At 34.7% G+C, this 72,089-nt stretch overlaps 3 protein-coding genes, 1 non-coding gene and 1 pseudogene across 7 annotated transcripts; 3 read left to right on the top strand and 2 right to left on the bottom strand.

Annotated features, from left to right (window-relative positions):
* Positions 1-33,884: 33,884 nt before the first annotated feature.
* Positions 33,885-35,371, top strand: LOC100784875 (uncharacterized). Of its 2 annotated transcripts, none has more exons than XM_014770341.3 (4): positions 33,885-34,137; positions 34,250-34,355; positions 34,511-34,591; positions 34,825-35,371. In XM_014770341.3, exons 1-4 carry the CDS (start codon positions 34,069-34,071, stop codon positions 34,875-34,877), a joined length of 309 nt encoding a protein of 102 aa, XP_014625827.1. In that variant the 5' UTR covers positions 33,885-34,068; the 3' UTR covers positions 34,878-35,371. The 2 variants fall into 2 exon arrangements, with proteins under 2 accessions (XP_014625827.1, XP_003552028.1); XM_003551980.5 differs by having other exon boundaries at positions 34,821-35,371.
* Positions 35,372-35,693: 322 nt separating this feature from the next.
* LOC100807136 (protein YABBY17) lies at positions 35,694-38,854 on the bottom strand. The gene is made up of 7 exons (XM_003551162.4): positions 38,591-38,854; positions 38,356-38,490; positions 37,737-37,860; positions 37,573-37,621; positions 37,404-37,479; positions 37,148-37,255; positions 35,694-36,203 (listed from the first exon to the last, which is right to left on the bottom strand). The coding sequence occupies exons 1-7, from the start codon at positions 38,669-38,671 to the stop codon at positions 36,126-36,128; spliced, it is 651 nt and encodes a 216-aa protein (XP_003551210.1). The 5' UTR covers positions 38,672-38,854; the 3' UTR covers positions 35,694-36,125.
* An 8,209-nt stretch (positions 38,855-47,063) lies between these two features.
* Positions 47,064-50,072, top strand: LOC100784344 (pyrrolidone-carboxylate peptidase-like). 3 transcript variants are annotated; one of them, XM_006601734.4, is made up of 5 exons: positions 47,064-47,313; positions 47,865-48,203; positions 48,761-48,865; positions 49,005-49,052; positions 49,614-49,970. In XM_006601734.4, the coding sequence occupies exons 2-5, from the start codon at positions 47,943-47,945 to the stop codon at positions 49,851-49,853; spliced, it is 654 nt and encodes a 217-aa protein (XP_006601797.1). In that variant the 5' UTR covers positions 47,064-47,313; positions 47,865-47,942; the 3' UTR covers positions 49,854-49,970. The 3 variants fall into 3 exon arrangements, with proteins under 3 accessions (XP_006601797.1, XP_006601796.1, NP_001242752.2); XM_006601733.4 differs by having other exon boundaries at positions 47,064-47,371; NM_001255823.3 differs by having other exon boundaries at positions 47,100-47,254; positions 49,614-50,072.
* A 1,187-nt stretch (positions 50,073-51,259) lies between these two features.
* Positions 51,260-54,260, bottom strand: LOC100806597 (protein WVD2-like 7; annotated as a pseudogene).
* A 4,981-nt stretch (positions 54,261-59,241) lies between these two features.
* LOC113000272 (small nucleolar RNA R71) lies at positions 59,242-59,349 on the top strand. The gene has a single exon (XR_003265563.1). It is a non-coding gene; the product is annotated as a small nucleolar RNA R71 (small nucleolar RNA).
* Positions 59,350-72,089: the final 12,740 nt, after the last annotated feature.

The raw sequence follows: 72,089 nt of genomic DNA, 5'->3' as shown, positions 1-72,089 counted from the left end.
GATGACTCATCAACCATTGGAGAAACTAAGGTAAATTCTGAATTTGAAGAAGTTTTCGAAGCATTTAATTAAATGCATGATCAAGCTCAAAGGCTTGTTGTTCTAAACAAAAAGCGATCTAAAATTGCATATCACTAAATTGGCTTGAACACAAAGTGAGCTGAATAAATTGAAGCAAGAAAATGAAAAACTTGTTTCAAGCAATAAAGCCACTAATTGTGTTTGTATCTCTACTTCTTTCAACATGGATGATTACAAGTCTTTGCAAACTAAATTTGAAAATTTCAAAAAGGATCACTGTGCAAAATGTATGAAGTTGCAAACTGAGCTTTCCTATCTTAAAGATCTTTTTTGGATAATTGAACAAAGGAAAGAGTGATCTCAATCAAATGCTCAGTGTGCAAAAGCATACTACTGATAAGATTGGTTTGTGGTACAAGTCCAAACTCACTGACTTTGTGTCAAAAGAAGGAGGATATGTCACTTTTGGAGACAAAAATAAAGGTAAAATTATGGGTGAAGGAAATATTGGAAATCTGTTTAAGACACAAATAAAGAATGTTATATATGTTGATGGACTAAAGCATAACCTCTTGAGCATTAGTCAACTTTGTGACAAAGGCTTCAAAATTGAATTCAATAGGAATTGTTGTCTTATTAGTGAAGCTATGTCTGGTGAGGTTGTCCATATTGGCAAAAGGATAGGTACTATCTAAATGTTAAACATTGGACATGCATCATTTCATGAGCTTAGTTGTTTGGTAAGTAAGATTGATGATTCATGGTTATGGCATCGCTGGGTTGCACACATAAACACGCATCATCTAAATCATTTAGCTAGAAAAGACTTAGTAATTGGTCTTCCAAAACTCAAGTTTGAGAAAAATAAATTGTGTGAAGCTTGTCAAAAAGGGAAGCAAGTTAAAAACTATTTCCAAAGTAAAAACGATGTTTCTACTTCAAAACCCCTTGAACTACTTCACATTGACTTATTTGGTCCCTCTAGAGCTATAAGTTTGGGTGGTAATTACTATGGCTTAGTTATAGTAGATGATTACTCAAGGTTCACATGGACTTCGTTTTTAAAACCAAAATGAAGCTTTTGATGTTTTTTGCAAACTTGCCAAGGTGATTCAAATTGAAAAAGGTCTCAACATTGTTTCACTTAGAAGTGATCTTGGAGGAGAATTTCAAAATGAGTCTTTTGAAAAGTTTTATGAAGAAAATGGAATTCACAACAATTTTTCTGCACCAAGAACACCTCAACAAAATGGTGTTGTGGAGAGGAAAAAATAGATCCCTTAAAGAAGGAGCAAGAAACCTTCTAAATGAAACAAGGTTACCTAAGTACTTTTGGGCTGACGCTGTACATACCATTTGTTACACTTTGAACAGAGTACTTATTAGACCTATTCTAAAGAAAAATCCTTATGAGCTATATAAAGGAAGAAAACCAAATAAATCTCACCTGAGAGTTTTTGGTTGCAAATGTTTTGTTTTGAATAATGGTAAAGATTCTCTTGGCAAATTTAATGCAAAGGCCGATGAGGCTATTATTCTTGGTTACTCATTGCATAGTAAAGAATAAAAAGTATTCAATAAGAGAACTCTAAGTGTGGAAAAATTTATTCATATAGCATGTGATGAAACTAACTCTATTGTTCAAGATAATCCTTTAGAAGAAGATGCGGGTTTTAAGGAAAAGGATTCTTCTCTTGAAGATGAAATCAAATTTGAAGAACTTGAACAAACCATAACTCCAAAAGACTTTCCTAGAGAATGGAGAACTCAAAAAGACCTCTCCTTGGATAACATAATTGGAGAAATATCAAAGGGTGTCTCTACTCGTTGATTTTGTGTAATAATATGGCTTTTGTTTCTTAGGTTGAATTAAGAAACATTGATGAAGCTTTGTGTGATGAACACTAGTTGATGACAATGCATGAAGAGCTAAATCAGTTTAAGAGAAATGAAGTGTGGGACTTAGTTCCTAAACCAACCTCTCACAAGTCAATCGGAACCAAGTATGTGTTTTGAAATAAACTTGATGAATCAAGCATCATAGTAAGAAATAAAGCAAGATTGGTTGCAAAAGGTTACAACCAAGAAGAAGGAATCGACTATGATGAAACCTACGCTCCAGGGTCAAGGTTAGAAGCCATAAGGCTGTTGCTTGCATTTGCATGTATCATGGATTTCAGACTATTCCAAATGGATGTGAAGAGCGCCTTCCTCAATGGTCTCATTGAAGAAAAAGTGTATATGGATCAACCACCAGGTTTCATGGACTACAAATATCCTAACCATGTCTATAGATTGAAAAAGGCTCTATATGATTTGAAACAAGCACCAAGGTCATGGTATGAGAGATTGAGCAGTTTTCTAATCGAGCAATCTTTCACAAGAGGCCTGGTTGATAAAACATTGTTTATTAAGAAAGTAAACAGTGAGTTGCTAATTGTTCAAATATATGTTGATGATATTATATTTGGTGCTACTAATGAAATTGTGTAAATAATTTTCCAGTTGTATGCAAAAAGAATTTGAGATGTCTATGATGGGAGAGTTAAACTTCTTCCTTGGACTCCAAGTCAAGCAAATGAAACACGAAACCTTCCTATGTCAAATCAAATACTGTACAAAACTAATAAAGAAATTTGGCATGGAAAAATGCAAAGAAGCATCAACTCCAATGACAACTTTAACCTACATTGACTTAGATGAGAAAGGTAAATCAGTGGATGAGTCAAGATATAGAGGTATGATTGGATCACTTCTTTACTTAATTGCAAGTAGACTGGATATCATGCTTAGGGTTTGCTTGTGTGCAAGGTATCAGGCTAATCCTAAGGAATCTCACTTAATAGTTGTCAAAAGGATCATTAAGTACCTTAAGGGCACAACCAATGTTGGTTTGTGGTATCTCAAAGGTACCTCCTTAAACCTAACAGGCTTTTTAAATTCTTATTTTGCAAGTTGCAAACTAGATTGGAAAAACACAAATGGGACATGCCACTTATTAGGAAGCTCTCTTGTATCTTGGAATTGCAAGAAATAGGCTTGTGTAGCACTTTCCACTACAGAAGCAGAGTATATTACAATTGGAAGTTACTGTGCTTAGAGTCTCTAGATGAAACAACAACTAGAAGACTTTGGAGTAAACCTTGATCACATTCCTCTAAAATGTGACAACACAAGTGCGATCAATCTAACTAAGAATCCTATCATGCATTCTAGAACTAAACACATAGAGATAAGGCATCATTTTCTTAGAGATCATGTTTTAAATGATGACTTCTGCATTGAGTTCATAGATAGTGAGCATCAACTAGTAGACATATTAACTAAACCACTTGCTAGAGATAGGTTCTTCTCCATTAGAAACGAACAAGGCATCTTACATGGATCTAGCATTGATTGACGTTTTGTTTAGTGCATATAATTTGTTGCATATTGCAATTTATATCTCTTGATTTCTCTTGAAGTATCTTAGTTTGTTGACATGTATGTTTAGTAATTTGTTTTTCTAATATATACATGTTTTCCTTGATTATTTCATGATTTCTCTCTATTTTAATCGATTACTCTTCATTTTAATCGATTACTGTGTGTTTAAGTATATGATCAATTTTAAAACTTCCTATTTTAATCGATTACACCTTGATTTAATCGATTACTGTCAGTTTTGAAAATCTTCTGTTTTAATCTATTGCCTCACGTTTTAATCGATTACCGTTTTTGCATTTGTGGTGTTTTGGTTTAAAACTGTATATTATAATTGATTACCTGTATGTTTAATCGACTACATGCCTGTAAGTATGAGTTTTGTGTTGATTTCATTCTGTTTTAATCGATTACTTAACATTTTAATCGATTACCATGGCCTCAGGGGGAGTTTTTCTAGCATAATTAATCGATTATGCTTATGTTTTAATCGATTACATATATCAGCTTTTGGTTTATGTGAAAACGATAGAAACTTGCTAGAACTTTTGGCAAGCGTACCAATTGTCGTTGTAGGTTTCACATTTATAAAAGAGTTTGTCTCCACAAGGACTCGAGTTTACTTAATTCATTCGGATAAAGGTTATCGGTTCAATGGTTATGCACAAATTTAATCGAATGTCATTGGTTTTGGTTTGATCAACTAAAGATAACTTTAAAGTAAAAGAAAAGTAAAAATAACGGAATAACGAAAATACGGAAATAACATAATTCAATGCGTCAGAAATACGTAAATTATGGAAATAATAATAACAACTTAAATTAATTCAAGAAAACATAGGATTGAATTTCATCATTCATACCATTAGTATCCTAATAAGATTAACATATATGAATCATTTTCCAACATTACTAATGCACACATTAAATTATCCCAAGTCGATCCCTAGCACTTGGAACCTAAGAATATATACTAAATATCAATCCCTCGCATATGTAGAAAATATCCCAGCATTACAATTATATTCTCGTGCTTTTTGCAATCAAAACATTATGCTCTATTCCTAGCAACGTAACGTAAAGAGTAAAATCATTCGGTTCAAATTCTAAGATTACTTTCCAGTCTCAATTAAAATCCAATTTCATGACACTAGTGATCAAATTGAATCAAGCATTACGAGTAGAACGAAATTACCAATAATGAGTAGAAAAGATTAATACATATATAATATCAAAAGGGATACATAAGAGTACAAAGATTATATCCAATCCTCAAGAAAAACTAACCGATCATTGCACAGAGCACAAGACTAACAAGAGAAATGATGAAGGAAGTGATCCACGATTAGAACTCTGCAACGCCTCGGCTCCACTTTTCCTCTTCTCTTTCTTCTTCCACGTTATCTTTGATATTTGAAGGCTACTGGATTCCTTTCTCCTTCAACATTCATGGCTATTTATAGAAAACAACCTAGGAGAGCAAACAAAATCGCCTAGGAGAATTTTACTGGTGAAGGCATCCACTCGCCCAGGTGAGTTGTAGCTCGCCCAGGTGAGTTGCCTGCTTAGGGCTGAAGTTAGATCTTTAGCTCAAGCGAGCTGGATGCTAGCCTAGGCGAATTTGGGGTTATAAATCTTTCTGAAAAGACCATTTTGCCCTTCATTTTGGCTTCTGGATCTAACAAACAACCATCAAAAACTACAAAATCATGGATGAATCCTTCATATTTAAACAACAACATTAGTAAATGTACAATATATATAAACAACTAGATTTAAGGGTGGTTTATGAGAAAACTATTACAATCAAAGGATAAGTGCCGACAATTTAATCCTAAAAATAACTGAAATTTGGCACTTATCAACTCCCCCAACCTAGAATCTTGTTTGTCCTCAAGCAAATTAAAGAAAAATTACAAATAAAAATAGTATAAGTAAAAAATAAATATGCTTAAAAAATTATGCACATTCTTTATAAAGAATGAATCCCCAAAATAATCAGAACAACATTTTTCAAAATGCAACAATGAGAAATGAAAGCACAAAGATGGAATTCAAAGAACCAAAAAAGAGATTAAGATCAATTCACATTTTGTTTCTAAAGAACATTAGAGGAAACACTGGTTGCATTCAAACAGAGGAAAACCTCTCAAAGGTGTATAAATCTCACACAGGCAAGTGTTTCATCTCAATTCTAATCACTGATATGTCATAAATCAATTTTGTAAGTCATTTCCCATCAAATCAAAGATAAATTGCATAATCATCATGGATCAATAGGTCTTTTAAGGTTGGGCCTGGTTTTGAAGGAAATCTTGGTTTTTCTGGATATTTAAACATACCTTGAGAATATGAGTATACATAAAAATCTAGCTAGTAAAATGAACAATCACTTCCTATCCCTTTCTCGTTTCAACCAAGTTATCACTTCTTTCTATTCAAATATTTACAGCAACTCTGATAAAATGTACATGATTCAAACTTTTTATTTATCCATAAAGAACTTGTTTTTCCTTTTTCTTTTACTTTTCTCTTCTCTTTTCTTTTCTATTATTATTTTTTGTTTCTTTTTTGTTTTCCCTTAATACCCCTATTAAAAACAGAGTATTTACATCACATTAGCCACCAAATGATAGAAATCCCCAACAAAACACCTTTGCTCTCCTAACCTTGGGTAAGGTAGGAAACTTTTATCCTAGGTTAGTGTTCCAACAAAATATCAAGTGTTTGGCTCAAAGGGTTTGCAAATGGCAAAAATAATATACATTGGAATAGCTTTTTGCCCAGTGACTTAAAATGTAAAGAAAGAAAGAAAGCCTAAATCATATCCATGAATCATATGTTATGATAATAAGAAATTTATGCAAAATCGACTGTAGAACATATCAATGAGGACACTCAATGTAAAATCTTTGGTTGCACACAGTCACTAAAGCGTAAGGCCTGTTTCCATATTCAAATCAAATCAGTGTTTCAAAAGTTTTTCTTTTAGTAAGTCCATGCAAAAATATCTGAGTTCATTTGGTATTTGGGAAAGTCCTTCATTTTTTTCATTCTCAGTGTTTTCCAAAAAAAAATCCTTTTGTTCTGTTCTGATCCAAAAATAAGTTTGAAAAATATTGGTTATTGATTCTTTCCAAAACATGTTATGTTCAAGAAAATTTTTCTGTTTAAGTCCCAAAAAGAGTTATAATCTATAACTATACTAACAGAATATCAAAACACACATAAATTAGTCAAAATAAACTCGCGTAGGTTTTTCAAAAAATTCAAAACAATAAATAAGGTAATAAAGTAATGAAATTTAATACAACGATAAATAAACATAAAGACAAGTTCATGAATTTTTTAAGATCATGGTCCAGGAGCTCAATCTCCTTCAATGAAATAATCAATAGGATCTGTCATGTCTTCATCCTCCTCCTATCAAATAGGCTTGTCCCCAGGCCATGCAATGATAGCTCTAACAAAACAGATTAGAAATTCAAAAACATAATTTGTGAAGAAGAATTCTCCACCAATAAACCACCACTGTTCAGAGGCATAAAATATCATTACTGGAATGAGCAAATGATATCTTACTTTGAATCCATTCATATAGATCTGTGGGATATGGTGGAAAATGGAGATTATGTTCCATATGATGATCAATTGAATGAACTTTCTAGAGGACAATGGACGGAGGAGCAAAATCTTAGATTCCTGATCAACTCGAAGACACAGAATGTGATGTTGTGTGCTTTATCAGAAGAAGAGTGCACCAAGGTACACAACTTCAGAAGTGCTAAACAAATGTGGGACATTCTGGCAATAACATACAAAGGAATGTCACAAGTAAAGAAGAACAAACTCAATCTCCTCACTCATAACTATGAACTCTTCTCTATGGAAAAAGGCAAAGACATACAAAGTATGTTTGGGCGCTTTCGAACCATTCTCAATGAACTAAGATCCTTAGGTAGAATTTATGATAATGATGATCATATTGACAAAATTTTAAGAAGTTTGTCTAGAAAGTGGAGACTACAGGTAACAACACTAAGAGCCATAAAGAATCATGATTCTACGTCCCTTGAGGAACTTATTAGTACCCTCAATGTCCATGAACAAGAACTTCAGCAGGACGAATGACCTAAAAGAGAAAAGTCTTTGCCTCTTAATAGTTAGAAGAATAAGAAGGTGTCAGCATTCGAAGAACAAGTCTTGAGAAGTTCGTCCAAAGCTCTTAAAGTTGATGATTCATCTGATGGTGACTTTAAGGAAGACTCTAATGCAGATGAGCTAGCCTTCATTTCATGAAAGATCCACAAAATGTGAAGCAAAGGTGGCTCCAAGTGGAAAAATTCCTCAAGAAAAATGCCCAAAGAAAAGAAAGATAAAGAAAAAAGCTCCATAATTTTCTACGAATGCAAAAAGCCTGGACACTTCAAATCTGATTGCCCAAAACTAGAGAAGGGTCAGGACAAGAAGAAACACTATAAGACCAAAGAAAAGAAGGGTCTTTTGAGTACCTGGGAAGATCTGGATGACACTTCGCCTAATGAAGATGATGAAGAAGCCAACATATGCCTGATGGCAGATACAACTTCTGAGGAATCTGAATCAGATTAAAAAGATTTTGATGACCCTAAGTCTCTTAGAAAGACTTATCATGAACTTCTGTCTAACTTATCTGTTCTTTCAAAGCTTACAAAAACTTGAGAAAAGATTTAAAAAATTTATCCAAAGATCATTTAAAACTTGAGAAAATCCTTTAGGATCAAATAGATATTTCACTAAACGAGTCCACTCAGACATGTGAAGCTTGTATAACCCTTAAAGAAAATGAGTTCAAGCTATGTCTTGAGATTGAGACAACTACCAGGGAAAAAGCTACTCTTCTTAAGAAATTTCAGGAGTTGGAAAACAAACTGAAAGATCTTTAAAAAGACTTGAAGGATCTGAATGAACTCAGTGATTATCAAAACAAAGAAAGAAATTATCAATGGAGATAATGTGCACAAGAACACAGATTATGAAGACCTCAAAATGAGTAAACATAATCTTTGGGTGGAATGTGAGGAACACAAAAGATCTGTGAAAGTTTTTAATGATAAGCTTTTAAAGAATTAAGAATTTAAGGGTCAACCTCAAGATGTTGTCAAATGGCTGACTTCGTATCATGGTTGAACAATGACAGATGAAAGGTGTATGTTCCAATGGCTGACTTCGTATCATGGTTGAACAATGACTTTTGGAGGAAATAAAAAAAAGAAGGATAACCAGAGTGGGTAAGATAGGTATTCACCCCTACCCTTTACTGATAATGTTCTATTTTTTGAAGGTCTTAAGCATAATTTACTGAGCATAAGTTAGTTAAGTGATAGTGGATATGGTGTCTCCTTCAACAAAGAAGAGTGTGTCATTATATGTAAACATGAGTCTTCCCTATTCTTTGCCAAGAAAAAAGGCTACCTCTACAAGATCATACTAGGATAACTTAAATCAAAAGGTGTCATGCTTACTGTCTATTAAAGAAAATCATTGGCTATAGCATAAAAAACATACATGCAAGTTGGAGGCTAATCTCCAAACTTCAGAAAACAACCTTGTAAAAGACCTACCAAGTATGTCATATAAGGATGATTTACTTTGTGAGACATGTCAAAAGGTGAAACAGATCAAAAACTCTTTTTCTAGTAAAAACATTGTTTCCACCTCTACACCCTTGCAGTTACTACATCTTGATCTGTTTGGTCCAACCAGAACTATGTCCATTAGTGGAAAAAGGTATAGACTTACATAGTGGACGACTACTCTAGATGGACATGGGCCATGTTCCTAAACCACAAGGATGAGTCTTTTGATATCTTCTTTAAATTCTATGAATGTGTTCAAAATGAAAAATGAGTATGCAACTATTCTGTGAAGAAAATGGAATTCTTCACAATTTTGAATATGACAAGTTTCAACTGTTCTGTGAAGAAAATGGAATTCTTCACAATTTTTCAACTCCAAGAACACCTCAACAAAATGGGGTAGTTGAAAGAAAGAATAGATCTCTACAAGAGATGGCCAGGACCATGCTCAATGATAATTCAACCCCTAAGAACTTTTGGGCTGAAGCAATGAATACTGCTTGTTATCTTCAAAACAAAATTTACATAAGACCTATCCTTAAAAAGACTCCTTATGAATTTTGGAAGGGACAAAAACCCAACATATCATTTCTTTATGCATTTGGATGCAAATGTTTCATTCCCAACACAAAGGATAACTTAGGAAAGTTTGACTCAAGAAGTAATAATTGAAAATTTCTTGGATACTCTGAAACTTCTAAGGCATTCAGAGTTTATAGTTTAAGAACCTTGGTAGTTGAAAAAGCTATTCATGTGAGATTTGATGAAAACAAGCCTAAGAAATAATAAAGATTTATCAAATCTAGATGAGTCTTTTGCTAATCGAAGATTGGATGACAGTTCAATAAAAACTAGCTTGTCCAGATAGAATTTAGAGATAGAAGCATCCAGTCAATAAGAAGTTCAAGAAGAGGTAAGAGAATCCATTCGAGGCATCATGAGAATAAATCATCCAGAAAGTAAAATCATTGGAGACCCAACAGGAATGGAACCCAAACACATTGATGATGCAATGCAAGATGATAACTAGATTAAGGCCATGTAAGAGGAACTTGATCAGTTTCAGAAGAATGATGTTTGGAAGTTGGTTGAATTTCCGAAAGGAAAGAAAGCTGTTGGAGCAAAATGGTCTTTTTCAACAAACTGGATGAAAATGGTAAGGTTGTATGAAATAAAGCAAGGTTAGTTGCTAAAGGATACTCACAACAAAAAGGTATTAATTACAAAGAAACTTATGCATCTGTAGCTCGTCTAAAGGCAATACGCATTTTACTTTCATTTGCAACTTATAGCAATATGAAGCTATATCAAATGGATGTAAAAGTGCATTCCTCAATGGTTTAATCCAAGAGGAAGTTTAAGTTGAAGAACCTTCTAGATTTGAAAGTGAACTTCTCCTCAATATGTTTTTAAACTCAACAAAGCCTTATATTTACTTAAGCAAGGCTTGGTATGAAAAAATAAATTCATTTCTCTTGAAAAATGGCTGAGCGAGGAAAGGTTGACATAAATCTTCCGCAGAAACTATGCTTCTCAGTTTTTATTAATGCAAGTATATGTGGACGGCATCATTTTTGGTGCTACTAATGAAATGCTTTGTAAAGATTTTTCAAAGCTAATGTAGACAGAGTTTGAAATAAGTATGATGGGAGAGCTGAAATTTTTCTTGGACTACAAATAAAGCAAACACTCAAAGGTATTTTTATTCACCAAACCAAGTATGTAAAAGAACTGTTGAATAAATTTAACATGAACAATGCAAAAGAAATGATAACTCCAATGCATCCTACAACATACCTTGTATAAGACGAGGAATCAACAAAGGTGGATGAGACTCAATATAGAGCAATGATTGGCTCACTGCTCTATCTCACAAAATTCAGGCTCAATATTATGTTCAATGTTTGTTTATATGCAAGATTTAAAAAAGAATCAAGGGAGTTCATCTAACTACAATTAAACGTATTTTTAGATATCTTGTTGGAACTTCTAATCTTGGTCTTCTTTTTTAAAAAAGAGAAAGTTTCAGACTCACAAGCTTCTATGACATTGATTGTGCTAGTGATACAGTTGAAAGGAAAATCACAAGTAGAAGCCACCACTTTATTGGTGGTAACTTGGTTATGTGGATTGCAAGAAACAAGGCTTAACTGCATTGTCCACTATTGAAGATAAATATATGTCAGCAACAAGCTATTGTGCTCAACTTCTATGGATAAACAATCAACTTGAAGACTACAACATTTATGAGAGTAAAATTCCCATCTATTGTGATAATAAAGCTGTTATTAGTCTTTCAAAAACTCCAACAATTCATCTAGAGCTAAACATATAGAAATTAAGCATCATTTCATAAGAGATCATGTTTAGAATGGGACAATGGATTTACAATTTGTACCCACTGATGATCAGCTTGTTATCATTTTCATAAAACCCTTAACTAAAGAGAGGTTGATTTTGTTAAGAAATCGCCTTGGAATTATATTTGTTAATGAATGAATTAACTTCTATATGTGATCCATTGTTGCATCAAAGAGCCTATCATCCAATTAGTATTAGCACACACTCACAACATTCAACATGTGGATGCTTAATCATGCATTTATTATTATTTTGCAAAATGCAGCATTTCTATATTAGAATATTGTAATGCTCTTTGCTAAGTCAACTCTTGGGTGGCAGGCTTAATGATTGCTTTTCAAAGCGCATAATAAACCTCAAAGACTCTTGGCATTAGTCTCATCTCTAAAACACTTCATCTACCTCTCTAAAATCTAAACCCTAACTCTCAAACTCTCTGCTATGGCCACCTTTGACTCCTTTGCTATTGAGATCATTCCAACCCTAGAGATTACAACCATACACACTGATAATGAACCTTCCATCCTTGTTGAACATTTTTCTGACATACAAGAACTAAAAGGTGGGTCTCAAGCTCAGCGAGACACTTCTTTTTTGTGGAGCAAGACATTTCTTTAACGAGCCCCAAACAATATACCCAAAACTCATCAGAACCTTTTGGAGGAATGTTGAGTTTGTAAACAAGAAGGTCATATTATCCAAGGTTCTAGGAATTAAGGTGTTGTTGTCTAGAGACTCGATTGCCAAGGCAACTGGTTCATTTGTGAAGGAAACACATATCAAGAGGGATGAAAGAAGAACTATGACTCTCATGTTACAAGGGCATTATACAAGGAGAATGCTGAGAAGCCAAGGGACCAGAAGATTATAGTATATGACCTTATGTGTGAGAAGGCCAAGATTTGGGCCAACATTCTTAATGATGCAATCCTCCCAAGGAGGGAAACCATCACCAGAGCCATGGCTAGGAGACTCCAAAAAGATTGGGCCAGAGATACATGGGTTCTCATGAGCCTAAGAGTATATTTTGGGCCTATGGGCTAAGTATGAGCCCACTTATCTTTTTACATATTAGATTAGGGTTTCATTATTTTTGGACCTTGTATTTAGGGCTCCATAGTGTAGGGAGGGTACCCTAGTAATGTAGGATTTTTGAACCCTTGTATTTTAGGGCACCTAGACTAGTTTTTGTATTAAGGGTAGTTTTCTAATTTCACATGCATTAAGTGCACTATTTGATGTGTGTGTATGGGGAGAGAAATTTAATTGAATTGGGAGAAGCCCAATCCAATTAAATTTTGGACTATCCTAAGGGGGAGGTGAGCATTTGCTTGCTACATCCCATTGCCACATCATATAGTCACACTTTGTGCATGTCCTTCATGCTTTACATGTCTCATGACACCTAAGCACACTTAGTGGAGAATCTTGGACTTGATCTTGAATTAGTGGGCTGAACCATAGCTAAAATTCACTAATCATAATTAATGAAATTTTGGCTCCAAATTTGGCTCCACAAATTCAAATTCAAATTCAAGTGAAATTTGAATAGAAATTCAAATTTCCCTTCAATTTTGTGACACTTAGGCTATAAATAGAGGCCTTGTGTGTGCATTTTTTCAACTTTGATCATTTGATAAATTATACTTCAAAGTTCATACCTCATTTAAGGCATAAATTTTGTGCCCTCTCCCTTCACTCATCTTCTCCTACCTTCAAGCTATTATCCATGGCTTCCTATGGTGGTGAGCTTGTTCTTGAAGTGGCATCTCCAATCACCTTTCCTCCTTCTCCATTCCACTGCCATGATCTTCAAGAAGCAAAGGACTCCATTGATGAAGAAGATCAAAGGCCTACAAGCTCCACATGGAGCTACATCGCTTAACAAGAGTGTTCTCCTTAAGGTAGGCTAAAAAACAACCTTGTCAGATCTCCACAAGTTTGTACTCTTTCACTTAATGGAGAATTTGCCCTTTGATCTTCCTCATAGCATCTACACCAACATTCTAAGAAACTTGAAGGGCTTATGTGGTTTGGACGACATCTATTATGCTACTGTCATCAATAAGTTGCTCTGGGATCAAGGCATGTATCATGTCTTCAACAAAATGGATGATGATTCTAAGGACAACCTAGTAGTCAAGGGTTCACTTGTTGCTAAACAACAAAAAATTAGTAAAACTAGCCTAAAGGCTATGAAGGTTTCTCTAGAACAGAGTCTAAAGGAGGCTCCTTAGGTGGACCTAGATGCCATAAACAAAAGGAAGCAGAAAAAGCTTGCCAAAGCTATCACTGATGAAGATCGAGGTATGAATAGCTTTGGGATTACCAAAAAAGATACAAAAGATTATGGTTGAGCAATAGAAGAAAAAAATACAAGGAAGCAATCACAGAAGAAGGAAGAAGAGGAGGAGCTATTTGCATGGGAGCACAGGACAATGAAGAGACATGAACAATGTAATGCGTTCACCAGTTGAAACATCAGTACCACAAAGGCTAAAGAACCTGAGTAAGACTAATGAAAATGACGAGGGGTTTGTACAAACAGCTTTCCAAAAGAGAAAGGTTGTAGCCCTAGTTGCCCCTGCCCCAAAATGAGCTAAGACCGTCCAACAAGCTTCAAAAACTCAAAGAACCTATCATTCTTTTTGTCATACCCAGACGCATTAAAACAAGGGCTACAAATGCCAATCCCAAGATTGGTGAAAATGAATGGATAGTCTCCTTCATTAGAAATAAGGAGGATTATGCTTCATCCTCCTCAGATATTGAGTCTACTGATGAAACTCATATCTTTCATCTCAACAAACGTCAAGCTACCTCAACACAACCGTGTCCACCTCCATCATTTATCAATCTCGAGAAGTTCAGAAGAGTTGTTCAACAAAATAACCCTTGATATATGCTCAGAGGTTTTCTTTAGCATTCATTAATGGTAATTCACTATCTGAATCTTCATTTTCCAAATCCATCTCCATTGAACCTCTTCATAAGGAAACCATCATTGTCCAAGCCTTAGCATGGACGAGGTATGACTATGAGCACACACCATCTGAGGCCTTCAAGGCTCTTCCAACAGATAATATTGTTCATTAGCCACTACCACAATGGACACGCCCAGTGCAACCATAAGTTATCAAGATGTAACTGCATTGGCTAGCACCTGGCACCTAGCAACAGGTTTGTCCATCAATAGAGGTTACACCAACAGAAGCCTAGAGAAACCTTTAAAAGTGCAAGGATAAGAAGAGCACACAAGACAATATCCCCAGGGATTTGTTTGAGAAGCATAAAAGGGACCCTTCACAAGAAATGGAACCTCCAAAGAGTGAATTTTAGAAGAAGGTGTATCCAACAGATCTCTACCTCTCTTGGCAACCTCCATGCACAAATGTTTGTAAGAGATTAAGCCACTGCTTACAATGCTAGACTGCATATCTCAAGGTCCATTGACGTCAAGATCGTTACTGACTAGGTGTGTCCATGACTACCTGTTTGAGATGTTGCCAAAAAGAAAGGGTTCAAATTGTACTACAATGAAGAAATTCCCTCAAGGAATACGAAGGTGAAAGTAGTCAACTACCCTTGCAATTGGAGTTTCTTTTTCAGTGGAAGAAGCTTGTTCGTGCTCCTGATGCTTACAATACCAAGACCTTCAGGAATCAAATCGTGTGGATGGGCACTCTAAAAGCCTCCACCTCTAATTATGATGGAAGTGACAACACTGCGCATCATGATGATGCTTGCGTTTGCTTCATAAAGGATGACAACAACTACTCATTTATTAAGAGTCTACTCTAACTTCCTACTATTCAATATGGGGGCACTTACAACCTCAAGAAGATGACTGAAGAGCAGATGATAACTCATGTGACTCAGATCCATGATGCTCAGAAAAAGAAGAAAGCTGAAAAAGAAGAAGAAGCCTTAGTTGTTGCTTCTATGAAAGAGAAAGATGCCTCTGTCCAAGCTAAAGATGTAGATGGTACCATTGTACATGGGGTCATTAATGATCTTACCAACATCAGTATCATGGACAAAACACCTAAGGCATCCAATGCTGCCATAACTATTGAGGTTGTTCACCACGTCCAAGAACGTACGTCCAAGAACGTACGTCCAAGTAGTCAACAACCTCAAATGAAGCTAACTCAACAGACAAGAATGAACCAAATGTTGTCATTGTCTACTCCACTAGTTTATGACTTACTCCTTTGAACTATGCACAACCAGTTATTGTTACAAGGGATCATGTGCAAGACATGATTGGGCAAGCTATGGAGTCATTTGTTGAACGCCAACACCAAGAAAATGAGCAATTTAGGCTCTTCGTGCAGAATTCCATCACAACTGAAGTCTCCAACCTTATTGATATCCTTATGCAAAACCTTCAACAAGCTTAGATGTCCATGCTTGGAGTTGTTGTTGCACCTGCACCTCAAACTCTTAAACCTTCACCACAACCCTTTGCTCCAACACCTCCACCTACTCAAACTCCACCACCACCGCATAAAAAAATTCAAAAAAGAAGAGGAAGTATTTCAAACAATGGATCAACATAAATAGGAGACAGGAAGGGAAAACCAAGTAACCAACTTATGCCTAAAGAAAAACCTTAGTGAGACTATCACCATGGTCCTGATAGGGGATAAGATATCTCAAATGGAGGGGGGGGGGAGATCAGAAGCATCCAAGTAAAATATGAACACCTAGAAGAGGGTTGCTCATAACATGCTTACTAGTGAGAAGAGTATTGTACAAATAGGGAAATATAGATGTCCATGCTTGGAGTTGTTGTTGCACCTGCACCTCAAACTCTTAAACCTTCACCACAACCCTTTGCTCCAACACCTCCACCTACTCAAACTCCACCACCACCGCATAAAAAAATTCAAAAAAGAAGAGGAAGTATTTCAAACAATGGATCAACATAAATAAGAGACAGGAAGGGAAAACCAAGTAACCAACTTATGCCTAAAGAAAAACCTTAGTGAGACTATCACCATGGTCCTGATAGGGGATAAGATATCTCAAATGGGGGGGGGGGGGGAGATCAGAAGCATCCAAGTAAAATATGAACACCTAGAAGAGGGTTTCTCATAACATGCTTACTAGTGAGAAGAGTATTGTACAAATAGGGAAATATAGAGAAAAAGATGCAATAACAAATATAGAAGCAGAATCCTATACTAGCATACCCAACAAAAAGAATATATCTTTGATATCGACAAAGGTTTTGATCAGTCTCGTCAATCGCTATGAAGCTGAACAATTGAAACTGTTGTGGGGCTTAGGAATCCACGAGCAGTTAGAGCTTTATCAAAGCTATTCTCTATAGAAGATTATGAAGTAATCTTCCTTATGGAGACAAAAAAAGGTAGTGCAAAATTAGGCTATATAAAAAACATTGTAAGCTTCAAATATTTCTTTGTTGTGGATTGCACATGAAGAGGAAGAATGAAGTCGAGTGGTTTGGTGATGTTATGGGGACTGATATCGATTTTACATCTTGGTCTAGCAACCATATCCATTTCAGAATGATGCACTTCAATGTAGATTTATGGGTTTACTAATCGACCATATATGGATACCCTCAAGCAACACAAACATAAATTACTTGACACCAATGGAAAATGAAACATAGATAATCCTTGGTTATTTCAACCAAATCATAAATGTGGATGATAAAAGAAAAGGTCTACCACTTGATCTAAACCCGTTAACCTCTTTTTCTAATATCATTTCTTCTTTTAATCTCTTTTCTTAGGCTTAAGATACATGTGGACTAACCAAACGAAGGCACCATACCAAATTAAAGAAAGATTGGATCGGGCTTTATCAATGATGCTTGGAAATAGATGTGGAACGAAGTGGAAGTAAGATATTTTCCCAATCACCAATCGTACCATAACCCGATCTTGATTGAATATGGAGAATAGAAAAAAAATGAAGAGAAGAGCCAACACGTACAAATTTGAGAAATTATGGTTACAAGAAGATAAATTATGGTGCTGGATTCTTTGCTAGAAATAGATGAGTCTTACTGGATACAGAGGTCTCGGGCATCATGGTTATCTGAAGGAGATATGAATACTAGCTTCTATCATAAAAAAGGAAGTCAGAGAAGAAAGGTGAACTCAATTAAAAAAAATCAAGGATGAACCAGGAAGAGTTTTCATGAAAGAAGAGGATGTGAGGTGTAACACCTCGCTTTTCGTAAAACAAATACAAAAAGAGTTTTATTTAAAAATTAATAGAGTTTTTAGAAATTAAATAAACGAGAAAAAAGGTTTTTGTAATTGAAATAATGGTTTCATAATATTAGAAAATAAATAGAGTAAAATGATATTTTAGAAAATAAAAGGATATTTAATTGGTTATTTATTTAATGAAAGAGTAAGATAGTGTTCCTTTTCATAAAATAAAAAAAATAAAAAAATAGAGTAAATAATAGGTTCAGAGTATCTTAGTTATAAATAGAGACATATTAGGTCAGTTTTTATATTTACGACATCTTTCTACGCTCTCTTTTCCTCCCAAATTCGTTCTCCCTTCTTTCTCCCCTAAAACCCTCTCTTTTTCCCACATACACCCAAAATTGTCCCAGTAAAACTACAATCCTGAACTTGTTAACCGTTGGATCATCCTTAAATTTGGATGCCACCTTCGAAACTCATTTTAGCACATTCTCATAGGTTAAGATTTATGAAACAATGTATGCACAGAGAGAGAAAGAGAGATATGTCCCTCACACATAGACTATGAAATTGAGACTCCAATCCCTTCTCCTTCTCTCTAACGCTTAGAAACCCTAGCAGAGCAACCAGATGAAAAGCTTGGGGAATCTTAGGAAACCACTAGAGACACCACTATTGCTACCGAACTATACATGTGAGCTCTCTTAGAGGTAAGGGATGAGTTTATCGCAATTAAGGTTAGAATGAACATCTGTAGGGATCCTTAGAGGATCAAATTAGGGTATTTTGGAATGTTTACTGTATTGTAATTCTCCCTTTATGATTATAATCACGAGATTATTATGTTTGATGGGCCAATTTATGCCCTAATGCAAATTGGTTGATAAAATTTAGTGCTTTTGGGGTTTTCGTGGTTTTGAACCTATGATTTTGATATAATTATGTGAAATTGTTTGAGGGGTTTTACTCCCCATGTTGTGAGAAGTATTTTTGTATAATTCTTTTGTGTTTTGGACAAGATTTACTAGATTAGCGTGAAAATTAGATTATTGGAAACGTTCTTTGTCATGTTTTGGTCTCATAAGCTTATTACGTGTTGATGATTATAAGACACACACACACATACATGTATATGAATTCTTAAAACAAATTAGGAATTAATAATTTAAATAATAAAATTAAATTGAAGGAAATTAACATATTAAGATTCAACGATAAATACTTTCAATGCATTTTTAGTTTAATTATTTATTAACTCTTTTTAATTGAAAATAATATAGTTCAATTTAATATATACATGTTTTGTGCCATGTAAATATTAATACTGCGATGTAAGCTCCATTGGATCTTCTTCATCAATGGATTCCTTTGCTTCTTGGAAGATGAATGGCAGCAGAATGAAGAAGGAAGAGAGAGAGGAGACACCACTTCAAGGAGAAGATGAGTCTAGAAGAAGCTCACCACCATAGGAGGTCATGGATAAGAGCTTGGAGGAAGAAGGAGATGAATGAAGGGTGAGGAAGAGAAGAGCACGAAATTTTGTGCTCTAAAAGAGCTTTGAAATTTGAAGTTTAATTTTCAAATGATCAAAGTTGAAAAAATGCACACACATGACCTCAATTTAGAGCCTAAGTGTCACACAAAATTGGAGGGAAATTTGAATTTCAATTCAAATTTCACTTGAATTTGAAATTGAATTTGTGGAGCCAAACACTGGAGCCAAAATTTCACTAATTATGATTAGTGAATTTTAGTTATGGTTCAGCCCACTAATCCAAGATCAATTGCAAGATTCTCTACTAAGTGTGCTTAGGTTTCATGAGGCATGTAAAGCATGAAGGACATGCACAAAGTGTGACTATATGATGTGGCAATGGGGTGTAGTAAGCAAATGCTCACCTCCCCCTCTAAAATTTAATTGGATTGGGCTTCTACCAATTCAATTAAATTTATTTCCCAACACACACATCAAATATTCACTTAGTGCATGTGAAATTACAAAACTACCCCTAATACAAAAACTAGTCGAGGTGCCCTAAAATACAAAGGCTGAAAAATCCTATATTTCTAGGGTACCCTACCTACATTATGGAACCATAAATACAAGGACCAAATATAATGACATCCTAGTCAAATATGTACAAAGATAATTGGACCCAACCTTGGCCCATGGGCTCAAAAATCTACCATGAGGTTCACGAGAACCCTAGGGCCTTCTTTAGCAACTCTAGCCTAATCCTCTTGGAGCCTCTTGCTCATGGCTCTAGTGACTGGTCCCTTCCTAGGGAGGATTGCATCATACTGTGTGATGTTTATATCATTCATGAGGTGTGATAACATGTTGCATTGGGATTATAAAATTGTGATTGAGATTGGGTGTATGTAATAAATTGAGTATGTGTTGAATTGTAAGATACATGTGTATTGAGATTTTGTACACATTGAGTTGTGAGCTATGAATTATACAATCACACGACTATAAGACCCTTTAAGGGTGATGAGTTAATGTGCGAACAATATTGTGATGGGATCCATTGTGGGAACCCGACAAGTTGAATCACTTTGAGGTGCAACGAGTTAAAATTATTTTGAGAACAATTGAGGAGTCGTGTGTTTTGTATAGTTTATAGATAAAGTCTTCATGTTAAAATGTTTTTTGGGTTGGACTTGAATCAAGAGGGAGAGGCCTTAATGAACTCCTTGGAGTCTAGGCCTAGGGGGTAAATACACCCGGTTTGAGTGCTCCTTTAAGCCTGTGCCAATCCCAGATGGTTGGAGCATTCTTGCAAAACAACATGAACCTAAATGGTCTCCCTATGATTTTACCTAGTGAGAGTGACCTGACTTACCAGTGTGTGGGCTTCCTTGTCATGTGTACTCCAAGGCACCCAATGAGGTTTTTCACTAACATGGAACCACATATAGGATTGAGTCTTAGTATATTTGTTGCATAATGCCTACGTAATGATCATTGTGACTTGTTATGTGATGGTGTGTAATGAATTGTGTAAGTGTGAGATGCGGTATTGTATTTGAGATGTGTTGTCCTAAATATGTGATTAATCGTGAGGGCGTGGAATGTGATTTGTGATTAAATTCCTGGACAAGTGATGTTGCGTGTTGAGTGTTGAAATGATGCAAACTGTGCCCAAGTTGAGCCTTGTTATACCTATATTGTTGTTATAATTATATTATTGTTATATTTATATCGTACATGTATGCTTCTGTTTATCTCTATTCGTTGAGGAATGTGATGACTCACTCCTCGTGTGTTTTTTGTGTTTGGATCCTATGATGATCTCGAACCTTGTGCTGGAGGACGTCGAGACACAATACTCTGATAGGATGTGATATTGGGGCATGAGTTTCTATTTTAATTGCATAATATTTCGAACATGTTATTTTACTTTATTTTATTCTGCTACTTAACTTGAGTTCTTTTCTAAACATGAATGAACTTGTTTTGAGTCGTAAATGATTTTGAGAAGTTTTATTTGGTAATAGTGAAGCGAATGTGAACCTTTTACGGATTTACTTACGATTTTATTGAATAAAATTGATTTAAATAGATTATGCGTTTTATATATTTTTCCCATTTATATGCATGTTGGGGTAGAGGGTGTCACATGAGGGATGTACTGACTGGTTTCTATTAACAATTATTCACCTTATCTGATCTAACAAACATGAAAGAAATGGTAGGTTCAATATCAAGAAGAGTTGGAGCAAAGGCTAATGATTTTCTAGCTTAAGGATTCATGGCTGAGGAAGTTAGAGATTCTTTCTTACAAATGATGCTACTAAAGCACCAAGTGTTGATGGTACTCTAGCTTTATTTTATCAGAAATTTTGGGGTATAGTTGGAGATGATGTAACAAAGCTAGCTCTATTAATCTTGAATGGAGAGGGAGACCTATTTGATATGAACAAGACCATGCTAGTTTTTATTCCAAAGTGAAAACAACCAAGGCATGTTAGTGAGTATAGGCCCATTAGTTTATGCAATGTGATATTCAAAATAATCACAAGACCATTGCAAATAGACTCAAACCAATGCTTCCAAATTTGGTGGATGAGACTCAAAGTGCTTTTGTTCAGAATAAATAGATCATGAATAAAGCACTCATTGTGTTTGAAATCTTTCACTTTTTGAAGAAGAAGACCACGAGAAGAAAGGGGTTTATGGCCTTAAAAGTGAACATGGCTAAAGCCTATGATAGAATTGAGTGGCCTTTCTTGGAGTATATTTAGAAGAATATGAGTTTCCTCTTGTACTTGACCAAGTTGATCATGAGATATGTAACACCCTCAAAATTACAACTTATATTATAGAAAGTTTTGAGTTATTTGATCTGTAGAAGTATAATTGATAAAATTTAATTCAAGTAGTTATTAATTTAAAATTTCAATTATATGCTATTTTATGTGAAAAGTTTAATATGAATTAGAATTTATTTAGGACATGATTTTTACAATATGGAAAATTATACTGTGCAAGTTTAGATAGTGTAAATTCACATTGTGTAGATTTACTTTGTGCATGATTATTTGGATTACACTTGATCTGGATATTAGCACCATTGTCTAGGATGATTAGCTAGAGATTTACTTCATTTGGTAATGTAACATCCCATTTTTTCGTACATAAATTTAAAAAGCTTTTTAGTAAAAATAAATAAATAAATAAATATAGAGCAAATAATAGGCTGAGTACCCTAGGTATAAATAGCTATGTTAAGTCAAGTGCCTCCTCTTCGCCTCATTTTCGTTTTTCTCTTTTCTTCTCTCATAACCCTCTCTTTTTCCTGTAGACCACCAAATCTGTCTCAGAAAAATGACGATCTCAGACTCATTCACCGTTGGATCGTGGTGAAATTAAATCACCAGGTTCGCAATCCAATTCTGAGAATTCTCACCGTTGGGAATTTTGATATTATGTTTGAGCTGAGAGAAATATCTTTCGCATTGTAGCCTTTTCCTTTCCCACAGAACCCCAAAATAGTCTAAGTAAAACTACGATCCCAGTTTCGGTAACCGTTGGATTTTCATGAAATTTTTATATGTGGTTTGAGATTTAATTCTGCACATTTTCACCGTTGGGATTTGTAAGATAATATTCACGGAGAGAGCAAAATGAATCACACAAAGATAATACAAGTGGAGGCTTTAATCCCTTCTCTGTCTCTCTGACGTTTGGGAACTCTATCGGAGTAGTCAGAGGAAAAAAGATGCTGCTATCGCTATCTGAAGACGCGTGAGCCCGCTTAGAGGTAATAGATGAGTTATTCACAATTGGGAATCAGTGAGAATATGCGTAGGAATCCTTAGAGGGTCAAATTGGGATTTATTTTTGGGATGTTTTATTATATTAAAATTCTTCTTGTATGATTATGTGAGGGATTTTTACTCCCCGTGGATTTAGAAATATTCTTGTATAATTTGTTGTGCTTCGAATAATATTAGTGTAATAAATAGTTATATAGAATTATGAAATAATGATTGGAATTGTATATAAGTGATAAATCAAATATATGATGAATTGTACAATAACATATTACTTTGATATTATAATATTGTTATGGAGATTGAATATAAGTGCAAAGTTGAATGTGAGAAATTGTGAGATACACGTAAATATAAGATGGTTGATTGTGACATTAATTGTGTTGTGAGCTGTGAATTATATAATAACCCGACCAGTGTTTATATTGCGAAAAATGTTTATGCGCAGTGTTAAATAAAAAGTGTAGATTCCTAGTTAGGAACCAATGTTAAATTGTAGCGCAATATGTTGTATGGTTTAAAACACAAGTGTGAGGTCGTGAGTATTGTATAATTCATGAGCAATGTCTATGAATGAAATATGTGATGAATTGTGGAATGACATGTTGTTTTGAGATCATAATATTGTTATTGAGATTGAGTAAAAGGGTAAAGTAGAACAGGTGTTGAATTATGAGATACGTGAAAACATGTGATGGTGGATTGTGACATTATGAGATGTGAAATTATGAATGAGTTTTGGTTGTGAATAAGTGTGTGATTAACTTTTGATGTGACATTATTTGTGTTGAAAGATGTGAATTGTACAATAACCTGACCAGTGTTATCTTGAGAAAAGTGTAAATACGCAGTGTTAAAGAGAAAGTGTAGGTTTCCTATTTAGGAACTAGTGTTAAAGAGAAAGTGTAGGTTTCCTATTTAGGAACTAGTGTTAAATTGTAGTGCAATATGTTGTACGTGTTTAAAACACAAGTGTGAGGTCATGGGTATTGTATAATTCACGAGCAATGTCTGTGTGCTAAAATGATTTTAGGGGTTGGACCTGAATCAGGAGGGAGAGGCCCTGACGGACTCTTCGAAGTGTAGGCCTTGGGGGTCACCGGGTTTGAGTGCTCCTTTAAGCCTATGTTGATCCCATATGGTTGGAGCATTCTCGCAAAACATCGTGACCCTGACTGGTCTCCCTATGATCTTACTTAGTGAGAGTGACCTGACAAACCCATTGTGTGGTGTGTCATGTTATGTACTCTTAAGCGCCCCAGGGTGGTTTTTCACTGACATGGTACCACATTGCATATAGGCTTGAGTCTTAGCATAACTGTCTCATGCGCTTGCTAGTTGTTTATTATGAAATTGATGTGTTATTATGTCTTGATCAGAGTGTGTGATTCTTGTGTAATGTGATTGATGATTGAAAAGTGTGATTGATGGATGAAAAGTGAACTTTGAATGACAAAGTGGCAGAATTACGTAAGTTACGTGTAAGTAAGTTTTATTTGGTTTATATGATATGTATATCTAGTTGTCTTGCTTCTCTACTAGTTAGGAATGTGATAACTCACTCCCCATGTGTGGTTTGTGTTTGGATCCTGTTATGATCTTGAACTTTGTGTTTGGGGGAGCAGATGACTAGGTGAATTGCTTTAAGAAACCTTGTGTTGAAGGTCGTCGAGACACAACGCTCTGATAGGATGTGGCATTGGGGTATAAGGTTTTATATTAATTGTACGAAGTCTTAGATGGCCTTGTTTGAGCCGAGATGACTTTATTATTTATTTAGACAAGTTTGAATATGATGTAGAAGAAAGTGAATGTGAGCCTTTTATCCCTTTGAAAGGATTGTATTTAAAAATGTTTTAAAAAAAGTACTTTTAATTAATATTTGAATTTTTATTCCTTTGTTAGTATATATGTGAGGGGTAGAGGGTGTCACAGGTAAAATAAAAGTTTCTTGATTTGCCTAATCCTATCTTAACCATCTTTAGTTATAATTTCAAAAGGAAAACTACCCACTTATGGTCTAGAGCTACATAGTGTAACACCTTGAAATTTCATTCTCCATTTATTTTCTACACGTGTAAAAAAATCACTGTTCAAGACTAGACAATGGAATTTTTTTGCACTGTGTAATGTAATTTATTCTCTGTATGATATTAATTGTATAAGTGTAGAGTTATTTTTATTTATTTTTAGTGCAAATAATTTATTTAGTTCGTTGATAGAAATTTGGAAACTATCTAAATAAAAATTCCATCTGTAGCGAAATTGCACCGCACATTAAGCGACAATATAATTTAACTCTGTGTGAGAGTGTTCTCTGTGTGAGAATCACTTTGGGTACATGCATTCCTTGGGAGATTAGCATAATAACCTAAGCGATTAAGATAAGATTTACTAGTTTTGGTAAAAACCAAAAATATCCATTTTTGGAAAATCCTATCCCTTCCATTTTTGGTAGTTTTGCATAAAGCAAAACCACCCATTTGTGGTACGGCTTGGCACATTCAAATTGGCAGCCAAGTGTGGTCATTGAAAGTGTCACAAAGCCTTGTCAATGGAAGCCTACACCATAGTTATTGGCCTTTTTGAGAGAAAAAACTCTTTTGCAGCCTTATCCCTTCATTTTGCATGCATTCAAACTTGAAGGAGGCGAGTTCAGCTGTACTTCTTCTTCTTCCAAGCTGGTTCTTAGTGTTATTTTGCCTTTGAGTCATCAATCTTAGGTAAATGAGCTCCATTCTTCATCCTAGACTTGAGTCTCGTCTCTCTTTCTTATTTGCTTGTATGTATGCATTTGTTGATGTACGTGGTATGAGGATTGCACATGCAATACGGTGGAAAGATTCAAGAGGACTGGACGGAGAGTAAAATAACTAGTGATTCTATTTCCTTCTGTGAGAATGTGAGGTTGCGTTGAGGAAATGGATGGTGGATAGAGATAAACTAGGGTGTAGTGGGTGAAGAGGTTAAAAAAACCAAGGGGAATTAGCGAGTGGTGGCTACTCGACTTTTGGTGCACTCATTTAGTGCGGGTAACTCATAGGCCTCACTTTGCTACTCTTAACGGACTCTGAGACTATGCTTTTTGAGTTAGGAGATGAGGGATCGGTGTACGATGTATCTATATGTAGAGATTGCTCCTGATTGTCATCAACATGATTTTGTAAGACCACCAAGACTTTGTAGGATCGGTGGCAGTAATTGGGCCCAATGGTGAATTTAGTGTGATAGTTACGCACTTAGGATGCGAGAGTGTTGCTTGTTTAGATAACCACACGCAATGGTTACGTAGATTGTATATTTTAATTTTGTTTTACTATTGCATGTTGTTTGTGGCATTCGAGGAGTGGAGGACTCACCCTTGCAACCACCAATTTCAGGGGGAGGTCATGGAGCATCAGAAAATGATGCTCAAATGAATCAGTAGCTATCACTACAACTACACGATGGAGGAAGAGGTATGCCTCCACGCATATTTTGGATACATCTGGTGCCATATTTTGCTATTAGATGAGCCCCATGAGTCATTGATCACCATAGAGGAAAATGCTTCATATCACTACTCATTCGAGCGTACCTCTCAACATGATATTGCCCATATCATTTCCTACTACACTTACTTTGGACATGCACGACCAAACAACTCGTTGTGATTCGTGCAGCAGTTCTTCAGGCACGATGTCAATGGGAGGCCTACTAGATCTACCTTCCACCAGGATGTGGCGCCATTGAAGTTCATGAGGATGTGGGATATTTTAGTGATGATGAGGATCCCATGCCATGCGAGATCGCCTTCTACCAGGATGTTATTGGTGAAGAGATACTTAAGGAAGAGATTCTTTCAACCGACCAGGAATGCGATTCCTTGGGAGACAAGAGCGACCCTTCTGAAGATATGACTTCGCCCTAGGTAGTTGTGGGTCTTGGGTAGTGACTACTCTAAGTGAGGATGGTTTTCCCTTTTTGTTGTATATTTGGGGTGGGAGGATTTCTATGCTCAATGTTGTAATATTTTGTTGGATAAAACCTTTTGGTGATTTTTTAAGCATTTTGGTAGTACCTTCTATTCATGAGCATTTAATCATATTACACGTTTTAATCAAGCACAATAAATATATATGTATACATGCTCCTTCTTTTCCCAAAAAGAAAAAAAAATATTGAGATATTTTGTCAACTTAGAAATAGAAACTAAAATTTAATGATTCGTATTTTGCAATATTTATTATTTAAAAAATTTTAAAGCTATATTTCAAGAAAAGAAATTGAGGCATTACACATAGCCATCTCCTCTCTCTCCTTCCACCAGATTTTCTTTCAATCAAAGTGACATAGTGACATGAGGAAACTTAGGAACCAATGGGAACTTGGGACCCTTGAAGCTTGGGCTATCCTAGACTTGCTTAACACTCCAAATTCACCTCAATTGAAGCTCAAGTTGAGCCTTTTTCATTTCTGGGGTCTACTAAAATTTTGGAAAAGAGAGGAGAAATAGTTATTGCTTTGGTTGCTTGCTTTCTTAACTCCTTGAGCTTCAAGCATTCCATTCTTCACAATGTTCGTGCATCCACTGAGGTATGGATGAGTTGATCCTTTCGTACTCTTGTTTCTTTTGGTTGGTTATGGAGTAGTTTCCACTAGATGTGTTGTAGGAGCATAGGAAGTTAGCTCTCCATAAATCAACACTTAGGTCCTTTTCTTTTAGATCTTGTGCTAAGATTGTTATACCTTGTGAATCTTTGTCATTTTGGGTGTTCCATGTTGTGGGTATATGTTTGGTATTATTCGGGTTCAACTTGGGTTGATTTGGAAGCCATTAGAGATGGAAAAACACACTTTTTCAAGGTATTGCAACTGCTCACGCCTAAGCATGATGTTTCTCATGCTTAAGCGTTGCATTTTTCTCAAGCACTAGTGCTGTTGTCAGATGTTGGGGTTTAAGCACAAGGAAAGTGGCACTTAAGCGCCATTGTCTATCAGGCACTTGTGATTTGCTTCCAAATGGAATCTATGTTGGAATTTCCTTGTTTATATGGGGTTTTGGAATCTTATAAATGGGTTTCAATGTAATGTTTGAAGTATTTACCTTTGTTAAACATTGATAAGTTAGGAATTGAATCAAATTACGTATACTTGCAATTTAATCGCTATTATTAAATTGTTATTGAAATGAGTCTTGAAATCATTATATTGTACCATGATTTAATGAGTCTACTCCAAAGAGAGACCATTATACTTTAACATGATTTATTGATTATTGTGAATGGAGCTCTTTTAATTGTTACTATTGAATTATTATTAATTGAATTGAAGATCGGGAGGAATTGTGATCCCCAGGCAAATTGTGTACTGGAAACCTTAATTAGGTGTGTGTTTGTATATTGATGTGGTGTTGTTTGGTGTGATTAAGTATTATGGGATCCTTGAGCTGGGACAAGTGGACTTAATGCATGGGTGCATTTGTAGAAACTAGAATTTAATTCTAGTGATAATTAAGATTCATTGTGACAAACAATGAATAAAAACTTAATAAGAGTGTGAACCTAATAAATTATTGGACGTAGTAAATCTTAGGTACCTTTGCACATTGGAGTACATATGTAAGGATTGAACTTAGAATAAGCCTTAAGACCTTTTCTTGAAGAAAATGAATTATGATAAACCCCACATAATCTTGAGAGAATGGAGGATTTCATAAAACTTGATAAAACATGGGTGTGACATGAATTCAATTCATGGAAGGTGTGAGAATTCCTTGAGGCATTTCTTATAGTTTATGGTGTACTAGAAATAGTTTAATGCCTTGGTTGGAGGCAAAGGAGGAGAAGTCCTCTTCCCTAACAGTGTAAGAATAGTAGTCGATACAATATACTTGTGACGTCTCATGATGAGATGGCATATATTGCAAGGAATGCAAGGCAAGTCATGGATGGCAATTGGAGAAGTAAGCATATAAGTAGTCCCGTGAAAAGTTCAGCTTGTGTTAAGTGTGAATGATGAGAGGTGGGATTGGAATAATCACCTAGTGTGGTGATTTTTTATCTTTGTGTTGAGGAGTTGAAGGTGAAGCCTTGAGCTCATGTTTTGTTCTCCAACCACCACCAAGCACCTGTGATTGAAGAAACCCACATAAGCGAATAAAGACAATCCTAGTGAGGAAAGTTGTTGAGGAGTTAGTCGTCAAAGATTGGATGATCACATAGAATAGTACTTGAGGGATGGATCGCTAACTTGTTGTTTGTTGGGGTTGTGGCATCGAGTTTGTGGTTGTGCTTCCATAGTGTCAACTTCGCAACCTCGACAAATGTGAGCAATAACCATGTTAATGAGACCTTGTCATTGTACCGTGACAAGGGTTGTACTCCAAATAGTCATCCAACTTAAATTGTGTAAAACCACTGAGTTTCAGAAGTTCCAATGATAGCAAGCTCATGATGTGATAAGTTTAGAATATATTAGAAGTGTGAATAGGATTGCGAGTGAGACTGGGAGAGGATCACCTCGTGGTGATCAGTATGTATGTTTGTGACCATAAGGTCGTTTGCTTGTGGTTTTAGAGGAGATGGGTGACTCACTCCATACACCCTTTGTTTTTCAGAGAAGGATGAAGGACTGGATGTCAACAATGAAGATCAGATGTGAAAGTTGCGATAAGCACTAAAAAAGCACTTGTACTTGTTCTAGAAGAAGAAAGATTTGCTAATGATGTCTTGAGAGTTTTAAAGTGGGTATATAAGGGTTGAGTTTTCTTTGAGTCATTGTTTTGAGTCTCAATCTTTTCTTGTACAATAGAGGGTAGATTAGGTTTTAATATTATGTTGTTATCATTATTTTATGTAACTCAGATGTATCAAGTGTCTATTTTAGGAATGTAAACATGTGTTTTAATTGTATAGTGTAGTTGCTTAACAAAGCATAATAGAGAATGTACAAATGAGCTTTTATTGTTTTGTGTTGGTTTAATGGAAATCAAATATTTTATAAATTAAATTGTTTCTTATTGAAAGATATGATATTAATGGACACCTTATTTTATATATAACGAGTATTAGACTTATCATTTTAAAAGATCTCCGGTAATAATATTTTTTTAAGCCACGACAAAAAGTTATTGGACAATTCATTTTAAATTAATTCTTTTACTTCATAATTTGATAAATAAATTTAGAAAAATCATAATACTACTAGGGGTGTTACAAGATACGTGACCACTGTTCTTTTCCTGTGATGTTGAATGGCCAACCACACACAGACTTCATCCCTTAGAGGACTATGACAGGGGACCCCGTCTCCCCCTACTTATTCATCTTGTATGTTGAAACATTTCCAGCCTTGATTAAAAGATCAGTTGAAAAGGATTCCTTGCACGAATTAAAATCTATCCCCAAGCACCTGTGATATCTCATCTCTTCTTTTCATATGACAACATTCAATTTGCACGGGCAACAAGGAAGGAAGCCACTCACGTCTATGAAATTCTAAAACAATATGAAGATGCTTCTAGACAGAAAGTCAATCTCAACAGGTCTAAATTATCCTGTAGCTAAAATGTACTTATCTTAGACAACATGAGCTCTAACAGCTTCTTGGTGTTAAGGCTATTGATAGTCATACGACATATTTCGGTCTCCCTACTATCATTGGTAGGTCTAAAGCCCAAAATTTTCAAGTTGTCAGAGACCAAGTGTGGAAGAAGCTGAAGGGGTGGAAAGAGAAGACCCTATCTCAAGCGGGTAGAGAGGTTCTCATCAAGGTGGTGGTCGAGGCTATCCCTTCTTATATTATGGGATGTTTCAGAATTCTTATCTTTATTTGTGCGAAGATTGAGAGCCTAACAACTAAAGTTTTTGGAGTAGAGATATGCAAGAGAAGAAAATCCTTTGGTTCAGTTGGAAGAAACTTTCAAGACCCAAAAAGCAAGGAGGAACAGGATTCAGAATGACGACAACTTTTAACAAAGCTTTGCTAGTGAAACAGTAGTGGAATTTGCAAGGATTCCTTCATGGCTATGGTGCTAATGTCCAAATACTTTCCCTATAAAGATGTGATGCAAGCAAAAAAAAGACAACGACCCAATTACACTTGAGCCAGTATTTGTGATGCAAAAAGGATTATGGAGGAGGGCACCATGTAAACGGTGCGAAATGGCTTCAAAATAAATGTGTGGACTGACAAATGGGTACCAGATGTGTGGCATAACCAAATTCATAGTCAACAACCACAGGGGAGTGATAATAATCTGAAAGTCTATGAGCTTATGAATCCTCATACAGGTAATTGGGGTGACGAAAAAATCAGAAACTTAATCCTATACCCAATGGTGGACAAGGTGTTGGCTATTTCTTTGAGGATCAATCTATGATTGATGTGGTGATCTGGAAGCACACAACAGATGGAATTTGCACTGTGAAATTTGGATACCATATAGCTTTGTCTTTAATGGATGATGCTGAAGGTTTTTCCAACACTCATAATGAAACCTTATAGGGAAATATATGGAAGATACAAGTTGCACCAAAGTGTCTCAATTTGTTGTGGATAGCATGTAGAAATATATTACCAGTAAGAGCAAATTTGATACGGAAGATGCCACTAATGGATCCAATCTGCCTGTACTATGGAGAAATGGAGGAAACGATGGAGCATATTTTCTTACAGTGCCTAGAGGCGAAATCTGTTTGGTTCGCTAGTCAGGTAAGTGGGGAGGATAACAGCTGACCCAAATGTGCAGTTTATCACGTGGCAAAATGGTTGTTTAGATACAAATGGTATGCTTTTTTCTTTTTTTTTAAATAGCCAAACTCATCCTTAAAAGAGTAAGAGTGAGGTGATGATAAATTAATTTCTGATAAATAAAAGAAATATAAAATTAGTCCTTTAATTTGAAAAAAATGAAACAAGTTAGTCCTTTAATTAAATTTGTGAAATTATTTTATTATTAAGTTATAAAATTTAATGACTAATTTAATAAAAAATTATAAAATTTAAAAATTAATTTGTTGTTAAATTATCTGCGGAACTAATTTATTATATATATTTTTTTGCATATTCAGAAAATAAATTTAAAATTTTTATCTTTTAAAATTTAATTTGTTAGAACCTCACACTTTGACCAATTTAGCTATTTACCTTTTTTTTTTTTTCAGAAATTATGTTCCCTGCTATGCTCTATATGGCGAAGGAGAAATGAATGGATTTTTGAGAAAAAATGGATCCCTTTGGAGATTGTTCTTGACAGATCATTTTGGGTCATTTGCCCAAAAAAATTTCATACGCGGGCTCACCATGGGGACACCCTATCAGCTGGAAATCACCAATGGAGAATGACGGGGGAAAATTAACTTTGATGCAGCTCTGAAACAGGGTAGAGGTATCTGAACGGGATTCATTTGTAGAGACTCTAATGGAGATACTTTGGCAGCAACTACGAAACTTATCCCTCATTGTTATCATGCAAAAGTGGTCGAGACTTTTATCCTTGAGATGTGTTTTAATGTTGGCAGCGGAATTATCCTTTACCATCGTCCTCATGGAAACTGATTGTTTGCCTTTGAACCAAGCCTGGTTCTGTGTACAACAAAAGGAAAGTCATCCTATTTTGATAGTTTTGTTGATGATTGCAAAGTTATTGCTAGGATTTTGGTCAGTTTGATTTATCCTTTGTAAAGTGTAGTGGCAATACAGTTCCAGATACACTTGCAAATTTAGCTTTTGAATATATTGAGAAGGTCTGGATTGAGGAGGCACCTCATTAAATGTACATGATCATTTTTTGCAATGAAATCCAGTCTTTAACGAGAAAAAAAACATGTATTTGATTTCTCGTTTCCATTATCATGTTCAAATGCTAATTAACATGATTTTGCATATGTTTCTGCATGTTTGATGTTGAAAAATCAATTTTACATGTAGATATTAATTTTGAGTTAAAGTAATTTTAAATAATTTTTACGTTAGATACAAAATTTATAATATTGAATTTCACTACTAACTCTTATAATAAAAATATCTAAATATAAATCATTATTTTAAAATTAATTTTATAAATAATGTGTTTGGTTAACCATAAAAAAAACTCAATTCTCTACTCTAAATTTACGTCAATTATGAAAAAAGACACAAAAACTAATGTAATTAACTTTTCCTTTCAGTGCTCTGGATCCACATTCAAACATGCAGAAAATCAATTTTACTCATTGTTTCAATGTTTATCCAATTAAACCCACACAATTTATTTAGCCAATACTCACCAAAATGCACACTAAAATTTAGAGTGAATTGTTTCTAACACAATGTCAAACATCATGGTGGATAAAAATAAAATCATGTTTAAGAGATAAGACTCATTATGGGAATACAGACATAGATGATAGATCAGCCAATCATTCCTCGAGCAAGCATATCAAACACGCAGTACATTGCTCTTCATATCTTTTACCTCCTTCATATTTTCTCAATATATGATTTTGCCTGAATTGTAGTAGCAGGTGCGGCCAGGTAATGATATTCCTCACTTTTTTCTTTTGTTTTTTTCCCCTCTGACGTTGATTTGAATCTCATTCACATATTGTTTCACTAACACGGAACCAAGTGATATTCTTTAATTGGCACTTTTTTCTTTTGTCTTTTTCCTCTCGACGTAGACTTGAATGTTTATTGTTTCACTAACACGGAAGCAAGTGGCATCTATGCATGAGGAGGACCACTCCAAAATTCAGGGCATTTCAAAAGAGTAGGACCCCTTTATTTATATGTTGCAATAAATGAGGTATTTATTTTGCAATCTTAAAGCTCAAGGTCGTCGTTTAAGTGGCTATTGGCATGTCCACATTTTTGTCGTAAATAGCACACAAATTCACTCTTTAAATATATAAAAGAAAAAAATATATATAAAGAAAAGGAGTGGGAGATGGGGGAACACCACTCCTCTTATCCCTTTAAAGATGAGGTGAATCTATCATTTGGATTTCTCGAGCTATTTTGGCCCTTCACTCTAGATATGTGTGGATAACACAATGTGACACTCATTTGTGTATGCTCTCTACTATATAAAACCCCCCCTCAAAAATATCTTCCCCTCACGTGTACTTTTTCCGTTTGTTTTCTTTCTTCTATTCCTTTTCTTTATTCTCTTTGTTTTTTCCATAACTAGCTACACGAACACAATGCATGATCACAGTCTTCAATACCCTCTTCCTTGTTTGTATTGCCACCCTTATAGCTATATTAGGATGGTAATATCATATGTTGCACACTTAGTTTACTTTATATATTATTGCCTTGATTATTTTATAGTATAAGCTCCAAATTAATAATAACCTTTGTGCATGGAAAATATTAATGCAGGTTCAAAATCTCATAGAGAGATGCATTCTCTTTCACATGAGCCAAGACCAGTGCGTAAGGGCACTGGCAGAACATGCAGGGATTAAGCCACTTGTTACTGTTACAGGTCCTTATCTTTTTCTCATCACTCGAGTTTTCTGGATAGGTGGCTCTCAAAATAAATGAAAGATAGCACTTGTGTTGTGAAGTCTATGTTACACTTGGTGTTTATCCCGAAGCATGATTGTGTGAGTTAATTTATTTTTGTGTTCCTTTGTGCAGTGTGGAAAGAGTTGCAAAAGGAGAACAAGGAGTTCTTTAGAGCATATTTGCAAGTTACCACTCCCAGGCCATTATTCATGAGTAAGATCTAAACTTCCATGTCCTTTCGAGGATAAAGCTGCGTTAAACTTTTAAACTAAGATGTTTTAAATTTATAAACTAATTATAATTAAAGATTTGTATGCAACTCAACATTAGTTTATGACCATAAATATTTGTATAATTAAGCTTTTATATGTTGTGCATGCAATACCATAAATAAGTTATCTGCAGCATACTGATATCAGTTATTGTTTGTTTCCTTTTTAAGGTAGATGTTTTCAAAGGAGACCAAATTTGGCAAGAAGGAAACACTGGAAATGATTAAGTGAATAATGGCTGAATAATCCTGCAAGGGAAAAGTGAGCTGGGTTACTCAGTCACCATTTAGTTAAAGATGGATCAGGGAAATATTACTGATGACTAATCATAGCCTAAGAAATTTATTAATCAACCTTATTTGGTCAGTATCTCTCTAAGGATTTGAGGATGCAGATCCTCGTTCCAAGCACATATAGTGGCCAATGGTTGTAGTTCTTCAATACTATAGATGCTGTTCTCGAAGCCATTAAAGAAATAAATTGTACCATACTAGTCATTAGCTTGGTGTGTAAGGATGCAACATAACTGGTTGGAATGTTTTACAATTACTTTTTTGTAATTTTCCAAGTTTAGTTGAGATTTCCTTTGTGTGTGTGTGGATGGATCCTTATTAATTTCCAGCATTTTGATTGTAAAGGAAGCTGTCAAAGGTATCATTTGCAGACATTGTATAAATTTGACAGCTGTAAAGTTAATTCAAATGAACCAAACTTAATGATAGAAGCTTGCTTTTGCCTCTATAAGTCTCTCTCTCTCTCTTTCATTTTCTAGTTCCGGACACCATAACTTACACCAAATTACCCTTTTGACAACTTGCACTGGCTGATTGAGTTTGAGAATTTATATTAAAGGACTTTTTACTTAAACCGATAAACGTTTGTGTAATCCGGAAGAATAATGAAGCTGATATGCTCAATCACAAAGGTGTCATGAGTCAAAAGTCAAAACTATCACCAAAAGACACTTTCTTAAGTCTAAAAAGTCTCAAAGATAATAAATGTTTTATAATTTCCCACTCTCTTGGGAACTATGTGTACTCCATCATCATTTACACCCATATGCATGCAAAATGGTTAAATTGTTAAGTAACAATAAGATATGCTAACTAAAAGGAATAAAAAGTCAGAACTGTTAATTACTACTACAAGACAAATTCTAAAGCGCAAAGTCTCAAAGATAGTGAATGTTTTTATAATTTCACACTCTTTTGGGAACCATAATCCATCATTTACATCCATGTAAATGGTTAAATTTTAAAGTCACGATGAGATATGCAATGGAAAAGAAAGAGATAGCAAAGGCGCGCGTAAAGTGAGTGTGAAAAAACAAATTCAATATTCAAGTCTCAAATGTTAGCTATCTATCCTACTCAACTTTTTCATTCCCGAGAGCGTCTTTCTTCATAAGGCAAGCGATGTAGTAGAAACTTTAATGTTAAGACAGAAAATAGATTGTTGTTTTGTGTGTTGAGCCTTCACTCAAAAGGTGTCCTTTCCCAGATAGAATTCCTTGGAGCCTTTCTTCCACGGAAACCTTGGCCTTCTTTATCAACCTGAAAGTTTCAGAAATGAAGTCAAATCATACATACACTCATTACAATGGAAAAGTACTACTATTAGAAACAGGGTAGGCTTACATTACATTACATATACACAGGATAGTAATTAGTCCACATAACGAAGATTGCTATTTTATATTCAATATTGCTGCCTTATTTAGCGAGAGTATAATTTCTTGGTGACCTATAGCATCTAGCATCTCGTTTTAGTAAGTGCAACCAATTGTTTAAGTATTAAGGCCACCATTCGCCTTTAATAAGATCCTTGTAAATCAATTGCTTGTACTATGTGTGCTCCAAATTATAACTATCTAGAGTACTTTTGAATAAATAAACGGCTCTATGTCACATTAATTGGTCATTATCATGATGATAAGTGTTCTCTATTGAATGAATTATTGGAGCATGGTTAAGTACTTGTACTATTTCTCTGTGACATAAAAAGGACCAAGTGACACTATAATAGCATATAACAAAGCAAACAACAAAGAAGCTCCTATTAACAGCAACCTTTAATTTCCTAAAGTAACGTGTTTATTGTTGAATAAACCTCAATTACATCCTTAAAATATTACTCTCTCTAGTCCCAAAAGTAATATATATATATATATATATATATATATATATATATATATATAAAAGAAATCTCCAAGTATATATTAGAAATCATAATATTTATATGGTATTCTAAACATAGAAAACTATCAAATTGGTCCTGAACATTTGTAGAATATATACCAACTTAAGAACTAAACTAATGAATATTCAATACATGGAAAAATTACTTATATAATTTATTACTTTTGAGATTAAATAAGAGAAAAGATAATATTTCAAGGAGTAATGATGGTTGATTAGTTTAATATTACTAAATTTTCATATATTACACAAATCCACTATATTTTCAGTTAATTTTCAACCAATTATGCTTTTTCTACCTCAATTGCATCACGAGGCTCTTGATGGGAGTCCAGATCCACAAGTTGCTCTGTCCCGTTACAGCTGTCTGCTTCTCCATCACTCGGTGACGGAGGGAAATTGGCCCACTAAAATGACCAAAAAATATATATAAAAAAAATAATCAGTATTTATTTATTTTATCTGATAATTAAAAGTACCATTCTTCACGAAATACTCGTGGTTCCATTCAACACTTAATGTTAAGTTACTGTGCAGTTAATTCAGAAACCTTACATTTTTTGCCGCAGTGCTGAAAGCCTCCTTGTGGGCCATGTTAGGGTTTTCAGCCTTAAGCCTTTTAATCTCTTCTCTGCATTGAATTAACATTAACATCAGAATTATTCAAAATTTTAAATTTATGGTCTATAGTCTCTGAACACAACTTTGTGTGATTAAACATTACTTGATGAAACGGTTATAAGCAGATGGTGTTCTTTGTCTCTTCTCTGGAGCTGCAAAGATTACAGTCATAAAAATAGATAATTAAATTTTTAAAACGGAACAAGCATGGTTAACAAAACTTTCTGTAAGCTCAGTGTTAATTATCGCAGTTTAATTTTTTCGTACGTTTATGCACGAAATCGGAAATTTGGGTCACGTTCTCTTCTTCACAATCCGAATTGGTCATTGTGGATGTATTATAGCTGCTCAAACTCTTGTTTGCACCATCTTCTGAAGCACCTTCTTTTGGCTGGAGAAAGGAAATATTCACAAATGCATTTAAAGTTAAAAATCATTAAATAATATTACAAATTTGACCCCATCAAGTAAAAAATAAGGTTGAAATATCTTCTTTTGTTGCTCGAAAATATCACAATTTTATTTATTTATTTTAGTCTTCATAAAAAATTTATTCATTTTTAATCTCTACCCATAACAAAATGATGTAGTTTTAATCCCTTTTCATGCATGTACTAAAAACATGTGTAGTAAGAGACTCAACTACATTAACAAAATGTAGAGATAAAAACATGTGTGGTAAGAGACATGTTATTTCTTTTGTTAAATGTAGAGATAAAGAATAAACTTTTGTAGAAGCTAAAACTAAAAACCGTAATTTTTTTTTCATGGATCAAAAGCATATTTCAAATTAAAAGCAAATATGTGGGTCAATGGACTCACCAACAATTACTACTACTAATGATAAAGAAATAGTTAACAGAGAACTGAAAAGGTAAACAAAGACCTCAAGATGAGTAAGGGAAGCTAGAAGGTGGAAAGGGACCAAGGAAGCTTTCTTCATGTTGACAGAGAGGAGGCTTGTGCAGTGGCCGCATCTCACGGTCACCACTGTTGACAAAATGCTGCATGGAACGCTCACCTGTACCTCACAAAATTGCAAAGTGGAAGCAAAAAGTTGAAGTGTGTGGAAAAAGAAGAATTAAAACCAACACATGGAACTTCAGTACGGCATGCATTACCATTAGTATTGTTGTACAGAATCCACATTGTACGTAGCATATCTGTTCTGGAAGATCAAAGAGGTGGTTCAGTGTTGACATGGCTGTTCTGCAGGGTGAGTGGAAGTGTAATATGAGTGAGTGAGAGAGATTGAAGAATGAAGATGCATGTAGCTCATTTTCCACAAGGAGGAATATTTATAGGTGAAAAGTTGACAGTAGACACTGGTAATCAGCATCTTATCTCCCTTTAATGATTTGAGGTAGGGATACTTAATGGTGATTTAATTTTTATTGCCGGAATGCACTCCAACATTGGTGCTAAGGACGAGGAGAGTTTAAGTTTTTCAACCCTCACTCTTGCTATTTAGGGGTTGAGAGCGAAAATTACAGTCACACCCTTATATAGAAGATCGTTTATATATGATATGGTTTTACCTGTTGCTCCAATATTAATTTGATCCCTTCTCTTTTCCTATTGGCCTATTGGATTTAAAAGTATTACATTTGACCTTTCCAAAGTGAGTAGTTCACTTGGTAAAGAAACTGTAACATTTCAAGCATTAATGAAAAAAAAAAATCAAGAGGGTAGATTTTACATGCATATTATTCCAAACTCCCTACCTCTCCCTAGTAGTACGGTGTGATCTCTTGCTTGTCTTTGGTTTCCCATCTCTTGTCAATTGATGATACACATCGCTTTTGAATTAACAAGAAGTAATTTCTGTGATTTTATTGTTATTATATTTGTGATGCACATATATACAAGTAATAACTACTGTTGATTTTCTCTTCCTTAAAAAGTGAGAGCTCTGTTTATGTGAGCAAAATGCTCAAATTATTACCATTGGTAAAATTTCTCCTTCGGTTGCAGTGGCCCAAAGTTCTATGGTACTTTGCTGAGTGGCTTAAAAGTACTTGTTTGTTTCATGTGTTGTTTTCTCTTTTATTAATTGATACTCCTACCTCTCAAGTCCACTCCTTGTCCTAGATCAAATTCAAAGTGTAGAAAGTTTTCCCCTAGAAGGAAAGAGAAATTTCAGAAGGGTACATCTAGAACAATAGTAGAAGGTAAATAGGCATCTTAGGATTTGTCTTTCGTGAAAGACAGGGTAATTGATCATTGAAAAAGGAATCTCCCAACTTTCGGTGCTCTCTTGGCATTCATGCATCCCTTCTTTCTTATGTTTTTGTTTCACATTGAGGCTAGAGCTTGTTAGCCACTTGTTATTTTGATTCAAACCATTTCTTAATTATGTTTCCTAACTGAATGAAAAAGTGGTGCAAATACAGTAGCTAGTGGCATGAAAATATCAATGCTTTTTTGGATGTGCAAGATGGAAGGCTTGTTATCAGGGATTTGATGAAGATCTTATTCAAAATATCTTTGAAGTGCATAGGATTTGTTTCATGAACTTCATATACAATAGAGGGGAAATTTAATATGAAAATTGCTCTTGTTTTCTTTACTGCAGACAAGTATCATGGGTTAATCCTGTTCCAGGAAGCCAATTCCCACGATCTAGAATGAATGTGGGGCCATTTGTTATCACAAAGGACCAAATTATGTTAAAAGAATCTTTATAAGTCATGTATAATGGTCACGTCCAACAAATAAAATGAATGAAAGTTGTGGGGTTGGTGGGAATCAAGAGCCGCTATATACTTCTCTTTGTTGCTTTGTTTTCTATGTCTATGATCTCATACACACGTATATAGAATACATATCCTTGTTAATTTCTTGAGTACAATATCTTGATGATTATTTTCATTTCACTTTTTCACACTTTGACAATTTGGCTTTACACTAAAGGATGGTCCCTATATGTTACCTGTTCATTTATTGCATGTGCTCGTATGGATCTCAATCTTGTAAAAGCCTCGTGGCTCAAAGAAAAAGAAATAAAAGAACAACCTTGTAAGAGCCAAAAGACAAGTACCCTTGTCAACTTTCATGTTCATTTGGAACTCACCAGTGTGTGTTTGGAACACCTCTTTTATGGAAATGGAAAGAATTTGCTTGAAATGAAAAAAAAAATGATTTTATGAGCATTATCTTTGAGTGTTTCTAAACAATTGAAAATTTCTAAAAATATTTATTACAAATATTCAATAAAATAAATACCTTCCTCCGTCAATTTTTTTAAGTCCTGTTTGTTTGCTATTTTAAAAAACAATATTGGTTGTCCCTTCATCACATTTCAAAGAGTTTGTATAATATAACACATTTTATTTTCTAAGAAAATTATTCTAGGCACTTGAATAGAACACTTTGAAGAAGAGGCCAAGGAAACATCTCTAAGTTGTTTCTATTTAGTTTTTTATAAAGTTATTGTTTCGGGAATAATTTCTAAAACTTAATATAATTTGAATGAAAATTAAATTTGATTGTTAAGGATGTAAAATTATTAGAAGATGGTTTATTTAGAAGAAAAAAAGTGAAAAGTGAATCTAATAAGCTATTAGTTTTTTTATTTTATTAAAGCTCTTAATTTTAATTTTTAAAACCAACGTAAATAGATGTTAACAAAACCCTTTTAAATTAAGTAACCATACCATTCGTGCTGTCTATTTGCAGTTAACTTTATAAGAAAAACAGCATAATAGCATAAGTGGTTACATTCTCTGCTCTCCCAATGTAAAACAAGAAAAAACAATAGAGAGAAAAATATTCGTTTATTTATTTTTATTCGCAATTAAATTCGTATTTATACTTGATAGTGTGCAATTTTTTTGGCATAGAAACTAAACTCAGATAAAAATGGTATGAAAGAGTTCTATACAACTAAGTACAATTTTTCTCGGGAGGGATCAAGCTGCAATTAGTAGATCGATATCCTTTGCTTATAAATCTATCTGAAGATGGCATAAAATATATCATCTGTTTGGTGGGATTAGCATGTGAATAACTTAACTCCCCTCAAAAGTTGTTCTTCCACATAAGGTAAACCTTGACTTGAAGTCCTTTCACTCACGGCCGGAAACTTTTGCTTTGTACATGGAAGAATCTGATAAAAACTGTTAAGCGGAAAGCCATGCACACCCATTTCAGGGAATAAATCAATTACTATATAGCTACGCAGTAATTAAATTGAGATTTTGACACATATCAGAACCCATAAAATACATTACCTCATTATTGTGGGATGTAAAAGTGAATCAATTAAGTGATCAATATCAAGAAAGAGACTGGCATAACATTTGAAGTTTTGAACTGATGAGTGAGGGGATCAACTAACATCAAATCATTAAACCATGTGATCATGACACATTGAGGTGTCACTGTTGTCAATTAAGGTAGGGTCTCTGAAGTTTCTGGCTACTCTGTAAGCAGTTATTCATCACTTCGTTTGATGTATTCGGTCACCAAGGTATTCATGCATTTCAATGCATGGTAATGAAATAACATTTTTTTTTGTGGACAGAAAATAACATTGTTTGGAGGCATGAAGTTTGTCTTAATTTTTCTCTAACTAATGTTTTGCTTTATTATATGAAGTTGTAAATGCTTAGACTACACAAGATGCGGCTTTTCTATCATTTTGGTTTTTTTATAAAAAAAAACTATTTACTATTTTTGGTGGGTCAAAAAATTATATATTTATCAATATGAGTGATTTATGTCACGTTGAATGTTGGTGACAATAGTCAACAGTATTCCACCCACAAGGCATCACCCTAATTTGTCACCTTTTCAGGTGGACTGTCAAAATGGGTAGCATCACGCTGGTTCACTCTGTTAAGCGCCATCCTATGTGTTGTTTTCAATGGAAATTCACTTTCCAATGAACATGAACAAGTAGCGCAATACTGTTGACCGCCACAAGAAGTGTCATCTTATTCGTTGTCATCAACTTTTATAATTTTTAGGGTTTAGGGTTTGTGTTTAAAAATTGTAATATTTAAGTAATTGTTTTTATTTGGTGTTTAGGTTTTTGGTTTAGTGATTAGGGTTATGATTAACTACAATAATATGTTAACTATCATGTAAACCAATTTATATATATATATATATATATATATATATATATATATATATATATATATATTAGAAAAATACAGAGATAATTCAATCTAAGCTATCATTGAGAAGAAACAAACTTAGTTGAGGTCTTGAGGACAAGGAAGATCCCAAATCACCAAGGGTTGAGATTGACGAACTATGAAGTTAGCTAAATTGAGCTATCTTATTGGTTTCTCTATTAACACACAAGGTAAATGAACTGACTACTAGGGATCCAGGAGTTGTAAAATACTGCTCACAAAAACTTCATGCTTATGAGAAGAAGGACAATAATTACTTCCTCTATTTTAAATTATTTTTTTTATACAACAATTATAATGAGAAGAATGAAATATGTGGTAAACGAACATATAGTCCATGTCACACACAATGCATTAAGGTTTTCAACATGTGCAAAATACCCCCTTCATTAATTTTATGTTAAAATTTGACAGTGATTAACATACAACTAACTAGCTTCCATATGTCAATGCTGTAAAAACAAAATAGCTTCCATATGTCAAAAAAAAAAAAAAACTAACTAGCTTCCGAAATTATCCCTAGGAGAAAAAAAATGTAAACTCGTCCATGTTTTATATTTATTTATTAAAATTTAACAAATTCATCACTGCAGGGGTAACATATGACTCATTTTATTTTAAAATTATTCTTACTGCAACATCCCAACTTTTGTAATCTAGATTAAAAAGAATTGTTATTTATAAATAAATAAAGTTTTAGAAAAATGATCAGATTTTATAAATAAATAAATAAGGAGATATAATTATTAATTAAAATAATGATTTGAGAGAAAATAAAAAGGGTATTTCATTTATTTGTTTGATAGAAAATAAAATAGAGTTTGTTTTTATAAAATAAATAAATAAATAAATATAGAGCAAATAATAGGCTGATTATCCTAGGTATAAATATAGAATATTTCATTTATTCATTTTCGTTTTTCCCCTTCTCCTCTCAAAATCTTTTCTTTTTCCCGCAGTCCACCAAACTTATCTTAGAAAAACGACGATCTCGGGCGCATTCACCGTTGGATCGTCGCGTAATTTGAGCACCACGTTTGCAACCCAATTCCGAGCATTTTCACCGTTGGGAATTTCGATATTATATCTGAGCTTAGAGGAAAACCCTTCGCATGGTAGCCTTTTATTTTCCCACAAAAACCCAAAATTGTCTCGGTAAAACTACGATCCCGGTTTCGTTAACCGTTGATTTTCATGAAATTTGGATATGTTGTTCTAAATTCAATTGCGCACACTTTAACCGTTGGGATTTTTGAGATAATATTTGTGGAAGGAGAAAAAGGAATCGCATGAAGACAGTATAAGTGGAGGTTTCAATCTCTTCTCCGTCTCTCTGACATTTGGGAATTCTATTGGAGCAGTCTGAGGAATAACTGGAGGAATCTCAGGGAACCGCTAGAGATGTTACTATCGTTAGCTAAAGACACGTGAGTCCGCTCAGAGGTAAGGGATGAGTTTATTGCAATTGGAGGTTAGAATGAACATGTGTAGGGATCCTTAGAGAACTAAATTTGAGTTTATTTTGGGATGTTTATTGAATTATTATTTTTCTTTATGATTATGAATACAATATTATTGTGTTCTATGTACCAATTGATGTCCTGATGAGAATTGATTGATAAACTTGAGTGCTCTTGATGTCTTTGTGTTAACCCATGATTTTGATACAATTGTGAGGAACTATTTCAGAGATTTTACATTCCATGTTGTGATAAAATCTTTTGTATAAATTGTTATGTTGAGGTTATGAAATGATGATTCAAACTGTGAGTATGTGATAAATTGAACATGTGACGGATGATGAAATACATGTGTATTGAGATGAGATGTGTGTATTGAGTTGTGAACTATAAACTGTGCAATCACACAATTGTAAGACCCTTTAAGGGCGACGAGTATTGTAGGAACCTGACGAGTTAAAATGATTTTGAAAACAATTGAGTAGATGTGTGTATTGCATAGTTCATAGGTAAAGTGTATATGATTCATGAGGTGTGATAACATGTTAAATTGAGATTATACCATTGTGATTGGGATTAAGTGTATGTGATAAATTGAGTATGTATATGATTGAGATATATATGTGCATTGAGTTGTGAACTATGAATTGTACAATCACACGATCATAAGTCCCTTCAAGGGCGACGAGTTAATGCTAAGTCCCTTTTAGGGCAACGAGTTGATGTTAAGTCTCTTTTAGGGCGACGAGTTGATGCTAAGTCCCTTTTTGGGCGACGAGTTAATGTTAAGTCCCTTTAAGGGCGACGAGTTAATGATAAGACCCTTAAAGGGCGACGAGTTAAAATTATTTTGAGAATAATTGAGGAGTCGTGTGTTTTGTACAGTTCATAGATAGAGTCTGTGGGCTAAAATGTTTTCTGGGTTGGACCTAAATCAGGAGGGAGAGGCCCTAACGGACTCTTCGGAGTGTAGGCCTTGGGGGTCACATGGTTTGAGTGTTCCTTTAAGCCTATGTTGATCCCATATGATTGGAACATTCTCGCAAAACACTATGACCCTGACTGGGCTCCCTATGATATTACCTAGTGAGAGTGACTTGACTTACTATTGTGTGGTTTGTCTTGTCATGTACTCCTAGGCGCCCGACGAGGTTTTTCACTAGCATGGTACCACATTGCATATAGGCTTGAGTCTTAGCATAACTGTTGCATACGCTTGCTAATTGTTTATTATGAAATTGATGTGTTATTATGTCTTGATCGGAGTGTGTGATTCTTGTGTATTGTGATTGATGATTGAAAAGTGTGATTGATGAATGACAAAGTGATGAAATAGTGTGAGATATGCTAAGTAAATTGTATTTGGCTACTATATGTTGTGTTGTTTCTCTCTAGTAGTTAGAAATGTGATAACTCACTCTCGGTTTACTGTTTGTGTTTGGATCCTGTGATGATCTTGAACTTTGTATTCGGGGGAGCAGATGAATAGGTGGATGACTATGAAGAACCTCATGCTAGAGGACACAGGAACACCACACTCTGATAGGATGTGACATTAGGATATATGTTCTATATTAATTGTATGAAACTTAGATGGTCTTCTTTGAGCCGAGATGACTTTATTATTTATTTGGACATGTTTGAATATGATGTAGAAGAAAGTGAATGTGAGCCTTTTACCCATTTGAAAGGCTTGTATTTAAAAATGTTTTAAAAATAATTTTAATTAATATTTGAATTTTTATTCCTTTATTAATATATATGTGAGGGGTAGAGGGTGTCACACTTCCCACTCATATTGTCTCCCTCGTCACCCCTTTTTCACCCAAAATATTTTACCTCTAATACTTTTATCGTAACCCGTCAACACTCATTGCTATATATTGCATGAAATTAAATCGAAGATGCATTTATATTTTTTTTTAATTTAGGAATTTAATTAAAATTGTCCAAAAAAGTTCGCACCTGCATTATTATGTGTTGAACGTAAATATTTTAAATTACTTATATGGATTTGCTAAACATTTACCCACCTATTTTTTTAAAAAAAGAATTTGTTATAATATGTGAATGTACCATTAAAATGGATATATTTTAATAAAATCTACAAATATTTATCAACTACACTTATCGTTTTAAAAAGAGAAGTATGATAGCAACTTATATTTTAGATAAATTTTAAGACAATTATAGTTATTATTTGGTAACACACTCTAAAAAAATAAGTGGGTGAGTATTAGCCGTTGGTCATGGTGGCTGAGTAATACGAGCGACAAAGCAAGAGTTAGACCAGAAATGTGTGTTAGATACACTGTTTTTAAGGATTTGTCCGCACAGTATGTTAATCCCCGATGATATAATAAGCCCTTCCTATCATGAATAAGAAACAGAAATTCGCAAGAAAAATAAAAGAGAGAGAAAAGAAGACAAAGATGTTATTTGTTTTTGGTGTGTAAAACTGATGGTATATAGCGGTATTTATAGGAATGAAGAAGATAAATGACTATTAAAAGTTTTAAATATAAAATGGTGAGTGTTTGATATTTGAATATAACAACTTGATTAGTATTTTTCTTCCAATATTATATGTCTCATATTCAAGTTTAATATTTGAATATAACAACTTGATTAAGGGACTTGTTATGTTATATGTCAATTTATATTTTTTATTTTCAATATAATTTCTCATTGAAGACTCCATGTTTATGTTTAATCAATGTCCAATTCAATTGTTAGCTAGCATTTTCTCAAAGCTAAGCCTTAATTAGTATTGAGCATTTTTTTTTTTTTTTGAGTCCTGGTGGGTGTGATTTGAATGGCCACCGTCCATGCTCCTCATTTACTCACCTCACGGTTGTCGTTTAATAGAAACAGTCAAACAAAGGGTGAGGCACGCACGCAGTTGCGTCACTTCAAAAACCGTCCAATGACTAATTGTCCCGCGCCTACACCTTATCCTACTCACACAACAAATTCATCAGTGGTATTATCATAAATATTTCCATCATCCAGTGGCAATTTTTACTTTACACGTCACAATAATAATGCCACAGGAGCAACCCCTCTTCTCTCTTTCTTTCTTCTTTTTCTTCAACATTGCTAAGTTAAAATAAAAATAAAAAGTCATCAAACTAAGCTTCTAACTTCTAAGTCACAGCAAAGCAGTGGCGTGAATTCCCAGGTGCCCTTCATTCTGTTTGGTTTTCTCTGTTCTTTTTGTTTAGCAAGATACAGTTGGTGGTAGGTGATGTTCAACTGGAATGATCGTTTCCTACACAACATGCACTTATGTTATTTTGTATGTCATATTTATGTTTTTTATTATTTTTCTAAATCATATTCTATTTTTCTTTATTTCAATGTTATATTATTTTTCTAGTATTAGTGGAAGGATAGCTGCTTAGGTAATTGCCCTTTTTGGAATGGATGATTATGGTTTGATTAAACCGGTTTGAAAATTAATCTATACATGTATTTTATTGCATATGGCTAAGGAGGAGCTATATGCTATTTTGAGGAGTACAAGGAGCATGTTTGTGAATGATTTATTTAAGTCAACGGAATTGGTAAATCTGTGGTTTTCTACAATGATTGGTAGTTAGGACTTAAGAACTTCACTGATAGAGATTGAGGAGTTTGGCTGTTGATTTTGTGTTGTTATAGAAATTTTGTTTCATGATCATTTATCAACCACTATGCTTTGCTTTTGAAGTTTTTTTTGGCATTCATCAATTACTGGCATATTTTACTGTAGGCAATTACTGAATCATGTAAATGGCATTTCTTTGCAGGGGCAAACACAAAAAAAACAGGTTTGTTATTAAGATTTATCGAAAATTGGAAACTGCATCAGAATTCAGAACGAGGAGATGGGATCTGAAGGGCCAAGGGCCATTACTATTCATGTAACAGGATTTAAAAAGTTTCAAGGGGTTCCTGAAAACCCTACAGAAGCCATTGTGAATAATCTGAAGGAGTATGTTGAAAGGAGAGGCCTTCCTGCTGGTGTTACTCTTGGGAGTTGCACTGTGCTTGATGTGGCTGGGGATGGTGCACTTCCCCAGCTATATCAGACCATGGAATCTGCTATCTCCAAAACAGATAGTGTGAGCAATGCAAATGTTGTATGGGTTAGTTTTTTGTCCCACTTAGCTTCTTGTAACATTAGATCTCAAATTCTCATTTGAATTGTTGATCAAGGTTTGCCATTATAAATGTAATTAATAGTATTATGCAGAAGTTTAAAGTTATCATTTTGAGAAGATGCACTTGCTTTAGAAAGAAAGTCTCTACCTTTTCAATTAAACTATTCAAGTATACAGCCTATTAGCATTTATTGGACTTGAAGAGTAGTTATATTAGCCTTAGAAGTGGAGTCTCCATTCCATGCCAATGAGGCCATGTAATCTGCATTTTGTTTTCATTATCACATTAATGCCTGCAGTTGCTGCAGACAAGGTAGCACATTGACTGAATGAGAAATTTTTTTGCTTCATTATAATTGATACATTTGTTTGGTGTTATCTTGTTTCTCTCCATCTGTTGCAAGCTAACCTTGTTTTTATAGTGAAAGTATATGACAATAGTTGATGAGTCTTTTTATCAATGCGAAACCAATTTTCAGTAGATATTTGAATAAAAGATATTGTTAAGGATGCATTTTTATGATTTCATTCTTATGCTTCAGCTTCACTTGGGGGTGAATAGTGGAGCTGTAAGGTTTGCCATTGAGCATCAGGCAGCAAATGAGGCCACTTTCCGCTGTCCAGATGAGTTAGGATGGCAACCTCAGGTGAGTCATGATTCTGCTTTTATATTTTTTTTATTGTGAAAGCTACAGAATTTTCCTTTACATTTTGAAGAATGAAAAGTACTCCTATATGTTCTGCATATCCTAAATTCATCTTTTGTTTTTCAATTTTCTTTCGCAGCAACTACCAATAGTCCTTGAGGATGGAGGAATTTCTCAAACCAGAAAGGTAAATTGCATTAAGTTGTAATTTATTGGACAAGTTCCAATTAAAATTATAGGGTTTTGTAGTAATGAAACAAGAAGACTATTGACATCATTAGATCTTGCCATAAAGTGGTAAAAGCTGAAGAAAACTTGTATTTATTTCTTGATGTTGATTTAACCCATTGAAGGGAATTCTTTCCTCAGTCCTCCATCCCGTCCTAGAAGGAATTAAAAGATACAAAGAGCAAATGAGTAAAAGGGAGACAAGCAAAACACAGTTTTATACAGAGTTGTGTTTGATTGCTTTGTGGTTATAGTCTCCTATGTCTAGAGTTCATTAACAAATCAAATGTTCAAAATTGATGGAAAGTTTCCTTACCAGAGGAACTCACAAAAGATTGCCTTGATCCTGTCTCTCATTCACAAACTGATAAAGAGGGAAGAGAGTGTTGTCTCTCATACTTGCATGCTATTGTACCAATGCTATGAATTTTCAATTTAATGAAGTTAACAATTAACACCAGCTATGACTTTTTTGTTTCTTGTTTTTCCTTGCTAACTTCTTACCAATTGTTTGCTGAAGACTTCTATGCACGTTGATGCAATCTTGAAATCCTTGAAGAAGGGAGCTTATGACGTGATGATATCAGGCAATGCAGGACGCTTTGTGTGCAACTATGTGTATTACCACTCCCTCCGATTTGCGGAACAGAAGGGTAACAAGTCTCTATTTGTCCATGTTCCCCTATTTGCAAGAATTGATCAAGAAACCCAGATGCGGTTTACAGCCTCTCTTTTGGATGCCATTGCTTCTGCATGTTAATGCAATACTGAATATGTTTACAAGGATTGCCATGTCCACTTGTATATCATCTGTCTCAAAGAGCAATGTAATTATAAAGCAATCTATGAATGAATGAACTGCAGAGTTCTTTTTTCTTTTCTTTTGGTAAGATGAGACTTTTACCATTCATAGCACGTCTTTAATGTATAATGCGTCCATACGTCTTAAACTCTACAAAAATTTCCTGGAAATTGCTGAAAATTTGGATCATTGTTAATATTTGGGTGTTATGCTAATGTTTTAAATGCTTTGTAACCAAGTTTCACACCCCCACTATGTAGTTCAATGCAGTTCTATACAACACCTAGGAATAGGATGGTCTATACTCTAGACATTTATTCTATTGGAAGGAAGCAGAATGATTTTGGTTAGCTATGCCCTTTAAAATGTGAATGTTATGGAAAGGCATAGGTTGGTACTAAAGTTAGCATATGTGGGGATTGTCTTCCAAGCACGGTAAAGGATCATCAACTTTTTGTGGTGTGTTGCATTTAAGCTTTTTTTTTAAAAAAAAAAAAATTGTGGTTTCCATAAGGAAATAACTTGCAAAGTTGGAAACTTTGCAACTGATAATGGAATTTTTTTTACAAGTAATAAGTGTTGAAATTTATATAATTAACAGTTTATATGCGTACACTTTTAGATTAAAAGTTTTTATAGTAACAATTAGTTAAAAAAAATTGGGAAGACAAAAAAATATTATTTTAAAGATAATTTTATAAAAATCAACAAATTTATATTAATAGTTTGTGATTGAACAATATTTAAAAAAGATATGCTCAAATTACATATATTATTTATTCTATAATTAATTGTGTCAACTAATTTCATGAATAAATTTACAATGTCATTTGTCCAAAAATAATAATTTGGCTTAGCGTAATTTTTCAAAATTCTTCCAAAGATATACATGGGAATTACTTTGATACTTGATAGTCATTTTCTTTAAGAGTATTGATTGTGTCACTTCGTCCACTACTACAAAAAGTACATTTAACATTAGCAGATTTACATCAGTTTTCTACAAAACCAATGTTAAGCTAAACACAGTGGCATATTTGTAAATAATGTATATTCCTTAACATTGATTTTTCGGAAAGCCAATGTTAATTAAAAGACATTAACATCAGTTTTTGAAAAACCGATGTTAAAACCATTAGTTAACATCGGTTTTTGAAAAACCGATGTTAACATATCATACGATAACATCGGTTTTTCGGAAAAATCGATGTTAACATGTTTTAATTAACATCGGTTTTTGAAAAACCAATGTTAAGGTATGATATGTTAACATCGGTTTTTTTTTCTTCAGAAAACCGATGTTAACGTTAACATCATTGGATTAACATCGGTTTTTGATTGAAAACCGATGTTAGACTTATATTTCAAAATATCAGAACCCGAGCCATACTACTTTCCTCGCGCTCTGTTCTTCGCTTGTTCTTCTTCTTCTTCGCGACTGTGAGTACATCTTCTTCAGCTTCTTTGTACAGCTTCTTCAAAACCATGACACGTTGCCACGCTACCTAGGTACAACTTCTTCTTCTTCTTTTTTGTAACCACAAGGACCTTAGTCTTTGTTGTCTTTTTCTTCTTCTTCTTCTTTGTTTCTTTGTTTGGAGAACTTGTGCTCACTGCAAGGATGTTTGTTTGTATGTGTTGTAAGGAGTTGGTTTGTGGAAGTCATGCTTGCAGCAAGGATTAGGTTTTTGCTCACAAGGTGTCATTTTGAGTGAGGTAAATTGTTTCATGTCTAAGCTTCATTTCGTCTAACCTACTAGGTCTGTGTTGTTTCGGTTAACCTTAGGTACATTTCGTGGTGACCTGATCGAGGTACGAGGAAAGCTTCATGTCTTCACGCCATTGTTTTAGATCTCATTGCCATTGTCACTGTTTGGGTTCGAGGTAAGCTTGGTCCCTGTGCCTTTGTACATCTTCAAGTTGTTTGGACTTAATCTCTAGTTGCCTTTTTGTTTTCAATGTATTTGGTTCAAGAGTTGTTGTAGTTTTGATTCATTCTGATTTGTAATAAGCCTGAGCTCTTGATTGCATTTCTGGGGCATACTTACATTCAGTTTTGTGATCATGCATGTAGCGTTCCATTCCTTCATAGTTTATTTTGCCTATTTTAAGTTTGAAGATTGAGACTTTAAAGTGTTAAAGAGATTAAGGACATGTTATAGTTAGTAGTGTTTCTTAATTTGCTTAATTCATTACAATCTCGATCATCTCTTGTATCGCTATCAACCAGTCTTTTCCTTTTCTATATTCAGTTTTTATACTTCAAGAACTCCTTTCAAATAATTTTAAAGGTTTGGTTTTAGTGAGTATAGAGTAAACAGGAAGCTAACTCTTCATTTTCAACACCTATTCTCAAGAAGTTCAGCAGTGTAGTCCTAATTAACAAGCTTTGAATATCTAGAACCTATTCTAGTATACATGTTCCATTTTGCCTATATATGCAGTCCCCAATTATGCAGAAAAGGTTATTTATCTCATAGTTTAGTGTGACCAAGCTAAGAAGTGATAACAGAATAAGACTTCATTTAAAATTAAGTATTAGTCACATGTTACGTTCTATAGTGCAACCTTATCATTCCCTCACTAACATAGTACCAACCTTACCTACTAGTCACCACTAAGCCTTATAAACATAGAATTATGCACAAAAATGGTATCTAGTGCCTTGATTCAGTACCATACGTTGATTACAGAAAGATATGCTAAGTCCCTGTGGCTTTTGCTTACACTTACTAATATCTAACCATGCCATACTCATCCTAAATGACACCATATGTGGCCCTATAGTTCTATCTGTTTTAAGACCCACCATTATGAAGAAAACAAGTGATAACACCACAAGCTAAGAAAAATACACATCCTTGGTTGTAACAACCAAGGATCCAAACCAAGCACACACACGTCACAACCAGCAAATACTTGAAACCCATGTTCTCAACTCATTTGGTAATTAAACACGTTAAAGACATTTTCAGCAGAAACAATGTAGAATAAGCTACTTAATAATCATAAACAACCAATAAATATTTATCTACTCTCTATGTCTTTAGTTCTACAAATGAAGTCACCAATCTAATAGTCTGATATGTAATATTAATAGAGATAAACTTGAAAAAGAAAAAATGATAGTTGATAGCAATGATTCTTAAAGCAAGGGTATTGAGAATGAGTTACGTTATAGTGCAGTGCAGGCATGAAACTACAACACATAGGTGTAACATACCATTCATATATAACTGTAACCATGATACGGTTCCTTGCTATCGAATATTTAATTTATTTGTTATCATTAGACACATGAGATGGTGAAACTTGTATCTAGGCATGCTGTCTTATTTCCAATCATATATGGTTGTATGATATTAATTTCATGCTGGCATTTCAGGTTAGAAGTGGTATTATTTAAAATTATTGGTTTTGTGGGTGTTCAGTATGATTTGACAAGTCATAGGTCTTGAATAATGTGAATATGTTCTTTGCTCAATTATATTTGGGGATGCCTTAGGTGTTGAAATTGGGGATGCCTTAGAAGTAGGTAGCATTGATTTCTTCTTAGTCTTGGCTGCATTGCTACCCTTACTCACAGACTTAACCTGTCCAAAATAGATGATGAGAAATTAAAAACCAGGCTAACCAAATACCCAACCTTTAAGAAAGAACATTAATGTGATGGATATATGAATTAAAGCAAACCTTAGATTCCTTTGGATGATTCAATTTCACATCTTTTACTTCAACTTCTGAAGCCTTTCTTGTCTCCTTGTACAAAACATGTGAAATTTCCTTCACATCTTCAGCTTCAATGTTGTTGTTAGGACTTTCCACTTGTTTCTTGCATACATTTTCAGGTTCATCTATCTGGTAGGAACTATGTCATCTACTTTCCAATTCCTTGTTCTGTACCTGAACTGATGAACTTTGGTAATCCCTTGAAACTGCAAATTCCTCCTCATATTCATTAACATGAGTCCTATGGATCTCACCAACAGAACTGGTTTCATGCTTAACCCCTTCACTAGAACCTTAAGTGTTGTTGGATATATCATGTTCTGCATCAGTGTTACCACTCAGATCTATTCCACTATGTTCTTCTAATCCGAAAGAATCTTTCTCTCTTTGCTTCTCCTGAGCCAGCAATTCGGCTTTCCGGGCGACAACCTTCTTGGAATGAGCTCCAAAGTAGGCTTTCTTCTGGGCCACTGATCTAGGTGTGGCACACTTCTCAACCTCTTCCAAGTACTTGTTAGGAGAGAATGAGGACCATCTCTCCTAAGACAAGGAATTGTTCTCAAATCTACCAAACGAAATAGACAATTGCAAAGCAGGATTGGAAGCAGCAGCACCCTCTCCCATCTGCTTCAACATCGGGGGAAAAAAAACTTGTGTGCATAATTGAAGACAACCAACACAAGAAGACAACTCACAAACAACACCAAAAAGTACACAGGATTTTAATAGTCATAAATTGGGATATGTGATCCAAATCCAAGTCCAAGACCAACCATAGAGCAAGACAGATTTGCAAGGAACAAATAATAATAGTAATGAAAAAAGAAATCAATTTCTAATCTGAAACAACCTTATGAATAATGGGGTTTACCTTCTTATCTTCAAACACTTTTGTATCCACAAGAAATTCACCCATGAAAGTAAATTAGTACTTAGACACAGCCCCAAAGACACACGAAAGCAATGCACAGTGTAGCCTGTAAAGAAGCAATTGGGGAATAATCATTCCTGGATATCTCACTGAAAATACCAGGAGTAAAATTCTCACAATGGGATAAAAAGAAAGAGTCTTGAAAATAATTATGCAGCAAATGATGAGTAAGGGAATAGCAGGGACATGTGCATGTGGATTTTGGAGGGAGAAAATATCAGAATATGATAATACTCTTTTTTTTCCTTCTTTTCCTTTACATCAATTTCTACTTCACTTTTTCTATAGTAACAACACCCTTTGTCTGCTTCTGGTACTCGAGGAAACTTCTAAGATGAAAAATTCAATCATAAACAAACCAATATCCCCCAAAAGCAAGAGCTTCATATATAACCGTGATTGCATTCCTAAAGAAGAGTTAACTTTTAATGGTAATAAGTACCAGCCTCTAATTCAATCATATATGGCAATTCTCTGATCCCCAGCTACACAATATCCAGTTAAAGGAACAAGATTGGGGTGCTTGATTCTACCAAGAAATTATAGGTCTCTTGCAGCCTCTTCATCTGTCAATGTAGAACCAGCAACCAAAACTAGATGTGGAATTAGAGGTTGTTTATTTCCAGCTGCAATAGACTGAATAATATCATCCTGTTTCTGCTGCTTTTCTTTAATTTCTTTAATCTCAGTAACCAAAGTTGTATACAAAGGTATACTAAGCATAAGAAAACATATACAACAACTTCTTTTATCTATTTAACTTTGGAAACAAATGTTGTCATTTGAAATAATCAACAAAAAATACCTACGCGTACAAGTGTATGATTTGTGACCTTGGACAAGAGTCATTTCAGCAAGCACATGCCCCTGTGTATGAAGGATTACAGAGTGACTCAAAGAAGCCTTTGTATCCGGGGTGCAAAAATTCCTTGACTCTATTGTCGACGGTGTTAAGTCTGGTTAATGTCAAGGCCAGATATGGGTGAAGTGACAAAAGCTTTAGTTCACTGCTTCAAGTAGTGCATGATCTGCTTCTAGAGGAAAACACATTGCCTAAAAGCTACTATTAGGCCAAGAAGATACTGTGTCCGATGGGTAAGGAGTATCAGAAGATTCATGCTTGTCCTAATGATTGCATATTGTTTAGGCATGAATTCAAAGAAATGTCCAAATGCCCTATGTGTGGGGTGTCACGGTACAAGGTGAAGCATGATGAGGACTGCAGTTCTGATGAAAACTCAAAGAAGGGCCCTCCAACGAAGGTGTTGTGGTATCTTCCCATCATTCCAAGGTTTAAGCATCTTTTTGCAAATGAAGACGACGCAAAAGACCTTACCTGGCATGCAAATGGGAGAAACTTTGATGGAATGGCCCGTCATCCGGCTGATTGCTCCCAATGGAAGAAGATTGATGCTTTGTATCCGAAAGTCGGGAAAGAGGCACGAAATCTTAGGCTTGGACTAGCCAGTGATGGAATGAATCCATGTGGCAATTTAAGCACTCAACACAGTTCATGCCCAGTTCTACTAGTAATTTACAATTTGCCTCCTTGGTTGTGCATGAAGCAAAAATACATGATGTTGTCTATGGTGATATCGGGCCCAAGACAGCCAAGAAATGACATTGACGTTTATCTAAGTCCGTTGATTGAAGACCTGAGAAAGTTGTGGGACAAGGGGGTTTTAGTGTTTGATGGGTTTCACAAGGAGACTTTTGAAATGCGTGTAATGCTTTTTTGTACCATTAATGACTTTTCAGCATATGGGAATCTGAGCGGTTACAGTGTTAAGGGTCATCATGCATGCCCCATCTGTGAAGAAGACACAAGCTACATACAACTGAAACATGGTAGAAAAATAGTGTACACAAGGCATCGATGTTTTCTAAAACCTCATCACCCTTACAGACGATTGAAAAAAGCTTTTAATGGAAGTCAAGAGCACGAAATTGCACCGATACCGTTCACTGGTGAGCAGGTCTTCTAGCGGGTTGAACACCTGCATATTGTATTTGGAAAGACCCAAAAGAAGGATAAAAGTAAGAGTTGCATATGGAAGAAGAGGTTCATTTTCTTTGATCTTCCATATTGGTCTGATCTAGATGTTAGACATTGTATCGATGTTATGCATGTGGAGAAAAATGTATGTGACGGTGTCATTGGGACGCTCCTTAACATTCAAGGCAGGATGAAAGATGGTTTGAATACCCGTCAAGATCTAGCTAACAGGGGTATACGATCATAGTTGCATCCAAGGTCTGATGGGTAAAAAATATACTTGCCTCCAGCTTGTCATACTTTGTCCATAAAGGAGAAGATAAGTTTTTGTCAGTGTCTGCACCGGGTGAAAGTCCCACAAGGATACTCTTCAAATATTAAGAGCCTTGTGCAGTTGAAGGAGCTTAAGCTGGTAGGGTTAAAGTCTCACAATTGTCACATGTTGATGCAACAATTGTTAGCCGTGGCCATACAAGACATTTTGCCTAACAAAGTAAGGCTAGCCATAACTTGCCTGTGCTTTTTCTTCAATGCCATATGTAGCAAAGTCCTTGATCCTGTCAAGTTTGATGACCTGCAAAATGAGGCAACAATTATATTGTGCCAGTTGGAGATGTATTTTCCTCCTAGTTGCTTTGGCATCATGGTTCACTTAATTGTTCACCTGGTCAGAGAAATCAGATGTTGTGGTCCTGTTTATCTGCACTGGATGTACCTGGTTGAGCGATACATGAAGATCTTAAAAGGGTATACCAAGAATCTACATCGTTCGGAAGCATCTATTGTTGAAAGGTACATTACAGAATAAGCCATTGAATTTTTTTCAAACTACATTGAAAAGGCTAAACCTGTTGGCTTTTCTAAGTCTCGACATGACGATAAAGTGGGTGGTAAGGGTTCAAGAGGACTGTATGTCATCACTCCAAGTGTAGAAGATTTGTTAGAAGCTCACTTGTATGTGTTGAACAACAGTAATGAAGTTTTTCCATACATACTTCAACATGAAGCTTTAGTAAAAAAAAATAATCCAAAAATGTCAAAGAATTGTGTGTTGAAAAAACATAACAAAACTTTCTGTGATTGGTTTAAAGATACAATCTTTGCTGATGAAACTGCCTCAGAAACATTAAGAAAGCTAGCATATGGGCCTATAAGAAATGTTATAACTTGGCAAGGATACAACATAAACAAGTATTCCTTTTACACAAAAGAACAAGACGACAAAAGTACAATGCAAAACAGCGGGGTCACCCTAAGGGCTGAATCTCAATACTTCGCAAGTATGCATGATGACAATCCCTGTGTAGCTTCCATCCCTTACTTTGGGTTCATTGATGAAATTTGGGAGCATAACTATGTCAAATTTACTGTTTGTGTTTTCAAATGTAAATGGGTTGACAGCAACACCGTTGTGCAGACGAATGATGTAGGATTTACGTTGGTAGACCTAAAGAAACTAGGTTACCGCAATGACCCTTTCATCATGGCAGAACAAGCTAAACAAGTATTTTATGTACAAGACCCTTCTGATGAAAGGTGGTGTGTGATTTTACACGGAAAATAATGTAGAAGATGATGATTCATACATGGACACTTATGTTAGTCCTTTGTTTGGAAGAGGGATAGGAGGTTGCTGCATGTCAGAACTACTAGAAGAAGGTCCACCTGCATGAAAATTTTTGTTAGCTCCTTCATGATCAGGAAGCTTTCTCTTTTGTGCAGCTAAATCATCCTCTTTTTCAGGTGTAGAATGAAGCTTGACAGGTTCAGGTGCAGGTGCTGCTACTGGTGGAGGCACTTCAATTTGCTTGCCAGACCTCAAGGTGATGGCACTCACATTTTTCGAATTCTGCACAGTTTGTGAAGGCAATTTATCAGAATTCTGGGATTGAGCTTGGTTCAACTGAGTAGCCATCTGCCCCATCTGATTTGTCAGACTCTGAATGGAGGCTCTTGTCTCTTCCTAAAATTGCATATTTTGGATGGTCATTTGCCTCACTAACTCCTCTAAGGAAGGTTGAGGAGGAGCCTCAGTTGCTTGTTGTCTTTGTTGTTGCTACTACATTGGAAGAGGAACATATGGCCTGCTTGGACCAGTAGCATTCTAGAAGGGAGGGGATAGGCTGTTGTTGCTGCTGTTGTTGTTGCGGAGGATTTGCCCATCTCAGATTTGGATGATTCCTCTAACCTGGATTGTATCTGTTGCTTGAAAGATCATAATTATTCTGTTGTTGTTGGTTTTGCTGTTGAGGGGGTCTATTATAAATGTTTGCAGCATAGGCTTTAGGTTGCTCATTGACTCCAGATTGCTACAAAGAAGGACAGAGATTTGTATGGTGATCAGCAGAAGAACATAGACCACAAACTCTTGCAACAGTAATAGGTGAAGATGTAGATTTCTGATTTATGGCAAGCTGAGTTACTAGGTTGACCAAGGCATCAAGTTTTCCCGCAAGCTTCTTATTTTCAGCAGATGAAGATGAATCCATGGCCACATCATGGACTCCTCTAAGGACAATAGCATCATTTCTTGCACTGAATTGTTGGGAGTTGGAAGCCATCTTCTCAATCAGATTCCTAGCCTCAACAGGGGTCATATCACCAAGAGCTCCACCACTGGCAACATCAATCATACTCTTCTCCATGTTGCTAAGTCCCTCATAGAAATATTGCAGAAGGAGTTGCTCAGAAATATGGTGGTAAGGACAGCTTGTACACAATTTCTTGAATCTTTCCCAATACTCATACAAGCTCTCCGCACTAAGTTGTCTGATGCCTGAAATGTCTTTTCTGATGGTAGTGGTCCTAGATGTAGGAAAAAATTTCTCCAAGAAAATCCTCTTAAGGTTATCCCAGCTGGTAATGGACCTGGGAGCAAGTTAGTACAGCCAATCTTTTGCCACTTCCTCCAAAGAATGAGGAAAAGCCTTTAGAAAGATATGATATTCCTAGACATCAGGGGGTTTCGTGGTGGAACAGACAATATGGAACTCCTTAAGATGCTTTTGAGGATCTTCACCTGCAAGACCATGAAACTTAGGCAGCAAATGTATTAGTCCAGTTTTGAGAACATATTGAACATCCTCATCAGGATATTGAATGCACAAGCTTTCATAAGTGAAGTCAGGTGCAGCCATCTCCCTAAGAGTCCTCTCACGAGGTGGAGATTGAGCCATGTTCTCAGTATGAAAATTACCAACCGAATGCTCAAAGTTAGAATGTTTAGAATCACCAGCAACAAAATGCTCAGAATGCACAGAATGCTCAAAATGATCAGGATGCACACTATGCCTAATTAATCTATGAAAGGTTATATCTATTCCAGGATCAAAGGATTGTAAATCACCTAGATTGCCCCTAGTCATGCACTATATGCAGCAATTCATGTATTTCTCAAACAAGCACCAAAGGGGGTAAAACTACAACTATACTCAAACGATATCCAAATGAGCTGAAAATTTGTGAGCAACACCCTAAAATCTTGAAAACTGCCTAACTATGAAAATTTCAGACAAAAATTCAAAGTCTAACTATGAAAACTACCTAAGGAAAGTTTAGAAAAATAGGACAATAATACTTGAAAAATAAAAAATAAAAAGCTTAGTAAACAACTGATTTTTCAAGTTTGGGAAACCTCAACTGGCAGTCGGTTGTCATGACATGGGAAATTTTTTTCTACCCCAAATGCATATATAATAATAGTCATTCTAATAACCGGAGCAAAAGTTATGGCCGTTTTAAGTTTTGCTAAAAACAAGTTCCCAAAATTTTTGTATCTCTCAAAATTCAGCCACACCAAGTGCTTCTGGTATTTTTCACACAAAATATGGATCAAAAGAAACTACCACACAAAAAATTAGCCAAAAATAACAACTCTAGCTATCAAAACAAAAATCTCCAATTAATTAGCAAAATTTGGGTACTATTCACACCACTCTAAAAAACAGAACAGGGGGCACCTCTGAAAAACAAAATAGAACGCTACACACCTGAAACACACACAAACAACTAAACAACACTAAACAACGGAACTACACACAAAACAACTAAACATTGTAAATTAATCACATAACACATATTTTATAAAAACACACAGAAACAAACACAAAGGCACAAAAACATAATTATGAACCTTTGGACCACTACTCCCCGGCAACGGCACCAAATTTGATCGGAGTCGTATCCGAATCAAATAAACATTAATATGTAGTATGTAGGAAGTGAGCCTAGGTTGTCTCCAATGAACAATGATCAACCAAATGTTCATAACATATTTAACAAAACAGTAACGAATTAGGGGGGGTTTGTTTGCTTTTGTAATTTAAACAACAAGCAAACTTGAATTCAAAAGATAACATAACTAAAACATGTTGTTTTCCCTTGATTCAAAAGCAAGTCTCTTATCCTAGGTTACGAGAATTTATCCCTAATCAGTTCAACCACTTAATCCAACCCGAAATTAATTTACTAAGCGAAAATTAACACAAGGCTGTCATTATGTGATTAAGCAACACATACACCAATTAATCCCTCTCACATGTCCATTAAGTATGAACGTTAATTAAGCACAAAGACAATTAATCAAGCATTAAGCATGCATGGATTAATATCAGCAATAAAACAGAATAATTGGTGAAGGGGAAAAACTGATCAGAATTTAATATTAAGAACAAAACCTCAAAGAGAGCTATGCTTAATCCTTAAGAGAAAACAACACTATGGATTCAGCCTTCCATTAACAGCAGAAACGAAAACAAAACTTAAATCAATAGCAGAAAACGAAGCTAGAAATTGAAGCAGAAAACGAAACTGGAATTTCTACGTGAACAGTGTGCGTGAACAATAACACCAAAAGAAGCTGAAAAATGAAAACCCTACAAAACTACCTACGTGAACAGTAACACGAAAAACCTCTTAAAACCCTAGCAGCTGGGTTCACTAAAGGTCACAAGGGTCCAAAGCTTACAAATCTGATTATTGGGCCCAATAAGGTCTGGTGGCCCAATTATAAAAATACAGCTAAAAAACGAAATGAAATAAAACTGGACGACAAATAAAATTGTCTGCTCTCTTCAAGTCCAAGCCGATTCAACCCAATTCCGGATCCAAGCCCAATTGCTTATAATTCTCTTGAAATTAAATTAAAACACAGAATTAGTCAAGTAGGCCCAAATGATAAAACTGCATAATTAATTTGACAATTAAGGCTAATCAGTGATTAAAATGATAACAGAAAGGGGTAAGAAATAGGAGAAAATAATGACACATCAAGGATGTTTCCTCCACCTCTAGGAACCTAGGAATCACTCCTAAACTTAAAATCTACCTGTTCTTCGTTCAGCACTAGGCTCACGTAGTCTATTCAGACCCCCCTCTTTCATTCTCTGCAATTCAGGCTTAAAAAGGGTTTTTTGTCCGTGAAGGCGCGCTTAGTGCCATTTTTGTGCTTAGCACGAGTAAGTGAAATTTGGCTTAGTGTCATTCTCGCGCTAAGCGCAGAAGAGACAATCTTCTCGCTGAACGAGCTGATGACGCACTGAGCGCATGATGACATGGCAGATTCTCTTCAATATTCATCTCACTCGCTAAGCAGTTGATGTCTCGCTTAGCAGTTGAGTCTCGCTAAGCGCATGGTCCAGGCTTAGCGAGACAACAGTTTTTGCATCTTCAAACTTTTCTCCTTTTTACCTGGAGTTGAAGTAAAATTTACATTAAATTCATATGGAAAGCTTCTACTGAGCAAATATAAAAACTAAACAAGAAATATTTACAATCCTACCAAAAAGAACCATAAATTGGAAGAAATATATACATTTTTGAAAACTTTTCTATACAAAAGTTAGTCGTAAAAGACGACTAACAAGAATCCTAAAATATGTTGAGAAGCATATTTCATTATATTATAAAAGATTGCCTGTCAATTAGAATTTTGGGACATAACAGTGGAAAAATATCAGTTTCTCCTTTTTCTTTCAATCCTTGATAAGCTTTTTTTACTGGTGGATATATAGGAAGTCATTTTACTTTTGAAAGTGCTTGAAACTAGAAAAGATTTGAATAATTGATATTGATTGCATAAAGTTTATTTAATTTCATATTGTCATGTGTATTTATTCCTTCAATTTCTACGTTTGAAGTCTGTGAATAGCAAAAAAAAAATCCAACAACAAAAATAACAAAAATAACCAAAAAAAGTATTCTACATCGGTTCTGGGAAAACCGTCGTAGAATTAAAAGCTTTCTACATCGGTCGTCGCACGTGATCGTCGTAGAATTAAAAGCATTCTACACCGGTCGTCGCACGTGACCGTAGTAGAATGAAATGCTTTCTACATCGGTCCTTCTGACGTGACCGTCTAAGAAATATACACATTCTAAGATGGTTTGCACGACCGTCATAGAATAGCTACCCCTTTTTATGACACGGTCTACGACGACGATCGTAAACCGATGTAGAACGCCCCATTTAACCGATGTAGAAAGCTGGTGTTGTAGTAGTGACAATACATTAATTAGTCAATTTTGAATAGTCAACGTTAGAATTATTTTTCTAAAAGTCATGTATTAATAAACATAGCGAAATATAAATAATGTATAAAGACAATACTATACACATCAAATTCCCCAAGAATATGGTATACAATGGGATGTTTCCATTTGAAGAAAAATAGTAGTTAAGAATATGAACGGGTTTTGGTTGAAAAACAAAATTATGTTTCTTCACCATATTTTATGGCTGTTTATTAAATGGAAAGTGAAACTCACAATAGTCTGTGATTTCTAATAAGTAAATTTTAATTAATAAAGTAAAATGTGTTAAAAATATATATTAAAAACAAAATTCTTGTATGATTTATAATCACTACTTGCTCATGGTTTGAACAATCTTTGATACATATCCAAATTTTATCAATTCCATTTTTATAAATTAAAAGACTCAATTATATGCTATGTACATTAAACAAAACTACAGAATTCAATTAATATATAAATGCATATGTATATTTAGGAATATTATAATATAATATTAATTTAAAATTAAAACCTAAAGCAGCCTACGTATATTAAGAAATATTATAATATAATATTAATTTAAATCAAAACATGAAGCAGAAGCCTATGTATATTTAGGAATATTATAATATAATATTTGTTTAAATTCAAAACATGAAACAACATGAAACACTTATCGCAATTCAATGAATATATGCATATTAGATGAAAAAATTATGGACAACCAAACATGCAACAAAACCATTTGGCTAATTGAAAAAGGATTTTAACTAAAGTCATAATTAAAACTATTTAACCCAAAAATAGACAAAACTGCAAGGATGCATATTTTTTTTCATACAACTCTATCAATATCTACATAGTTTTATTCCATTCTTGTGTAATCAAATTTGTACAAGTGAAAATCAGTCACAATCACAAGCAAAAAATTTAGGAAAAACAAAATTGAATTTCAAGAAAAAGAAACAACCAAAAATAATCCAAAATTGATCCTTTAGGGATCCTACACATGTTCACTCTAATCCCCAAGCGTGAGTAACTCATCTCTTACCTCAAGGTAGTCGCTCAAGCATTCTTTGTTAGCAATGATGAAATTTTTAGTGCTCTATAGAGCTCCTCCCTCGATTACTCTGTTAGGGTTGTTGAGCGTCAGAGAAAAGGAACATAAATGTTTTATAAAGTTGCTCTGGGTTAAAAGTTTCTTTATATAGTGAGGGGAGGGAACTGATGACCTAATTCTTTCTCTAATTTATTTTTATTTAAAAGAGAAGCCAAAAGGAATGGTTGATGACATTGAAATGTTGGCCTCTAGCACAACAAGAGAAATGTTATTACCTCGCTCCGTAGGGCGTAAAAATTAATCTACAGCATGGGATCACTTTGATAAATTGCTAGACCCCAATCTCTTATCCCAAGCTAAATGTCAACATTGTGGTGCTTTGATCGAATATAGCAGTGAAACAAATGCCATGCGCACTCATTTAGACATATGCAAGAAGAAACCAAACATCATGACCAAGAGGCAAAAATCAAATTCTTCTTCAACGATCATTACTCCTTCTTCCTCTTCCATGATTGACCAAGAAGCATATCGGATTGCATTGGTCAAATTGTTTATGGCATTGGAGCTCTCCTTCCGTATGGTTGAGCATGAAGCCTTCCAAGAATTTGTTAGGATTATAGCACCCTCTTTTGTGGTCATCTCACACACTACCTTGGCATGGGATATTCTTAGTCTTTGGAGTAGTGAAAAAGTAAAGTTGAAGATCTTTTTTTTTCTCATCATTGTCAAAGGGTTTGGCTCACTAAAGACACATGGACTTCGTCACAAAATCTAACTTATATGAGTTTGACGGCATATTTCATTGACAATGACTAGATGTTGCAAAACAAAGTGATAAAATTTTATCAAGTCAAAAGTCACACGGGGAAGAATTTGGTTAGGACGTTTGAGAGTTGCTTAAGTAGTTGGGGACTAACCTTTGTTCTTTCATTGACACTTGAAAATGCCACCTCAAATGATAAAGCAATTGAATATTTGCAAAAGAGGCTAATGTCTTGGAACCGTCTGGTGTTGAATGGAAATTATCTTCACATGTGTTGTTGTGCACATGTTATTAGTTTAATTGTTCAAGAAGGATTCAAAGAGGATATTGCAGCTATTTGTAGGGTTCGTGTAGCTATCAAGTATGTAAAATCCTCCCCTTCTAGATTGTATAAATTCAAGGAATGTGTTGTGCATGTAAACATTGAATATAAAGGCCTTGTCTGCTTAGACATAGTAGATGGAATTCTACTTACTTGGTGTTGGAAGCTGCTTTAAAGCATCAGAAGGCATTTGAGGAGTTCAAATTGAGAGACAAAAAATTCATGGGCATGACTCCTACATATAGTGATTGGGAATCTGTGCATTCAATCTTGTCATTCTTGGAGATTTTCTATGATGCTAATTTATGCATTTTTGGTTCATTTTATGTGACAAGCACTATGTATATGTTTGAGGCCTTTGGGATTAGAATGAAAATTAGGGAAATGTCTACTTCCAGAGGTGTGAATATGAGTGTGAGAATGATGGTTGTATGCATGAAGGAAAAATATGATAAGTATTGGGGTAATCCTGATCGCATAAATGTGCTATTGGTGATCTATCTTATGTTGCACCCAAGTTACAAATTAAAATTCATGAATTAGCTTATTGTTGAAAGTTTTGATGGTGAAGGGGGTGAATTGACTTGTAAGTTGAGGGATAAAGTGGAATCTAGCTTGAGATCACTTTTTGAAAAGTATAATTATGGTGGTGATGAGTTTGAAGTTAGCTCACTAGAGGCTCGAGCTCGACCTAGTGAAAGGGTCAAGAATGATCCTTATGGCTATAGTCGATATTTCCAATCAACTAGATCTAGTACATCTAAATTAGATATATACTTAGAGGATGCTAGTGATAGTCGACTAGATTTGGATGTTTTGAATTGGTGGAAGCTAAACTCAGATCGATTTCCAACTCTTGCATGCATGGCAAGAGATGTGCTTGTTATACCTATCTCTACTATGGCCTTTGAGTTTGCCTTTAGTATTAGAGGAAGAGTTCTTGATCCGTATCGTTGTTCTCTCACACCTCAAATGGTGGAAGAACTTGTTTGTACACAAGATTGGATCAAAAGAACACCATCACCACTGCCTTCAAATGAAAATGAGGAATTTTTGGAGTTTAAGAGAATTGAAGAAGGTAACGAGATTTTTTTTTCTTAAGGTAGTTTTATGCACTTATTATATAATATGAATGACAACTAAAAAGTTTTCTTTATGTTTCAGAACTTGTTCCCTCACTAGTCGCATTGGATGTTACTCATTTAGTTCCCTCGACCTTTACACTTGATGATGATTGAAGAATCAAGAATGTTTTTTTAATATTTTTTAGTTTCTAGGATTGCTATGTACTCAATTAATTTGGAGTTTGGACCTTTTGATTCAGATCTTCACTATTATTGAACTATTGGAAATGTCAAATTTGCTTTCAGAATTCTTTTGGATGAAATTAGGATGGAAATGTCAAGTGACTGCTTGGTTTAATTAGTTCTAACTCCTATGAAGTTTTGATAGAATGTGGAGCTTTTTTATTCTATCACTTCAGGTTTATTCTGCATAATTTTAGACAAAAATACCTATATTAAAGGTGCACTAATAGTTACAATGATTTTTTGCAATGTGTTTGCCTTGTTAAGCTTGCACATGTTTATGTATGGATGCAACCAGTTCATGTGGAAGAACACAAGAATCAATTACATTTGCTTCTAAGGGTTGAAAAATTTTCTCCTAGCCAAATTGATGCCATTTCTGGAGTTCTGCTTCTGGTTAGTGTAATGACTATGGCTTTTCCTTGTTATTTATAAGATAAACTAGCTTGGTTTTCTTTAAACTTGGGAAAGTAATTTGTAAACATAATTATGATTATGAAATTCCATTTCTCATTATGTTGATGATGAAATGCAATGATTTGTTTGAGTTAGTTATTGACTCTTGAACATGTTCTGGCAGGATAAAGATTTCATGCCCTCTTGAGTGGGGTGCTCCTACATTTGATGCTGGCCATGCTTTTGGAATGGTGGTTGCTATTAGTCTCATTAGTTGAAGTATTGCCACGTGCATAAAAATAAATAGTCTTATCTATTCTTCACTGGTTATAGTTTAATTTCTATGTGTTATCAATGTAAAAAGTTTTAGATTATCAACAAATCAGAAATCTTGGTAGGTGTGAATTTTAAAGTAGTAGTTTTTATAAAAGTCAGCAAATATGTCATATATAACAATTTACGACTCGATAATAATATAAAATTGTTTTACATTGCTTAAACATAGACATACTATTTACTCAAATAAAGAATGAACTTTTTTTCCAGTTAACTAGGCATACAAAGCTGCATCACGTCTAACAAGTGCCACACCACCTCCTGCTCACGTGCTAAGTTGTGGTATTGGTTGGCAAGGAATTGAAATCTTGCTGAATGGCCTTTTTGGAACACTCACTGGTTCTATAGTTTCTGTGTAAGTGCTATTATTCTTCGTGAAGTGAACCCATGCTTTTCTTCTCTTATTATGGGGCACATATTGATTCTTTAAGGACTATGATAGAGAGAATGTGGGGCTTCTAGGAAGCAATCATATTGGGAGTAGAAGAGTCATTCAAGTTTCAATTGGCTTTATGATATTTTTCTCAATGTTAGGTGAGTGGAACAAAACAAGTGTGTAAATTAATTCCAATTATTTTCATAGTTTTACTTAAAAGTTCATAATTTGCTTCTTTCTTAAGGAAAATTTGGAGCTCTATTTGCATCAATATTCCCCATGTTTGCTATTGTGTACTGTGTTTTGTTTGGTATTGTGGATGAGTACAACCAACTAAACTAACTAAGCCTTTTTAATTATACTATTTAATTCCTTTCTCTGCCTTGTTATTTACTTCATTAATTATGTTTTAAAATCCAATTTGAAAACCATTTTTAAAATAAATAAATAAAAATTGAAAATCAATTCAAAATCAGTTCGGCTCTGAAAACAATTTGAAACCAGTTTAAAATCGGTTTGGCTCTAAAAACTAAACTAGTTCGAAACCAATTTAGAACCAATTCATAATTGGTTTTCTAAAACTAGTTTGGTTTTGAATCAGATCGCAAAGCAGTTTGCAAATTTGGATTAAAAACTAAGTTGGTTAAACCAGTTCGGTTTGATTTTTTTCCGAACCGGTTTTTGCATAGCCCTAGGAGAATATAAAATAGGTAATAAATAATATATTTTATCTTTTGATAAAAATATTTCTACTATAAGTTCTTTAACCAATACTCCTAAGACACATGTTTTCTTATTCAAAAAAAAAAAACTAATTACTTCTACTTTGGTGTCTTTATTAATATAACTACACTACTTAAAATTCAAATTTAGTTTCTCTATTTTAATTTTTCAAATTTGTTCTTTTCACAATTTTAATTATGTTAACCTAATACTCAAATTCAAGACTTCATATTAACAAGAGAATAACACATGCAAGCTAATTTATGTGATCGGTGATTTAATATTTTTATCAAATATTAAATATTGAGTTAATGAATAGACCAAAATTAATTACACAATTCAAATAGTAAATAATTAAATTTAGAAGGATGATATTTAAAATTTGAAAATATTAGAAGATCAAAAGTGTAATTATATATATAAAAAATAGATTGAAACATTTTATTATTATATTGTACTTTTGGTGCATTTACAATCATCATATTGCAAATTTGATCTCCACAATTTTAATTATATAATTTTAGCCCACAATTACCTTCACATATAATATTTTACAGAAATATTTATGTCACAGTACAATAAAATGTCACAATAGCATGAATATGCTAACATGGTAGAAAAATCATGTTATATTAAAAAATTTATCACCAATAAGTTATTAGTTTGAGTGGAATTAAGTTTGATTTTCTTAAAGGAAAGTCTTTGAATTCAAGTATTATGATAAAAATAAAATGTTTTAAGATCAACGATCTCACTAAAATGATAAGTCAAGTTTTACCATAAAAATGAATTACCAATAAAATTGGTTGATAGTTTTGTAAAACAAAAAATAAAAAAATAATTGATAGTCTGTCCACCGATACTATGGTTATAAAAAGCAATATTTTTATTAAATATTGGATGCCGCATTATCAAATAAACCAAAATAATGTAATTAAAACATTAATTCACGCCGAAAGAACGGGGGAGATCACATTTTTGAAATGACAATATTATGAGATTAACTCTAAAAGTATATTAGAAAAAAAAACAATTATATTAGTATATAACTTTTGGGTCCATGTCACTCCAAAATTAATTTTGTATTTACAAAACACAGATATAAAAATACATAATAGTCTCATAAAAAAATACATCATAGGTTTTTCTCTTTAATATTCTTTTTTTGTTAAAATTACAAAATTAGAAAGGTTTTAATTGATGAAAAAGAAAATAAATGCCTTTTACATTTTGATGTAATGAATATGTTTTTTTTTTGATAAAAATTCTTTATTTTGTATCTATAACATTAGGGGTGGAAATAAGTTGGACAAATCAAAAGCTTATGACTTAGTTCATTTAAGGTTTGACTCAGTTCAAGTTGAAATAAACAATTACCGCTTCCCAGTTTTTCCTGAAACTTCCTAAGATGATGGTGGACATCCAGTGCATGATGTAATAGCCGCACTCAGTGCTTCCTTTTTGTCTATTACACTAAATACATAATGAAATTGGTATATTAACTAAATGTTAACTACAATTAGTGTACACATACATAAGCAGTATATATAAGTAGAAGTTTTATTTAAATGACGTACCTTAACGACAATCCACCTAGCAGCAGCCTTGGATTTAGGCTTTGGAGTATCATCAAGTCCTTTCAAAGCACTGTTGAATTTGTTGAGTAATGCCAATGCAAATGTATTGAAAACAACCCTGACATGTTAATTATTCCCTTAAGGTAGTTGTCTGGCCTGTTATGCAAGGAACAAAACCAGACAACAAGGTTTTCCTTGGGCAGAATGACCACCATTTGCCAGTGTCCGCTACAGTGGAGACAAATATGGGTTATTGTAGTAGTATACATTATTTAAATTTAGTTGTTTTGTTTGACTTACTCATTTAACTAGGCTCCAAGGTAGACATCACGTTTTGAACTCTGCATCCAACTCTTGATGTAACTTTCGGAGTCAAACTGCAATTGCCCAGATCTCTGAATAGACTGTGCATCCAGTAATCCATACACATCGGAATTCCCCGCTCGCATAGTTGTTTTAGTCAAATGCCTGTTGTTGTTAAGACAAAGTTAATTATGTATGAATTTAAAGCAATAACTTAGGTAATTAACAGTAAGCTAAATTGACTTACACAATCCACAACTGTATGACAAATATGCTGAGACATTGACTACCGTGTGCGATTTCAGAGAGATCTTCATGCTTTATGTACAACAGGAAGTTTGGATTAAACACCTCGAACATGGTAGCATCCCAGTTAACCTGGAAAGGCTTCTAGAAAAGCTCTAGGATGGTCAATATCATTAGATATAGCGGATCATCGACTCAGGATCTGGCCTTTATAGAGGTTTTGCTGGAGAAACAACTGTCTGCTGATCAAACATAGTTAAATAATTACACTGAATAAATTAATTAAAAAAGAAGCATATAATCAAAGTAAAATACATGTTCTGATAAAGGCTTCACGAGATGTGTCGGCCAAGCAAGGAAGGTGTTAAGTGCCTGCCCCACTAAGGTAACCTCATCAGTGGGTACAGGAACGGGAGCCTGTGCATCTTTAACCTCCTCAACACCAACCTTCACTTGGCCAGGCAACAAAGGAATGTTGTGAATTGTTGATCCCTCATAAACTCTTCCTAAGGCAACCAGGCGGGGAGGATTTGCTTCGATGTACAACCCGCACTTGTCTGAGTCACCCATCTCAAGATTGTTCCCTGAAGGATCAACACAAGTCTCCTTTGTGCTGACACGAGGACCTGATGGACCAACCATAGGCTCTGGAGGTAGTGCAAGTCCCTGAGATTGCATCTGGGATTGAAACTGGGACTGCATCTGGCTGAAAGATGCCATCAGTTGCTATGTCACTTTTTATGTGATTGACTCCTCTCTAGTTGGTCGCTGATTTGTTGGGTCATCTACTGTAGGTCTTCAGGAGGCAGGGAGGAAGAGCTGTGGGATGTTCGTGGAGCTGATCCAAAATATTGCTTGATGGTGACACCGACTCCAACAGCACGGACACGGCCAGGGTGCTCTGCTCGCCCAATGGCGGTAGTCAGGACATCCTGATGTCCATGAGGGACAAACGATCCCTGTGAAGCCTGCTCCTCCAAAGAATCCTGTACAGAACAAATATATTTTTCTTCGGCATTCACAGAATAAACAAACATAGTTAGAATTCTTAATTGAAAATGACTTACGATCTCCTCAGCGATTTCCTTTGCTGCCTCAGACGTCATTTGCCCAGTTTTCTTGGTGCGGGCCATCTTCCACTTCACGTGGCGTCTGATGGGAGATGGAGGGTCAATGACACCATTAGTGGTTCCAGACTGGACAGCTTCCTCCAGTTTCTTTTTTGCGTTCTTAGCCATTAGCTTTTGTTCTAAATATTCATAACCCCCACGAGACAACACGTGCGGGCAGTGTTTTGCTTTTGGATGGCCTGTGCCATTTTTTGTACATCTTGAAAAAAATCAAACATTAATGATACAAATTACTAAAATGAATTATAACACCTGAATCTTTTGTGGAAAACAACTAAAATGACAAAGTACATACCTCCCAAGAAGGGTCTCTGCGTGTCTGACAAAACTAAGCCCATCTCTCCTTGCTAATGCTGTATTTTGCACAGACAGTGTCATCCACACCGTCCTGGTCGGCTGCAAGGGTCATTTCCTAGTCAAGTCCGATTTAAACTGTTGCCACCTCTCACCAACAGTCTAAAGAATTTTCTTCTTTGTCCTACT

The sequence above is a fragment of the Glycine max genome, chromosome 18 (assembly GCF_000004515.6).
Source record: "Glycine max cultivar Williams 82 chromosome 18, Glycine_max_v4.0, whole genome shotgun sequence".
NCBI lineage: Eukaryota > Viridiplantae > Streptophyta > Magnoliopsida > Fabales > Fabaceae > Glycine > Glycine max.
The sequence above is the reverse complement of the archived record's forward strand: the minus strand, read 5'-3'. Positions and strand labels throughout refer to the sequence as shown.

Bases quoted from the DNA above. Each gene is read 5' to 3' on its own strand.
- LOC100784875 (XM_014770341.3), top strand. From the start codon at position 34,069: ATGCATGATCACAGTCTTCAATACCCTCTTCCTTGTTTGTATTGCCAC. The intron at 34,356-34,510 runs GTCCTTATCTTT...TCCTTTGTGCAG, and splicing joins GCCACTTGTTACTGTTACAG to TGTGGAAAGAGTTGCAAAAG. The intron at 34,592-34,824 runs GTAAGATCTAAA...TTTTTAAGGTAG, and splicing joins TCCCAGGCCATTATTCATGA to ATGTTTTCAAAGGAGACCAA.
- LOC100807136 (XM_003551162.4), bottom strand. From the start codon at position 38,671: ATGTCAACACTGAACCACCTCTTTGATCTTCCAGAACAGATATGCTAC. The intron at 37,480-37,572 runs GTAATGTTTAAT...AATTCAATGCAG, and splicing joins GCTTATAACCGTTTCATCAA to AGAAGAGATTAAAAGGCTTA. The intron at 37,256-37,403 runs GTAAGGTTTCTG...TGGTCATTTTAG, and splicing joins TCAGCACTGCGGCAAAAAAT to TGGGCCAATTTCCCTCCGTC.
- LOC100784344 (NM_001255823.3), top strand. From the start codon at position 47,943: ATGGGATCTGAAGGGCCAAGGGCCATTACTATTCATGTAACAGGATTT. The intron at 48,866-49,004 runs GTGAGTCATGAT...TTTCTTTCGCAG, and splicing joins AGTTAGGATGGCAACCTCAG to CAACTACCAATAGTCCTTGA. The intron at 49,053-49,613 runs GTAAATTGCATT...TGTTTGCTGAAG, and splicing joins GAATTTCTCAAACCAGAAAG to ACTTCTATGCACGTTGATGC.